This window comes from Lissotriton vulgaris, chromosome 4_1 (assembly GCF_964263255.1).
Source record: "Lissotriton vulgaris chromosome 4_1, aLisVul1.2, whole genome shotgun sequence".
In the NCBI taxonomy this organism is placed as follows: domain Eukaryota; kingdom Metazoa; phylum Chordata; class Amphibia; order Caudata; family Salamandridae; genus Lissotriton; species Lissotriton vulgaris.
The window spans coordinates 1,390,703,653-1,390,775,741 of NC_141691.1; positions in this window are offsets into that span (position 1 = coordinate 1,390,703,653).

Here is a 72,089-nt window from a genome sequence, read left to right on the forward strand (position 1 = left end):
GAAATTTACTAATGAAGATGAGTAGAAACAAGAGCTCACCAGTCAGTTTCCTGCCCATGCCTGTACAAATCCACATCTCCAACTGACACAAATTGGAAATCTAGAATGAGATTGTGGAATCTGACCAGAAAAATGTATGAGGTTAGTATACAACAATACATTTAAAAGAAGATAAGATAAGTAGAACCCCGAACAAGCAGTGCATTTAAGAATACAACATCTCCCTTCCTTCAATAAATAAACAAAAATAGAATATAAACTTAATACTGCACAGTAAGGTTTTAAATTCATGCAAGTACGCAGGTTTCTTGGACACAAGACCACACCTGCTTGTGATGTAATTCTCACTAGCCCTACTCTCTGAACTGCTCCGAACCTGTACATTCAATTTGAGGCAACAAGCTGTGTAATGGTTTGGAGGAACTTTGTGATAGTGAAAAATTCAGGCAGTCGTTACCATGCCGCAGTGAAAAATTAGGCGGTCATTACGATGCCGGTCAGACTGGTATCCGGGGTACTTTTGGAGGTGGTTGGACTGCCGCGGTCTCGTCGGAATCGGTCAGTCCAACCTCCAGATTACGATGCATGCATCGTGTACTCCGACTGACCCTTGACAGACCACTGACTCTTAAAGTCTTTCTCCAAACACCGGGATGGCGGTCGGAGAAAAAACAGCAGCTATAGGGCAGTGCAAGGATCTACGACCACCGTCCGGATTACGATGTGAGTTTCTGATGACCCAACCGTGGCGGTCTGACCGACTGCCTTGAGTCGTTGGAAACAAAAGTTTTGGGGTGTATACTCACCCAATTCCATTTCTTCCAAGCAGTCTCCACTATGGATCCCATTCTCCAGGTCCCCCCTACACCTCAGCAGCTGCACCTCGATGTCTGCAACCCTGTGGAGCATGAATCCTTGTAAGTCCTTCTGTGGTATGAATCCCCAATGACTGGACTGTGAACATTCTGTCACTGTTCGGCAAAGGGGTACATGCAGCACAAGGTATTTCCCCACATATGTCATGTATACGTGTACAATTCCCGTTTTCTGTGATTTTGTATGTCTTTACAGCGACATATTCAGGGATATGTGCACCTCCGTATAGGAGACCACCATGGTAGCAGTAGTTGCGTCGTAATACAGCAGGGGGAACTTTACCGCCCTCTGTGGTTGGAATCAGATTGCAGCCACGGTGATGCGGCGAGTGCAAGGTAAGTGATTTTATTTCTTTTTGATTTCATTTTACCTATCCCGTCATCTGTCGACTCCCCCCCACCCCAAGCCTCCCCATCCCAAACCACCGCCCACCACTCTTACCTGTGCTGACCGCCACTGCCACCAGATATTAACTGAACACCATTATCCATAATAAGTTCCACTTCTTACCTTCCAGTTCAAATGTAGTTGATAAAAAATCTAAAGTTATTTGAGTGCTCATTTCCCGGACAAAGTAATAAAATACCCACTTTGAAAAATAGGCAGTAAGAACTATTCAGGTAGGTCAGGTTGGAGATTTATGCACACAAAAGGTAGGAGAAACTGAGGCTTACACCTCTGCACAAAGGTATGTGAATCTCATTTTGTAGTACTACTGTAGTTCTACTAAACATCCTACAAAATGTAGTTTGTGAATAGACCCTACAGTGTAAAATGTGGTTGTTATCAAACTTTTAAGACAAAGCACACATTATGTGCACTCCCTGTCTCCCCTTAAAGGAGAACTACTATAGTGTAATTTTAAGCATTTGTGGCAGAGAACTACACCGCACTGAAAACTTTGTAGACACTTTTTTAACATGAAGTACAATTTATTTTGAATTAATTTAAATAATTTAATTTATTCCAGTGTTACTTCCTATGGCGCCTTGCTTTAAGTCCCTGCATCAATTAATTTTGATAGGAGAGTGTTGCAGTACCTTTGGTGGGCCATGTGTGATGTCAGATTTACAGCAGCTCTGAACTTGAGTACATATATGCCTGCTTAGGGTCCTTTTCAGCTGCAGTAACTATAGAATTGTGTTATGTGTATAGCACTGGGATTACTTTTTTGTGGGTGCATGTGCTTTTCTAAATCTCTTCCTAACCTTTCCTTAATCCATCTTTACTCCTCCCTTAACTTCGCCCCTTTGGTGGCAATTATTCCCCGTTTTCCAGTGCCACCCTCTGTCCCTCCGACTAAAATGTATACTTAAGTGTACGGAACTCTCTGAAGTCAGGTCAGAGAGCTCCACACATTAAAGATAGGAGAAATTGAGGCACACATCACCATCGTAGTATGTGAATAGCATTTATTGCCAGTACTACAGTAGTACTATTAAATATACTACAAAGTGCAGTTCGCGAATAGGCCTCATGGGTATGTGAGGGGAGTATAAACAAAAAAGAGGGAGAAGGAGGTTAAACCAGACCAGGTCGGCCTCCAGTCAGTATATGCAATACAGGAACCCTATGTGAAGGGTCCAGAGACCTGGTAGGTGTTTTGTGGTTACTGCTTACTAAGTCAGTGTGTACCAAATTATGTAAGAAAGAAAAATTTCTTTCTAGAGTCCCCTCACTCACCGGGGTTGCCCCACGGTGACATGCTTCATCATTGGGGCCATCCCAGTTCTCTACGAAAAGGGGCGTGCTGCGACAAGGCGACTACGCTGGAGCACTGGTTTTGTGAGATGACTATGTGTGGTGCAAGTGTGGTGATGGTGGAGTGGGTGTGGAATTAAAAATACCGTGCTAGTGGGCCTCAACAATTTATTTTGCTCCTAGTGTGGTATAAAAATTAAAAAGGGGTAACACTGTATTCTAGCTTTTACTGAGCTAGGTCAGTGTTGTGGTCAACATGTTTCAAGCTCCCCCAAGCTTTTCTTCAGGACCATACAGGGTCCAGCCCTGTATTGCCACTCCTGTATTCAAATGAAAAGGTGTTTATAAAAAATAAATACTAATTATTTATACTCAACGCTGGGGTGTAATCAAACACTCTTTTATAATTCCAAGTAGAATACAAAACGTATGTACAACAACACACATGTTTTATTAACAACAGCGTTTAATATAAATAAGTAGTTTTTAGCAACACTTTTTTCATTTGAAAACAGGAGTGGCAATACAGGGATGGACCCTGTATGGTCCTGAAGAAAAGCTTGGGGGAGCTTGAAACATGTTGACCATAACACTGATCTAGCTCAGTAAAAGTTAGAATACAGTGTTACCCCTTTTATACCACACTAGGAGCAAAATAAATTGTTGAGGCCCACTAGCACAGTATTTTTAATTCCACACCCACTCCACCATCACCACACTTGCACCACACATAGTCATCTCACAAAACCAGTGCTCCAGCGTAGTCGCCTTGTCGCAGCACGCCCCTTTTCGTAGAGAACTGGGATGGCCCCAATGATGAAGCATGTCACCGTGGGGCAACCCCGGTGAGTGAGGGGACTCTAGAAAGAAATTTTTCTATCTTACATAATTTGGTACACACTGACTTAGTAAGCAGTAACCACAAAACACCTACCAGGTCTCTGGACCCTTCACATAGGGTTCCTGTATTGCATATGTGAGAGGAGTGACACTTTCACTTTAATGTACTTTTTTGGCATTCACAGGAAAGCTGTGCAGGACTGGTCGCAGCGGGCACTGGGCGTTTCCCCGGTGGGCTACCAGGGGTTTTGGGCCCCTGGGGGGCAGTTTTTGGTTGTCATCGGAGGCCGGTACTGCAGCATAGCTGCAATATCGAACCCCTGTAACAAAATCGGCCGAAACCGGCACTGCCAAACAGCTAGGCACCCGGCCGTGCACTTTGCCAGGGCCGGTTTTGGTTCCTAGTCCGGCCCTGAAGCTGCACCATCCACCGGTTTCAACACCTAATACTGGGGATGTCTTGCAACATATTCCTCAGACTTCCATTTACCAAATGAGTAATTGTATTTAGCATACAAATATGCCCTGGGGAAATGCAGCCTGATGTGTAAATGCATTTTTTTCATTTCTTTTTCTCTTATGGGAAAACATTTGTTCTGTGAAGAATCCTCTACACCCACACCCCTCAAGTTTGAGGGTGATTCATTTCTCTTCCCACCCTAAGAGTTAACCAAGCCGTGGGCTGGAGGAAAGCGTCAGTCAACTTCAGAGTGAGTGCTGACAGCCTCGCATTTTTGTGGGCGTTCTCAGAATTTCAAGGCAAAACACACCTTGATCCGCACACTCCCCATCCCCCTTTGCATGGCATTTACTATTGCTTAATTCTAAGCATTTGTGACAGGGAGTTATAGAGCAGTAAAATCTTTTATAGCTGCCAGGAATCCTTGCTTGAATTCCTAAAAGGTGGAAATTATATTTCCGGTCACAAATCTATATTTATGGCCCAAACGTTCTTCATGAATCAGATCTAAGTTATGAATAGTAGCAGCCCTACAGCAAGAGGCCTGGTTGTGTAGCACCAGATTAATAAATAAAGTTGTACACCTGCACCCACCAGTTTGCTAACTTACATAGGTTCAGATTTATGACTTTCTGATCATCACAAAACACTTCAGCGCTACACCTGGAAGGCAGCCTGATGCAGCTTTCCAAGTTTAGTGCTGGAAACGTTTTGTAAATTCCCAGATAGCCTTTGTGTTGAAATTATTTCCGCGTTGGTGTACAAGGCGTACACTTATGCTTACTGAAGAGTCAGCACCGTTGTTATGCAATGCCAATTTGTTTTCCCCTATTCCCCACCATGGGATTTTCCCTAGTGTAGATATCCCTTCCTTAACATGAACACGAAGTTTGGGAGTGTTTTGTTCCCGTTCTCACCCTAGAAAGTTATATGCTCTTATCCTTGGCAGGAGTAAATTTCAAACCATTCGAGGCAAAGGGACATAAAGGAATTTGAGAATACTCACAAACTCACATGCATGTGAGTGTTCTCAAACTTCAAATTTAACCACACCTCGGAATGTGACGTTGCTACCACTTGTGTGGCATTGACTTCTGTGCAATGTTATGTGCTTGTGGGATAATATTAAGCAAGTGTAAAAGAATTAATGACTGCAAGGCCCACCTTTTGTTCATTCTTTCCGATCATAATTCTAACCCTTAACACTCATAAGTCAGATTTACAAGCCTAAGGGCCTGATTTAGAGGAGTTACTGCCACACAATGGTGATGGATATACTGTCCGCCAAAATATCAATCTCATCATATCTTATGGGATTGCTATTTCGATGGAATGTATATGACGGAGTAACCCGTCTGCCAAGATCTAAATCAGGCCCTAAGAGACTTTGTGACTCTGGGTCGATTTATATGTCGGCGGGAAGGGAACTCTACTGTGGTAGGGAAGGAGTTCCCTCCCCACTAACATAATGCTTCACCTGCCCAATTTAGTTTCGGGCAGATCATCAGTTTAGCCACTGGCTAAACAAATATTATAAAGTCCAATATCCAGCTGCACATAAGCCACATTCGACACTCATAGATACCTTCATAATCAAGTACCATTTGCTGAAGCTAAGACCAAACAATGAGAATCTTCTTTACCATCCTATTTCACACCTGGAAGCTTAAAACAATATAAAAATCTAGACATTGCTAAGCTCCTTGTCTAAATGGTTTATCAGCAAACATAAAATGTGCTACTTTGATTCTATCAAATTACAGTTTTATCCCACACTCACTGACAAATGCAGTGATTCCACTCATTGCTATATCTCAAAAGATCCTACCACAGCAGAATATTATTGACTATCTCAGTGATGCTGGGTGTCCACTTCATGCTTTCACACAGGTTGATGGCTGAAGCATCATGATTCCTCTATGTTAAAGCCTAAGCAGGTGGCCTTTTAACAGGTCAAACTCACATGTTAAACCAAACAGAAGGTTAGCCATGTGTTAGTGTCATGAATCCAGTGATCGTTTGACACTCAATTCAGAAAAAGTCTTTAAATTTTTTGGGGAACTTCTTTTCTCATCACTGGCAATTCACTTTGGTTTTAGTATAATATGTATTAATTCGTTAGAGCCTTATAATAAAAATACCAGACTGATGTATTTGTAAATAAATAATTTTCAGCTTTTTTTCTTCTAACAAGGAACCATGCAGAGTTGTTCTCATTTACCAACTTAGAAGCAATATTCTGATTTGGGGATCGGTGAAACGTTGACACTGAGATTCAGTGCAAAATCTATGATGATATCTTTCTTGTTTCTGTTAAGAACCTTATCCTTGGTTCATGTGCGATTTCGTCTATATCAATGCATAAAGCACTGGTTAGGGTTTTTGTTGAATGAGGCGGCACGTTTAACTTCCTCCCTCTTTCAATTCATCTATCCCTCAAAATTGAAACCATTAGTATTCGGGTTGTTAAGAATCTAGTGATCGCTACACAAATAAAACCTAAAAAGATTAAATATGTTCCTCATTTACGGGGGGAGGGTTACATTTCCTGGTGGGTATGGTCAAATCCAAAGGATGCCCCATTCTGTGAACATATTGCTCTCCCTTCTGCTCTTTTTCAGCTCCTTCCTGTTTATTTCGAAGTAACATGGTGCAGGAAGTCAATTTAATAAACGTTTTACTTTAGCCTAAAGCGTTTATTATTAGGCAGGGATGCACGATCCGCTACTAGTAATCGAAGGTGCACTGACGGCAAGACAAGAAATTCAATTCAATAAAATTCAGTTTAACTTAATTCAATTCAATTAAAGTTTTATTCTGTTTAGGTAATCCAAAAATACAATATTACATCACATAGCAACAATTCACTGAGAGCAATAACATTTATGGCCTTAACTTAAGGAGGTCACCATTTTGACCTTTGAAAACATAGCTGGTCTTAAGAATTTACCACAGCGCAACAAGTTGTAATAGACAACAATATTTGTTAGAATAATAAGACCGCAAAGCAGTTAGTAAGATGCTATTAATGTATGTATGGTACAAGGCATCTAAAACTAGCAGGTTTTTGTCAAAATTACAGTGCATCATTGATTGCGTGGACAAATTATCACAAGGCCCAAAACCTAAAACTTTAGCTGATACCCAACCATTAAGAGATGGATGTAAAAGGCATATGATTCCTGCTCTAGATCTTGTTAAAAGGTTATATTAATGCACAGTAGAAAGCATGTACATGTATGACTGTACTGCATTTATGTCTGCAATAGGAATGAAGACCTGACAGTAGATATAACAAGTTCAGTATTTTCTCTTGACGTGGCCCTTCTCTCAAGGAAGATTCTCTTTACCCAATTTTTTTCAGTTCTCTTAATGAGCAGAGATCTGTGAAAGAATTCAAGTGGGTAGATTTCAGATTAAGCTTTTTCAATGTATGTCAGCCAATGAATCTTCTCAACTACCTTCAATTTCATACAATCACAGATAAGCTCCAGTGTCAATCTGGCCACTTGATTGGTCCAAAGCGAACTCCACAGGAGAAGTCACTTTTACCACACTTCCAGGTGTTGAAAACCTACACTTCATGGCAGATGAAATGAGAGGTACCTTGAGGCAAACCCAGAAGTAGTCTGCAAAAAGGATTTTCTTCAATTTGTAAGGGTGTGACATTAGCAGTTCCTCAATCACCAACACTATCCAAAACAACAGAAATACATTTGCTGAAATTAATTGTTTTAATCCATTTTCAGGATCTATTCCTTCTTTTGGATCCAAAATGAAAAAATGCTCCCATGGGTTTTAGAAACTGTAACTTCCTAAAATGTAAAAAGGTCGCCCACTTATTTGTATTATCGAATCACATACTCATATAAGAGAGAATACTTTGTTCAACACCTGGCCGTTGAAGGTGAATGTTCTAGCTTTTGTGGACAACTTAGGCCCCATAGATACGAGGAAAAACTGGTTGTGAGGTCTAGATTTTACATGCAACTAACACATTTTTCAACAATTTCCAATCCTAGATATCAAGACATCATCATCAGCATACCAAAGAACTGGAATAGAGTTTTAATTTAATCTGACTTGTCCAGCATCCCTCAAACAACACTCTAATTGGTAAGTGCAAAGCATGATCAAAAGAAGGAGCATACCAACTGTGGTGTGCCTGGGATAGGGGGATAAAGCTGAGAATAAAAGACTCAATTAGCATAACTCAAATTCCATTTGGCCCAAATAATACAATGTGCTCACAGTCTAAATTGGACAGCAACAAGCAAACCTGGTTTTCAATAGATTAACTATCTACCAACTTCAGAGAAGCTTGTATCAGGTCTTCTGATTTAATGTTAAAATCCCCAGCAAGTATTATAAAACGACTGTTTGGTGAGAGTCCTCAATGCTGCAGTTGGATCAGGTAGGCCCCCATCATGGTCCACGGCAACTATTGTCTTGATTTTTAAAAAAGGGGACAGGGATAGCCCGCTTTGCTACCGCCCAATATCCGTGACAGTCAAGGTACTGGGCCGTGTGGTTTTGAATAGACTGGCGGATTGGGCAGAGACTCACAGTATAATAACGGATGTCCAATATGGGTTTCGGGCGGGGAAATCAACGACGGATCAATATCTAAACCTTTATCTTGTTACTTCAAAGTACACGACAGCTAAATCGGGGCACTCTACCTAGCCTTTATGCATCTTACTGCAGCATTCGACCTAGTGAATCATTGCAAACTCTGGAATCTAATGAGAAAGATGGGGGTGGATCCGGGCTTGATTAATATCCTAATGGCACTACATTCAAACACAACTGTTGTGGTAAGGTACACGTAAGAGGGGAATATCACAGACCATTTTAAGTGTACGAGCGAGGTGAGACAGGGCTGTATTTTAGCACCCTTTTTATTTACACTATATATTAAAGGCCTGGATCGAGCACTAACCACATTAGAAACAGACACCCAGAAAGTTGGCTCAAGACAAGTTCCCGTCCTTCTCTATGCAGACAATGCGGTTATTTTGGCCCGCACGCTAGGGCTTGCAGCTTTTGCTTGACAGATTTGTAGGGTTCATGAAAGACATGGACGTGTCCCCTAATCTCTTGAAATCCTACATAATGAAGAGCGGAAAGATGAGCAGGAAGACAAGTACCTATACAGTAGGCCCCCACATCCTTGGGAAAGTAACCGCATTCTCATATCTGGGCATCCTGTTTGACCAGAAATTGGGTTTTAAGCAGTTACTAGAGGCAAAATGCCTTGAGCTGACAAGGTCAACTGGAGCGATTAATAGCTTTGCTCACAGATTAGGCAAATGGTCACCTGGTAAAATAATGAAACTTTGTAATTCTTTTTGTTGATCCAAAGTAGTATATGGAAGTGAGGCCCTGGGATTTATGAAAACAAACAAATTACAACCTGCTGAAAATCTTTATCTTAGGCGATTGCTGAAAGTTACCCGGAGTACCCCCGCTTTTATTGTTCACGAGGAGTTGGGCTCAAAATGTATTGCCAATATGGTGACCATGAAACCCCTCCTGTGCTGTATTTGGTCCAATGTAGAGACAGGTTTCAAAAGACAAGTTGTACAGTATTGTCTCTCGTTGGACCATGCACTGAAAATTCCTTGGCTGAAATACATAAAAGATGCCTTCACTATGTTAGGTAGATCAGACCTGTTCTTTCTCCCACATAAGGCATGCTCACAGGATAAAGCGTCCATTTAGGCCCTGTTTTTTAAATATGTTTTGGCACATAGGGAGGAAAAGGAATTGATGAAACCCTCGATTAGAGACTATGGGCATCATTAGGATGGTGGGCAGACTTTGTCCGCCCGCCATCCTCACGGTAAAAGGGACCGCCCGCCATATGTGCAGGGATCCTGTGTGTGACATTAGGATGCGCCCGCCACACTTGCAAGCACAACCTGCATTTTTAACATTGCGGGCAGAAGCCAGGGCAGAAGTGATAAAGTTGGCGGATGAGAACATTTTTATGTTTTTGAAACCAAGCAAGTTGGAAAAAGAAATAGAAATGGTGGAACAAAGGCTGTCCCTCGACCTAGTCACCGGAAAGCGCTCCTCAATGGGTGCTTTAGCTTTAGCCAAAAGCCCTGTCTCTCATGCAGCTTTTAACTGCATTTCTACCATTGAGACAGAGGCAATAGTTCACGTGGATGGAGATGGGGTTACCTTACCCACTTCCCTAGACAACAGGGCCCAGAAATCCAACGTTAATCAGACAAGGGATGGGGACGAAAGCCTGAATACCGGGGATGACGAATACAGTTTGGTCAATTCACCCCAATCTATTGATTCTACCCCACCTAATTTGATTGAGTTGACTCAAATGAGTCCAAAACCGATATCCCGGAAGAGAAAATATGTTTCGAGCCCACAGGGGGAAAAAGATCAAAAACAGCCTAAATTGAATGACACCTGCAGTGTGAGTATACCACCCCCACAACCCCCCCCATGGTTTCCCAATTGTGTATTGTCCATCATTAGCTCCCCTGGGGTCATCTAATCCTTGTCCAACATGCCTCAATAGTGACGACACCTTGTTGGTCAAAATTGAGGCTATGCTAAAAACCATTCTGCTCCCGGTTTTGGAGAGAACAAGGCTGATGACCGCTAAAATTGACGCACTGGAAACAGTAGTAAACACCAATTTGGGTCTACTGCAAAAATTATCAATGTCTAGTCCCGGGGTGGGGGTTCGTAATTCGACTCAGGGTAAAAAACAAACAGCATGTAATCCCTCAGTGACCCAGGTAGCCAAGCCCGCACCGCCAGGGGCAACCACTAATATTAATAAACCCATAGTAGGGGTAAAGTCCGCTGTTACAACAACCACCGCTAGTAGAGGTCCCCCAAAGAACTTACCAAGGGAAAAACACCCACCCACATCTAACTCAGCTATAGCGAATCAGTCTATGTCAAAAGGTTTGGTAAAACCATCTAATAGTACCCCAGCCCAATCATTTAGTAGGGGTAAAACTAACCCTCAATCTTCTAGGACTCAGCTGGTGGGTAAACAAAAGATGCGCCCCTCACCCCGAGTCAACCTACCCCCAGAAGCGTCCCAATATACCATAGTTTTAACTGGTGTAGCTCCCCTAAGGGACGGTATCAAGGAGACCCAAGGGGAATTGCGGAATAAAGTAATCTACTGGTTAAATAAAAATCGCCCACTTCCACCATCATCCCCTACAGAAATCCTTTATGTAAGGAGAGTAGACTGGGTGGGTAAGGGCACCAAAGATTTGGAAGGGGACTGTATCTTGATATCATTCAAAGACCCCTGGGTGGTCGACCTAATACGACGGAATGCTAGATTTGCCCGTCAGGGCGACGTCCAAACACTGGACCTTGCCTACTTTTAACCTCATACACATACCAACTATCCCATAGGCCCAAACCAGTGGAGAGTGAGAGATGGGAGGTTTCAAGGGCCTAGAACACCCCACCCACAACAGTACCCCTTACTTTTCAATCATTTTGGAGCGCTGTCTGACTTGGAATTGGTAGATTGACTGTGTTTACCCAGTACGATGAATAATTCTACCGATGATAGCGGGGAAGAAGTACAAACTCCACTTAAACCCCCTATGACACTTACACTGGGTAATCAGTTTATGCCATATAAAAAGGCAAAAATGATGGTCCCGGCACAGGGGGAAAGTGTGCAAAAAATCAACACTGAAGAAAAAGGGGTCATAAATATGCCCATAAGCACCACCCTAACTAATTCCCCACCCCCTCCCCATCTAGGTAATAACCTTGCAGAAACCACTACAGCGACATTTAATATTGTGTTGCTGGAGCGAAGGCTCGTATGGACTCTGAGGATTGGCTGGAGTTTATTGACAAATTTGACGTACTGTTACTACAAGAAACTTGGGCAACTGCACCTATACACAAAGCTGGCTTCATAAACTTTTTCAAACCTGCAACAAAGAGCAATAAAGGGCGCGCTTCGGGGGGTTTGACAACGTGGGTCAAACAGGCTTGGGGATATACAACCACAGAGCTTTATGAGGACAATCCCGATATCTTGGCTATTAGGTTGAGTAAGGAAGGTGGTCAAGACATGCTTATTATTAACATCTACTCTTGTGGTCTCCCTGGTGGTCGATGTCCCTTGATGGTGGGTGCCTTGGACAATCTTTTGGCAGGGTGGAACAAAGGAACATTGATCCTGTTAGCTGGCGACTTAAATTGCACCATTGAGCCGCTTTACTTAGCAGGGGATAGCTGGGGGTCCGCAGAGGATGCAACTTGGAATATACCTGATCTACTGACCAGCAAACCTGTTAAAGCAACGGAGGCTGCCCTGAACTGGACTGCTTTTTGTCTCACCTGGGGGTTAAGGGCTGCAAACGGACGCACTCCATCTGACCTTGGCACCAATTTTACTTTTGACAATGGCCTGAGAAAAAGCCGTATAGGCTATATCTTCTTAAAAATGGAATTCTGGAGTCTGATGGTCGATATGGAAATTGTCCCTCGCCCAGAAAGTGATCATAACCCTCTGTCTCTGAAACTAAAGTTGCACGGTGTGGTAAGATTGGAAGATCCAGTTCCTAAGGGGCAAGGGGTTGTAATCTTATCAAACGATCGGAGGAGATTGAAATGATCTAACATATCAGGAGATGAAACTATACAGACTAACATAGAGAATGTGGTGAAGCTCGCATCAAACAAAATGATGTCAGAGGACATCGGGAGGGGTACCATTGAACCAAACAAAATTATGGACTTGCATGAACAATGTTTTGCTGAGCTTAAGCTACTTCTCTCTAAACCATGTAAGAAGGGTGTTGGGCGACCGCTTGCCATTCGGTCAAAATGGTATAACAAAGATTGTAGGGAGGCTCACAGTAATCAGTTGACAAAGTTAAATCTAGAAATATGTGTGCTGTAAAGGAGGCTAGGAAACGGTACAAAAGAGTACAGTGGGAAGCAAAGAGGGTGTGGGAGGATGATTATTGGGCCGACCTCTTGGATGCCGCCAAGTCAAACAACCAGACTAAATTTTGGGACATAGTAAAATGGGGGAAGGATGGTGGCTCCCGTATTCCAACCAATCATGTGTCCCCAGAAGCCTGGATAACCCATTATTCATCCCAAATTAGCTCAGAAGGCATTGACCCTTCCCCTATTTTGAATCAGTTGCATGTAAAGCCCACTTGTGAAACGACCCTGACCTTCACTAATATCGAGACAGAGTTAGCCCTTGGTTTGACTCAGCGGGGGAAAGCTCCTGGGTTGGACCAAATACCAGCCGATTTGTTTAAAACAAATACTGCTCTCTGGGTGCCATATCTAACAAATATAGCTAATGCTATAGCAAAGGGTGCTCGCATCCCCAAAACATGAAAGGGGGCTGAGATTCTTCCTATATATAAAAAAGGAGACAGGTCTAATTCGGGCAATTATCGCCCGATTAGTTTAATCGATTGCCTCCAAAAGGTCATTGCCCGTATGATCTTGGCCAGAGTGCAAGGGTGGATGGACTCTGAAAACATACTGTCTCCCATGCAGGCGGGCTTTAGATCTGGCACGAGTACCATTGATCAGGTGCTCCGATTTTGTATGATCTTCTGGAAGGTTGTTACGCTAGGCGGTGGTACCATCTTTGCCGCATTTATAGACCTGAAGTCAGCCTTCGATCTGGTACCTAGGGGTAAATTGTGGCAGGTATTGAGGGACCTGGGTATGCCTGGAGAATTACTAGAGATGATCATTAGATTACACGAAGAGAACTATGATTCCTTCCCTGTAACCCGAGGAGTCCGACAGGGGTGCGTTCTCGCGCCCACTCTCTTCCTACTCTTTATAGACCAAGTAGCAAAATTCTTCTCGGCCACCCATACTGATGACCCATCCTTGGCATGGACTAAATTCCCCATGCTTATCTTCGCGGACGACACCTTACTCCTATCCAAGACCCGTGCAGGCCTACAGCGGGCCTTGAACCATTTTGAGGAGTTTTGTGTGAAAAATGATCTCCAGGTAAATGTGGGCAAAACTAAGTTCATGGTTTTAACCAGGAATAACATCGTACGCAGTAACGTTCAAATGAGCGGGGTCAACTTGGAACAAGTTGAAACCATGACTTATATGGGGGTCGTTTCGTTTCGTTTTTCGTTTCAAAAACTTTATTCGATACATAAAATGAATCATAAAAGTATTGAACATACAATTCATCATGCCTCATAGGATTAAAAGGTTCTGATTTAAAAAGCACGATTTTTCCAAAATTTAAAAAAAAAAGACATTAGAAAGACATAATAATAACCATAAAAGAATATACAAAACATGAATTTCAACAGAAAAAATTCTATACATGTAATACTACCCATAAGTCTTCCTAATCTTTAGTGAAATTCTGATAAAATTTAACATGGAACAGCAGATTTCTATGGAGGATAATGATGACAGATATTCGTACCCTTCCTCATAAGTGCAAGGTTGCCTCCCCTTCAGGATTGGTTTGATAAACCGGAGTCTTGGCTCCTTATATAGGGAGCAAAAAAGAACCAGATGTAAAGTGCTTTGTCTATCCCTATTATTACAAGGGCAAGGGGGCAGCCTCTCACACCAACCCCCTTGTTTCGGGAATGCAAGCAAAAAGTGCAGAATCTCCAGCCTAAACCTTGTTAGAAGGAATCGCCATTGCACATTAACAGTAAAAGTTAAATAAAACTGAGGTTGGGATTTACAGGCATAGGCAATAGCATTGTCAGTAACATTGACTATGGGCGGTGGGTTCAGTGTTTTCCAATACCTTGCTTTTATCTCCGCCTTATAGTTTCCCTCAATTCTTTCCGGATTGTCATAATATGACCCCAGTCCAATCTTTTTCAACATATTATAGACATAAGACAACCAGGGAATCTGTTTTGAGTTTTCTAAAGCCATGCAATCGGTAATAATGTCTTTGGTAAGTTGCAGGTCTTCAGATTTCCAAATTTTACCCCATAACAGTAGAGGGGACAAGCGAATTATATCAGAAACACAGGCCATACCGATTTCTTTGTGGCAGAAAATATTTGAGGAACCTTTAGGAATTGATAGGACCCTTTTTATAAAGTTATTTTCCACCACCTGGATTACGGATGGTATTTCGGTCCCCCAAACCCCTGCCCCATAAGTGGCCACTGATAAACATTTTGAGGTGTAAAGGGTTCTGAGGTGCATAATATGTTTTTGCCCTAGTTTACTACAGAAACGAAAAATACCCTCTATCGCCCTTGTCATGTTCTGGGCTCGAACCTTCATAACCGGTGTCCAACTTAGTTTGCTGTCAAACAGATTACCAAGGTAGTTAAAGTTTCCCACTTTTCCAATTATGCGATTGTTGACCACAAATTTCCTAATATTTGACCCTTTAGGGCCACAAGACAGCACAAAGGATTTCTCAAAATTCACCTTTAGGTCAAGATCAAGCATGAATGTATTGAAAGCATCTAGACACACTTGCATGCTATTTCCTGTCAATGTCATGAGGACAGTATCATTTGCATAAGAAAGCATGGGAATACTTTTACCATTGATTTTTGGGAAGTCACAACCCTGGTTTAATAGGTACTGTTCAAATCCATTTGTGTAAACCAGAAAAAGAAAAGGCGCCAGGATGCACCCTTGACGCACACCTTCGGTTGAAGGTATTGGTTTTGTTATTTCCCCTCCAGAACCAAATCTAATAGATACAGTTGTTACTTCATGTAACCTGCGAAGCAATGTGACTAAAGGTTCCTCAAAGCCCATATCATCCATCATCCCTCACAACTTATGTCTGCAAACAGTGTCAAAAGCACTCGTCAAGTCCATGAAGGCAAGATGGACAGATGATTTTTTTGCCTTCATGTACTTGCCTAAAATTAGTGCCAAATTAAGGCACTGCTCGTTTGTCCCCTTTCCACGTCTAAAACCATACTGAGAGCTAACTATGAAACCTGTGGAATCTGCCCAACTTTCTAATCTCGCCAGGATTACCCTACCCAGAATCTTACATGAGGCATCTATTAAGGAAATCGGGCGGTAGCAGCGTGGGTCAGACCTACTGCCCTTCTTAAAAATCGGCACTGCAGTTGCCTCCTTCCATGTACCAGGAATGCGCCCAACCACAACAGCCTTGAACACATTCAGTAAGATGGGTGCCCACAGACTGACATTGAACTTAAAAAGGTCCAGGGGGACAGCATCTGGGCCTGGGGCTTTTAGTGATGCTCCTTTCCCTAAGGCTTCCTCAATCTCAATCAGTGTAAGTGAAGAGCTGAGGGTCAAAGCCGAGGGAGGTGCCACCCGATCCCCTGTCCCTTCGGTGCTTGCCATTATTGAGATAGAATTGGGTTTAAAAATCTTAGTAAAATGTTGAACCCATTGATCAGCGGTAACCTGCACAACTATAGATTCTTTATTGTCGCTCTTGAAGAGAGGACGATTTATGACCTCCCAAAAGAGCCTACTATCTTTTAGTTCAGCAGCCTTTTCGAGATCATCCCAAGCACTGACTTTTAAGACTTGCTTTCTTTTTGCAATAGCATCCCTGTAAGCCTTTCTGCTAGTCCTTACAAGCTCTTTGTTTCTTGGCTTTTGGCTCAGGGCTAGTTTTAACGATCGGTGTGTAGCAGAACACACAGAGTCAAACCATCTAAAGGCCTTTTGGCCTCCCTTCCCCTTGGGTTTTCTAAGGGGCTTTGCTGCATGACCACACAACTTCTCGAAGCTTTCAATAACCTGATGTGGGTCAGATCCTGGGGCTAGACATAATTCTATTTCCGTTTCACAATTAACAACAATGTCTTCCTCCAGTTTTGTCACATTTACCTTCCCCCATTTCAATGTGACACCCTGATTCTTATTATACTTAATTGGCTGTTCCCAAATCCTTGGTGATTCTTTTGTTGGCACACACAATGACAGCATTAAGGGGTTATGATCACTTGCAGGATTTGCCACCACCTCCAACTTATCAACATACTTGAAAAAGGTACTAGATACCAAAACAAAATCAATTGTGCTCATCTCCCCCCTCGTACCCTGAAAGGTTGGTATATGCTGGGTATCTGGGGCAGACCAGGGGTCTACTACAAGCAAATCATTTGTGATAATAATATTATTCAAAGCATCCCCCTGAGGTGTATGTCTAAAGTGGGTCAGAGGCTGGGCATTCAAGTCCTCTAGTCCACACACATTTGAGCCTCCAAAATTGCACAAAGTACAGTTGAAGTCACCGACCCAGATGAGAGACGATGTAGGGTGCCTGTTGTGTGCTTTACCCAATGCATCCTCCAAACTTTGGATTATTGTGATGTCATGGTCGTTGAAACTGTTATAATACCAATTAATTAATAGAACGGGATCTGGGTAGAGATGTTCTAATAACAGCACTTGGTACCAGTTTGTCTCCACCAATTTCGAGGTTTTCAATTCCTGTAGTTTTGTAGACAATGCTGTCATTATTCCACCTTTTGCCCTCCCCGATGTGGATGGAACAGCCGGAACAGTAAAAGACTGAAAACCCTCGATGTCACAAGTGGTCCTAGACCACGTCTCCTGTAAACACAGGATTCCATGAGCTTCCACAAAGACCAGCCATGCCTCATCTTCCAGTCTACTCGCTAATCCGGAAATGTTCCAGGATAGTAAGGATAATAATAATGATGGTGATGATGGCCCTTGTATTCCATGGATGCTTCCCAAAGCATCTCTTGTGACGGAGGTGCTTTGTTCAAGCAATAATGACCTATTCCTCTCATAGCCCATGGAGATGGAGATGTTTCCCACAGGCGTGACAGGAGTCCCTGGCTGAGGAGGTCCAGTATTCGCATTGTCACATTCAAGAGTCACCAACACTGAATCATCATTGATGCGTGTCCCTAAGTCTTCATTCTTTCCCCCATTCAAGATACTTGGTGCAATGCCTTCAGCCCCGGATGGTAGTCAATCTACCCCATCCATACCCATTAAAGGGTCAAAGCGATTCCTCAGTGGGATATTATTGTTATTATTTGGGAACCAACCAGGATAATCAGCGCCCTGAAACCTTGGTCTTCGTGGGTTATAAGGGACTTGTGTGAAGGGGCCCATACTTGGTGGCCCCATAAAGCGAGCTGTCTCATGCCAAGGGGTATAATAATTTTACGGGCCTTGATTCATATTCATGTTGTGTGCCCAGCCCATGTGCTGTTTGCCATTTGTACTATAACCACCATGATTTCGGTTTGGGGTAGTCTGGTAGAGGTTGGGATAAAAATATTCAAGACCCACACACTGAATATCCCCCACCCTACCAAACCTCGCCTTACTGCAAATGATATCCTTAACCCAGTTGTCTCTGAAATTAATCAGGATGCAATCACCCTCCAGGTCTTTTTTACTTGGCCCAACCCAGGGAACCCTCCGTACACTTAAGATTTTCGTAGCAGTGTCCTCGGTTAAAGGCCTATTGGTATTTAGCCAGAATTTTGTTTTGTTTAAGAGGTCCTCGCTTTTCTCATATTTATTCTCTGGGATTAATGGAACACCTGTCAGGATTGCCATATATGGGGCAGACTCCGGGGGTATGTTTACATAAATCTGTTTACCTTGTAAGGGGGTTTTACTAGGGACCAGAGGTTTACTAGCTGGGGTTTCTTTCCCTTCAGTGTTAGGCAAGGTCGGGGCAGCTGTGTTAACCGGTGTAGTCACCGCCAAAGAGTTGCTAGACTTAGGGCCTGCTGTAGTTACCTGCTTAATTTTAATTAAAGGAGCTGGTCCTATACAAGGGGTGATACCGTTAGGATCTGTAGATTTTGCCGGTTTAGGTTGCTGTGAATGTATCTGGTTGTTTTGGGGGCCCTTTTTCCCTAAACTGCTGTTATTACTATTAGTATTAGTGTGACCACCAGTAATAACGGATTGTTTGTTATTACCTACCAGACTCTCCAGTAAGGCAGTGTTCTTGGGTGTTAAAAACTCCAATTGATCTAATTTTAGATTTATGATTTGGGTTTTTTCCATCAGGGGGTTCAGCAGACTTTTTGTAAGCTTCTCAAGACTGGCCATGAGATCCTTATCTTCCTTATGGGATGGTTTTTTCCCCAAATTTGAGAAGCTTTTTTCCATGTTCGAAAGCTGGGATCCTATCTGAGATAATCTATCTTCAAAGGGATTTAAAAGTTTTTTAAGTGTTTCCCATACCACGTCAGAAATTCAACATCTTTCCCATTTATAACGCAGAGTGGTACCCCACTAGTTTCATTCTCTATGACGAGGTTATTATTATCGTGAGTTATCGTCAGCGAGTCTACATCAACTTCTGGTGGTAAATCAGAAGGCTGCGTATTAATCATTGGGGGCGGAGATGGTGGCTTAGTAGATAACTGAGCCTTCGCAATCTTGGCTTTTTTCCTAGCGTATGCTGTTTGGTTATTACGCTTCCTTTTCGTATGTGGCCCTTGCTGTTTAATGTCAGAGATTCCTCCAATCTGCTCTATAGATGTTGATTTTAGCGCCATTTCCGGGGAGCCTCCGTTACACTCCTTCATTTCCCCTATTGACCCAACCATAGTCGTTTTTAAAAAGTTAGAGGATACTGATGGTGAATCCTCCTTCGGTATGGATATAGTGGGTGCTGATGGCTGGTGAATATCTGCCATTGTTTCAATCAGGGTAAGTGGTGGGCCAATTAAACGGTCAGGGGTTTTAGCAAGAGCTATGGACCCTAGTGAGGATTTTTTAGCCGCTGCTAACTCCTGTGAGAGTCTCCTTGCAGCATCCAGTTCAATGGAAACGCGACGTTGCATTTTAGCAATCTCTGTATCTATGGCTGAGTGAGTCCTGGTAATAAAATCATCTAAGGTGCCATTTTTCAGTTTGGATTTAGCAGCCCTTTCTTTGTACTCACGTGATGACATCGTGAATAGTCACGAGAGAGTCCGAGGGTTAGGATCAAGAGGGATGGCCCAGTCCAGTCCTCTCAGTCCTCGAACGGCCTCAAACGGCCCGCTCTTTGCCCGGTCTTCGCCCCGGTCGCTCCCGCTCGCTACCGCGCAGCGGTAACTCCTACCTGTGATATACAGCTAGGGAAGGGCAGTGGGCGTGGCCGGCAGGGAGAGCGCCACAGGTGTGACACGCAGGGACTCCTGAGCAATGGAGTCCCTGCTAGGCTGCTCGCAGCCCTGCCGGGGTGCAGATGGTCCAGGAAGTTACCAGCTCCCCACACGAGCCTCTCGGTAGCTGGAGGCGCAGCGGGACCCGCGCAGCGGGTCCTGCAAGGTGTAGAATTTTCCGCGATGAAATCCAGCGACGAAGTCCAGAAGGGTAGAGCCTCCACACGGTGCTCTGGTCGTTCAAAAAGGCAAGGTTTCCCACAGGCAAATGGGACTTGTGCTCTTTTATTCAGCCAGGGGGCGTGGCCGGCAGGGAGAGCGGCCACAGGTGTGACACGCAGGGACTCCTGGGCAATGGAGTCCCTGCTAGGCTGCTCGCAGCCCTGCCGGGGTGCAGATGGTCCAGGAAGTTACCAGCTCCCCACACGAGTCTCTCGGTAGCTGGAGGCGCAGCGGGACCCGCGCAACGGGTCCTGCAAGGTGTAGAATTTTCCGCGATGAAATCCAGCGACGAAGTCCAGAAGGGTAGAGCCTCCACACGGTGCTCTGGTCATTCAAAAAGGCAAGGTTTCCCACAGGCAAATGGGACTTGTGCTCTTTTATTCAGCCAGGGGGCGTGGCCGGCAGGGAGAGCGGCCACAGGTGTGACACGCAGGGACTCCTGGGCAATGGAGTCCCTGCTAGGCTGCTCGCAGCCCTGCCGGGGTGCAGATGGTCCAGGAAGTTACCAGCTCCCCACACGAGCCTCTCGGTAGCTGGAGGCGCAGCGGGACCCGCGCAGCGGGTCCTGCAAGGTGTAGAATTTTCTGCGATGAAATCCAGCGACGAAGTCCAGAAGGGTAGAGCCTCCACACGGTGCTCTGGTCGTTCAAAAAGGCAAGGTTTCCCACAGGCAAATGGGACTTGTGCTATTTTATTCAGCCAGGGGGCGTGGCCGGCAGGGAGAGCGGCCACAGGTGTGACACGCAGGGACTCCTGGGCAATGGAGTCCCTGCTAGGCTGCTCGCAGCCCTGTCGGGGTGCAGATGGTCCAGGAAGTTACCAGCTCCCCACATGAGCCTCTCGGTAGCTGGAGGCGCAGCGGGACCCGCGCAGCGGGTCCTGCAAGGTGTAGAATTTTCCGCGGTGAAATCCAGCTATGAAGTCCAGAAGGGTAGAGCCTCCACACGGTGCTCTGGTCGTTCAAAAAGGCAAGGTTTCCTTGGACCGCCGTCTGTCGTGGAAAGATCAAATAGCGACCCAGCAGTTAAAATTCGCCCAATTGACTGGATGTCTTTTGCGTGAGCAGAAGAGATCTATTACAAAACGGGTCATCCCTGCCTTGAGAATTTATGACACTAAAATAAACGCCGCCATACTTTATGGGGCTGAGTTATGGGGATTTATGGACCTCTCTAGTCTTTATAGAATCCAGTGCAAATTCCTTCGGAACCTGGTAGGGTTGCCACAATCCTCTCCATCGACACCCCTCTGTCATGATATGGGTTGCCCACCAATTACGGACATGGCTAGATTTAGAGTAGTGGCTACTTGGAGGCGCTTGTGGACCTCCCTGGATCTCACACTCTTTGCTAAGGAGTTATTTTATTTTTTTATTTTTATGTTCTTGTAAAGCGCCTGAATAGACCCCCGAAGGGGTATCTCCGCGCTATAGCTGCAAAGGGGAGTGTTCTAGATAGGTATGTTGCGATGGTGGAATGCAAGCAAGAGAGGCATTAATTACTGGGATACAGGTATGTTTTTAAGGTATTCCGAAAAGTCAGGTGACTGGTAAGTGATCTTAGTTCTGGGGGCAAAGAATTCCAGAGTACTGGTCCAGCATGGGCCAGCGCACGACCACCTTGTCTGGTCTTCTTTACTCTAGGCATCTGCAGTAACTGCTGGTTACTGGAGCGTAAAGAACGCCCGGGGATATAGGGCTGAAACTTTCAGTCAGATATTTAGGACCTTCCCCTATCATACTCTTGTGGATGGTGCATAGGGTTTTAAACTGCACTCGCTTCCTCACTGGAAGCCAGTGGAGTCTAGTCAGCAGGGGACTGGAGGGAGTCCTCGGTGGAGCGTTCAGGACAATCCTTGCTGCTGTGTTTTGGATTACCTGTAGTTTGTTAAGTTGTTCCTCGTTAGCTCGAAGGAGCAAACCGTTGCAGTAATCCACCCTGCTGATGACAAGAGCCTGCACAAGCGTTTTCCTATGATGGTCCGGTAAGTAGGGGAAGACTCGTCTTAACATCCCGATAGCCCGAAAGCAGGTACCGGCAACTTGATTTACATGATCTTTAAATGTGAGTTGCTGATCAAGTAGCACTCCCAAGTTCCTAACCGTACTCTTGGGGTGGGGACGGGGCCTAACTCTAAGGGCCACCAGTCAGATGACCAGTGTGTTGCCGCTTGCCCAAACAGCATGACCTCAGTTTTCCCTACGTTACACTGCAGACAATTTGATGACATCCATTCTGCAATGGCTCTCATGCCATCTGCAAAAGATCTTTGTATTGCAGGTGTGAGGTTTTTGAAGGGAAAAAGGAGTTGGGTGTCGTCAGCGTACGACACCGGGGTGAACCCGAAAGATCTTGCTAGGTTGGCTAGGGGGGCCACATACACGTTGAAAAGTGTGGGGCTTAAACAAGAGCCTTGTGGCACTCCCTTGTTGAGCTCTCTGTGGATGGATTTATGGGAGCCCAGCCTAACTTCTTGGGATCGGCCAGATAAAAAGCTCTCCATCCACGCCAGAGCCCCTCCCTCCACGCCTACCTCCCTCAGGCGGTTGAGAAGCACCGTGTGAGACACCGTATCAAAAGCAGCGGAAAGATCCAGCAGCACCAGAATCATAGAGCTGCCATCATCCAGTGCCATTTTGATATTATTGGTCACTGTTTGAAGGGCTGATTCTGTGCTGTGGTTTGGCCTGAACCCAGATTGTGAATAGTCCAGGCCTTCCGTCGCTTCAAGATGCTGGGAAAGATAGGTGTTCACGTGCCTCTCCGTAACTTTGCCTAAGTAAGGTAGGAGAGAGATAGGTCGTAAGTTAGAGAGGTCTGTCCATGGAGATGCAGCTTTCTTCCTTATCGGGTTCACCACTGCCTTTTTCCAGTCTGCTGGGACCTGACCTTTCATAAGGGAGGTGTTAATCACTTCCAGTATAGGGGGTCCCAGGAGAGAAATCAGGGGGCCAACCATTTTGGCAGGAATGAGGTCATTGGGGGACCCTGATTTAATGTGACTGCAGAGGGAGAGGAGCTCTGTATTGTCAATCGGAGGGAAGGATATCAGAGGAGGTTTATTATATATTGGCGGGGTCTGAGAAGGGCATTTGTTGGTCTTATTTGTGATGTTATTAGCTGCTACTATTCTTTCGTAGATAGTATTTATTTTGTCCTCAAAGAATAGTGAGACTTCATCGCATAGGGCCTGCGAGAAATCGTCAGAGCTCTCACATGCAGTTGGTTTTATAAAATTCTGCAGAATTTTGAAGAGCTCCTTAGAGCAATTGCCCGCTTCTGCTATCTGTTGCGTTAGGTGTTGTTTCCTAGCTAGTTTTATATTTTTGTAGTACTCTGATTGAGCATCTAGGAAAGCTACACGGCTATCCTCGGTTTTCCTTTTCCTCCATGCCTTCTCAGCTCGTCTACATTTTTGTTTCCCTGCTCTTAATTCATGGGTATACCAACTTTCTTGTTTAGACGCAGAGTACTGCTTATGTCGCTTTAAAGGAGCTAAGATGTCAATGGCTTGCTTAATGGAGACATTGAGCTTCGCTAAGGCCATATCTGCTGTGTCTGTTGCCAGAATATCAGGACTTGTCCAGACTTCCTGTACTTTATTGGCAGTTACTTTGTGCCATTGTCGTCGCCAGATAGGGGGGAGAGAAGCCCTTTTAACAGGTCTTGTTGGAGTCAATAGTGAAAATTCTAACATAGAGTGAGCTGTCCATGATATCTCTGTTGTCATGGGACAGATTACTTTGGCGCAGTTGCAGAAAAGTAGATCAAGCATATGTCCTCCTTTATTGGTAGATCCATGGTTTTGTAGTTCTAGACCTAGGTTAGAGAGGTCCGTGATCAAAGCAGTTGATTCAGACAGTGTTGGCAGATCTACATGTGTGTTAAAATCTCCTAGGAGAATAAAATCTTCTTTGGATTTGAAATTGGGGTGCTAAGATTTCCTGGAGGGTAAGCGCAAAATTAGGGTTTGGTCCCGGGGGCCAGTAAACCAAAGCACCTTTCCAGGTAATGTGGCTAGTTAAAATGATTTTAAAAATCATAATTTCTAACTGTGAGTGTAGATGTTGTTCTATTATCGTAATTTTTATGAAGTCCTTATGTATAATTGCCAGGCCACCTCCTGTTTTAATTTCTCTATCTAAATGTTTGATCTTATATCCGGATGGGATCCCCATTGCTATGGCTGTAATAGTATGGGGTTTCAGTTAGCAGAAGTGAGGTCCATGGGGGGCTCTGAACGAATCCCATGGCTTCGTTCAGTGAAAAAGAGCCTGCATGATATGGGTTTAAAACATCTGTGGGTCTCACCAGGCACAAACACTTTCTCATCTAAAAAATAATTTAAAGAACTATTTTGGGCCTCAACCCGCCACTCCTTGGTAACCGCCTCCAGTTCTGGCAGCCTCACGGGAAGATTTTTAAGCTTTAAGCTAGATCCCTCCCGTGAGATTTACTGGGACACCATCACCAGACCACTGGATAAGAAACTTTATCATCAGTTTCGAGTGGGTGCCTTACCTTTGAATTCATTTACTTCATCCTGGGGTAAAACTTCCTCTAGTTCCTGTAGCTGGTGCCCAGATCATAAAGAAACAGAAGGTCATCTATTGTTTGCTTGTCCGCAGTATTCAGAACCTCGTTCCACATGACTAAAACCCCTGTTCAAACGCCTTTCTTGTAGAAGGTCTTCCGAGGCGATCTGGGTGTTGAAAACTAATACCTCGGAAACTTTTATGACATGCTTTGCCAAATTTTTAGGCTGGGCATGGGCAATTAGGGCCAGAAGGAACTTATCTTTATCTTAATTGTATCATGTAAGATCTCACTTATAAAATGTGCTAATTCTGCTCTTTTTAGCCCCAGGTTTATGTATGTCTTGTAAAACTAACAAAGTTTAATAATTAGTTTTAACTGTGATTTCAGTGCAAAGTTAATAATATGTTCATTGGTTTTCTATATAACTTAATGTATAGTGGTTGTTTTGGTTTGTAATGTTTTTAACTTGTCTTTTATGATTTTATTATCGAAATAAAGACATTAAAACCTGAACCTGATAAAGTTGGCGGATGAGAACATTTTTATGTTTTTGAAACCAAGCAAGTTCTAGAAGGGTGCTTGGTGTTAATATTATATGAAAAATATCATGTGACGGAAATATTGTCAAAAAATGTTGTGGGCCAATAATATATTGATATCATGGTTCAGAAGATTACAGGTAAGAATATCAAATTTTTAAAGTGTTTAATATCTTTTTAGATATAGGTCTACATAATATTGATTTTGTCTTTTGTAATGTTTTATGATTTTGTGTGCTTTTAATTATTACTGAGGGACTAATTACGATGCACTTGCGTCCGCCCGACACGGTAGCGGTCCGGAACCACCGGACTATAGGTTAGTTGTTCCGACCTCAAAATTTGAAACATACATTTTGCTATGGCAGCTGTTTCAACAGGCGCAAAAGGCATGTAGCACAAGCTGCCATAGCAAAATGGATGTTTGGAAACATCCCTGCAGGGTGCAGGGATGATTCCATAGGTGCCCCCCAGGCTCCATAGTTGAGGGCCAGGGGGCCCTGCTATGGGCCCCGAAAGTCACTTTCCAACTGCATTTTCATGGCAGGTGGACCCCCATGAAAAGGCAGGCAGAAAGTGGCATCATAATCCCGACAGCGGAGTCGAGCCTGGTTCCGCCATCATTAGGGGATTATAGTGCCTTCTGATGCACCAACGGGCTCCTTAAGCCAGTCGGAGGTGCATTGGAAGTCCCCCACAGTTTTCACTCTGATCTCCGTCATCCTAATACAGTGGTTAGACTGAAACCTAAGATGTCGGGCGGAAGTCCTCCAACAGCTTTTCAGAGGCTTTCCTCCAGACAACATAATAGGCCCTATGCTATTATTAGTTGTATGTCATTTTTTTGTAGTTTTAGTAATTTATTTTTGAGCTTATTTAGAATGGCGTTAATTATTGGCATGTTGTTGGTTGTGTAGCGGAGTAGAGTATGACGTTATTTTACTGTTATGTTATGAGTATTTGTAATCACAATGTCACCTGCAAGGGTATACTGCCACTGAGCGGGTTTGTGTGCCTAGCCCTACCTATGGTAGGTTGTTTGTTTGAAAATCCATATCTTCAGCTACTTGCAGAATTCAAGAGAGGAGGAGGCTCTGATGTGGAGAGGGAGGCCGCTCCACGCTTTAGGAGTGGTGTGAGAGTACGCTTGCTATCCTGATCTGGTTCTGTGTACCCGTGGGATTTTGGCGAGTAGGAGTCCTGCAGAGCAGAGGTGTCTGATTGTTGGTGAAAAGAGATATGACTATTCAGCTAAGTGGTCAACACAAAACTAGAGGAGTGTTCCTACAGTGGCCGTATAATTCAATAACGTGTATACATCTCTAAGTAATCATATGAGGCAGTGACAGAGGTTAGAGTGCAAACAAAGTTCATTTAGAAAAATATTTATTTATTCTTTTTTTCAAAAAGTTTTTTTCTTTAGGTATAAATTCATATAAATATTATTATTCAACAAAAGAAACCTTTTTTAAATTAATAGGTAATACATAGATTAATTGAGAGATTTCATAAAGAGCACAAGACATTCATAAAAACAACAACAAAATAACAGGTCCCCTGAAAAGCAATCATGCACCACACCTCACTCACGTGCTAACAATCATTCTACATTCATACCACATACAAGAATGGAGAAGGAACTGGATTCCAAATAGCAAGATGACTGTGCTACTGTGGTCCAAGGGCACCAAGGTGTAATTGTTGGCCCTTGTAGCGGGTCTACGCGCGTTTCGGTGGGCAAGCCACCTTCATCAGGACCTTCTTGACCAAAAGGTGAAAATATCAGGGGATCAAACAAGAGGGGTTTTAGCCTAAAAAAGAAGAAATAAATACACATATATAAATCTCTGTCACTAGCACATACACCAAAAAAACTATGTACAAAAGGACATTAATGCATTCACTGTTGGGTTATAACCCAGGGCTCATCACTGTGGTTAGAGAATACATCTACGATATGGAACAGCAAGCAAAGGAGCCAAGTCATACATGCGCAAGAAATGCTGACACTGGATAACTAATAAATACGGGAAATATGGAAGGTTCCCATATTGTATAAGTTGTTATTACATTTAAAGGAATGTCCAGTCAGATAACAGTACTTACGAGTGAAAGGGATCAGCTATCACAAGATCGAGTTTTCTTTTAAAAGTTAGAGGCTAAGGTCACATAAGTTGCATCATTTCTGTGGGGGAGTCAAGGTAGGAAGTTAGGGTAGATGATAGTAGAAAAGAGAGACTGGTTTGCATGTGCATGAGAGCGTAGCCATGTTTCATAGGCTTACCCATAATGTCAGGTCCGACGTGTTAGGTGACCCTCAAAACTTCATCTTAATGTTTTGGAAACCAATTACTGGTTTGAAGGCTACAAGAGAAATATGCAATAGCCCATGTCATAGTCATTCTAGACGAGGTAAACCTTAATAATGTGGGACGGCTAGGTCCCTGATAAAAATTGTTTAGTAGAACATACCGAAATGGACAAGATGTTGACGTATCGGTGGGGATTCTAGGAGGATACTCTTATCTCATAAAAACAAGGAGAGGGTTCCAGTCCACGCAGAGGGTAAACTTTTGCGTAGATTCAAACTCTGATAACAAGAAAAGAGATACCAGTACAGCTGTAAAAGGGGGTCCTCAACATTGTCGATATATTAGAGAAGTGGAAGGACCAGAAGGGTTACATGGCAACTTACTTTTTAGTAAAGGTGGGTTATAACAAATGTATAGTTAATCCAGGAAAGGATTTGAAGTTGATTAGCCACCTCCGCCCTGCAAAACAAAAGTAGAGTGCATATAATAGAGTACTCGGGCATACGTGTGAGTGTATCGGAAATGGGGAACAGGTTACACATGCGCCCAAAAACTATGGCAAACTACTTATAGAGGCTGATCCATATACGAAGTCTCCATTCCACAGGTGACCAAGTGTAGATACAGCAAGAGGAAAACCTCGCTGTAAAAGTCGGCGATATGTTGCCGTAAACAAGATTACATTTAAAGGTCTACGGGGGAGACTGCTATATATTCTTAAATGATGAAAAAATTGCACATACGCTGAAAAAATAAGCGGCGAACTACATGTGGTGACCAATCAATAGAGGCGTTCCACATTACAAGGGTAGCCAAGTATAGATATAGAGAAGGTGAGGCCTGCTGTAAAAATCGGCGATATAGCGCCGTGAAGGAAACTACATCTAAGGGTCTACGGGGGAAACTGCTCTATACTCCTCTGAGTAAGACAGCTTTCTATCGAATTTACCTTAGTGTCCGGTTGGTAGCATCCAAGCCTCTCCGCGTATCCGGGACCCTCCGTGGAGTGGTGTTGGCGTCTGCCTGCTCTTATACTCTCCCTAATTGAACACAATTAGCGCGGAAGCGGCGAAGAAAGACGCGAGAGCATGGCGTCATAGTAATAGACGACGGACTACATTGCGGCGGCCATATTGTGAGTGTCAATTGACAACGGAAAAGTAAATACACATAATAGGTTAGTGATGGGAAGTTCCCAAGATGCATTAAAGACGGGAGTCATGTCCAAGCGATCATGTGTGAAGTCGGAATGCCTTGACAAGTTGTGTCATAGATTGCTGACTCAGAGATCTAATCAGAATCAAGTTGAATGGGTTAATGTTGACTACACAATGTGAAATAATATCACAGTCTGAGGAAAGGGGCCATATGTGAGTGGTCGTAAAGAGACTGTGAGTACTCATATGCACTGGATCGCAGGAAAATAGCCCGGAACCGATCGTATAATGGCATAGATTCAGATGGGCGACGGGAGGGGGGGGGGGGGGGGGGGGAGGGGGGAAAAGGGTTGAGAAGGAGAAGGAGAGGGTAGGAAGGGGCAAAAGATACAGATTCTTTATTTAGTGACATACCAGGAAAGTTCTTCGTTTAGTCCCCGCTTGACGCTGTCAAGAAGAAAAATCCAGAAAGTTTCACGTTTTTTACGCGTGATTTCCATGGACTGGCCCATTTTGGGAGTAATCTTTTCCAGGATGGACCAACTGATCTCATCCTCCTTATGCGACTTCTCAATGCAATGTTCTACTAGTGGGGCTGAGAGTTTCTTAGTCCTAATAGCGGACTTATGTTCGCTGAAACGGACGCGAAACTCATGTCCTGTTTCGCCAACATAGGCTAAGCCACAATCACAGAATAAAATATATACAATATTGCTACTACGGCAGTTGGTAAGATAGCGTAGTTTAATCGTTTTTGCATTGTAGGTGACCGTGTCAGAAATAAGGGCTGAGTCGCAGGCGTGGCAGCCGCCACACCTGTGGTTACCTACAACCGCTGGAAGTCCAGTGATGGAGAGCTGGTTATTGAAGTAAGCATTTCTGGTTTGGGGTCTCGCATGGACAAGCATGTCCCTTAGGTTTTTATTTCTTCTATAGGCCAACATAGGTAGAGGAAGTGGAGAGCTGCTTTCATCTACATTCAAGATTTTCCAATTTTTATTTATGATGTTCCTCAGTTTGTGATTCGGGGTAGAGTGATTAATCACGCAAGTGATCCGGTCGTGTTTGTTCTGGGGTTTGCCCTGTAGGAGTGCGGATCTATTGAAATATTTGGCCCTCTTATAGGCTTGTCGTACTAGACGATGTGGGTAGCCTCTTTTAAGAAGCCGTTCTTTGAGAGCATCTCCGTGTCGGTGGAATGAACTGATATCTGTACAGTTACGGCGAATCCGCAAAAATTCGCCGAAAGGTATGGATTCCCTTTGGCAATTGGGGTGGAAGCTTCCAAATTCCAGAATAGTATTTTTGGCAGTGCTTTTCCTGAAGAGGCTGACAGATAGCTGACCGTTAGTGCCTGAGATACTGATGTCTAAAAAGTCTACCTTCTGAGTGCTCAGATTTATCGTGAACTTCAGATTAGTGTCACTGGCATTGAGCCAGAGGTAGAAGATCTGCAATTCCTCTTCCGACCCTTTCCAAATAAAAAAGATATCGTCAATAAAGCGCTTCCAAACAAAAATATTCTCAAAAAAGGGCGCCAGTTCATTGAAGATATTTTTCAGTTCCCACTCCCCCATGAAGGTATTAGCTACGCTGGGGGCACAAGAGGCCCCCATAGAAGTCCCCTTGATCTGTTTATAGATTTTCCCATTGTATTCAAAGTAGTTATTCATGAGAACAATTTCCAGGCACTGGAGAATGAAGGCATCAGGGCGGTTAGATGGATATCTACTGAGGAGGGTGGACACCGCCTGTAACGCTCGACACTGAGGGATGTTAGTGTAAAGCGCCTCAATGTCGAGCGTCACCAAGATGTCTGTATTGGGGTTGAATGGTAGGCCTTCTATTTTGTTGATAATATCCCCGGTGTCGCGGATGTACGAGGCATATTTGTGGGTTAAAGGACACAAGAATCTATCCACATATTTGGACAGTGGCTCAGTACATGAGCCAATGGTCGAAATAATGGGACGCATGGGTGGATCATTTTCTGATTTGTGTGTCTTCGGGAGACCATACAAGACAGAAGTGGTGGGAGTGGTTTTATTAAGAAAGACAAACTCATCTTCACAAATGTAACCATCTGTGAATGCCACTTGAGTAGTTTCTTGAATGTATTTATTCAAGCGATCTAGTTCTTTGCGTTGGGCGGGTCTGTAGTGTTCGGTCACAGCTAGCATTTCCAACATTTTGTCATCATACTTGGATCTATCAAATACCGTGATACCTCCACCTTTATCACAAGGTTTGATGATGATGGAGGAATTGGTTTTAAGATCATTCAAGGAGTTTCTTTCAGAATGAGAAAGATTCGATGGAGGGGAATATGTGTTTTTGATGACTTTTGCAACATCTTGGAGGACGCTCTGTTCAAAGATGCGTACCTCTGCACCTACCATATCCAGGGTTGGTGTGAATGTTGATGCTGGTTTACAGCCCGATAGATTGTCTGCTTCCTCACAAGGTGGTCGGTCATGGAAGAATTTATTCAGCCTAATTTTGCGAAAAAAGGCAAAAAGATCTTCATGTAGTTTAAATTTGTTGACATAACTACTGGGGACAAATGAGAGTCCTCTACTAAGGACCTTTATGTCTTCTGATTGGAGATTGGTAGAGGACAGATTGTAGACAGGTAAGTCATTTGTAGTTTTGGGTTCATTTTCTGACTCTACCACCAATACTGTTGGTTGCGAGTCCTCACGTATTGCTGAGGAGGTTGAGGGTTCATTTGGGCATGGCTCGCTTGGTCTTGCCAGCGCACATTCCTCCCTCTGTGTTGGCCCCGATGTAAAAAAACCCTCCCATTAAATGGGCGTTGATTCTGTCTGCCCCTAAAGGATCCTGAATTTAGTTGGCCGAAATTCATATCCTGGTAGTTATCTCCATCAGAGCCAGAAGACCCTGTATCGGAGAAGTTGGTATATTGTCTCCTACGATATCCGTTGTAATTAGGATTATAGTTGCCTTGTGGTGTCTCTTGGTAGAAATTGGGATTGAGGTAAGGATAGATTTTCTCTTTGGTGAACCACCTCACATCTTTTTTAAGTTTATCCATTTTTTTATTGGTGAGGTAGGTTTCAAAGTCCTTCATCTCTGATTTAATTTTTTCCAAGCAGGTCTTGGCATCTTCCACAGCAGTGGATGTATTGAGTTTCTCCTCAAGGTCATTTATTTCCCGCAGGAGGGTAGATGCTACATCTTTCGCAGTTTCAATAATGAGCATCATCCAGTCCCTGGAGCAGCGGTTGGAGATGAGTGACCACCGCTCCAGGAACTTTTTGATGTCAATGAAGAGAGCTGGGGCGTTACGAACTCTCAAGCCTGTGGGAATCACGCCTGCTTTTAAGTATTCAAACATATAGAATGCGTGTGATTCAATTCTTTTTAATCTCTTACGCATGTTAAGGAGATTCTGCCATTCACTATTCCCTAGTTGTTGGGGAGGGGTGGGAATATTATCGCCTGCTAATTTCCCCATCAAGGTGTTGAAATCATCATCTGTAAAACCAAACGTCTGGAAAGAATCCATAATGGAGGAGGAGACAAAAGTAACGAAAAAGAAGGAAGACGCGAAGACAAAACAGAAAGGCAATGTCTTTAAAGCGACTCAACACAGGGGGAGGGAGCCAAAGTAGATTTTCTAACAAGTGAGACCCAGCCAGGAGTAACCACAACAGTGAAAATAATTCGAAACTAAAATAATGAGAGTAATTCACAAAATAAGAGATGCAAATCCCACGGTTGAAAAACCGCGAATATGTAAAACATGTGCAATGGGACCCCCTCAAGGAAGTAATTTATGGCCCTGGAACCGAGGGGAGCAAGAAAACACAAAACTAGAGGAGTGTTCCTACAGTGGCCGTATAATTCAATAACGTGTATACATCTCTAAGTAATCATATGAGGCAGTGACTGAGGTTAGAGTGCAAACAAAGTTCATTTAGAAAAATATTTATTTATTCTTTTTTTCAAAAAGTTTTTTTCTTTAGGTATAAATTCATATAAATATTATTATTCAACAAAAGAAACCTTTTTTAAATTAATAGGTAATACATAGATTAATTGAGAGATTTCATAAAGAGCACAAGACATTCATAAAAACAACAACAAAATAACAGGTCCCCTGAAAAGCAATCATGCACCACACCTCACTCACGTGCTAACAATCATTCTACATTCATACCACATACAAGAATGGAGAAGGAACTGGATTCCAAATAGCAAGATGACTGTGCTACTGTGGTCCACGGGCACCAAGGTGTAATTGTTGGCCCTTGTAGCGGGTCTACGCGCGTTTCGGTGGGCAAGCCACCTTCATCAGGACCTTCTTGACCAAAAGGTGAAAATATCAGGGGATCAAACAAGAGGGGTTTTAGCCTAAAAAAGAAGAAATAAATACACATATATAAATCTCTGTCACTAGCACATACACCAAAAAAACTATGTACAAAAGGACATTAATGCATTCACTGTTGGGTTATAACCCAGGGCTCATCACTGTGGTTAGAGAATACATCTACGATATGGAACAGCAAGCAAAGGAGCCAAGTCATACATGCGCAAGAAATGCTGACACTGGATAACTAATAAATACGGGAAATATGGAAGGTTCCCATATTGTATAAGTTGTTATTACATTTAAAGGAATGTCCAGTCAGATAACAGTACTTACGAGTGAAAGGGATCAGCTATCACAAGATCGAGTTTTCTTTTAAAAGTTAGAGGCTAAGGTCACATAAGTTGCATCATTTCTGTGGGGGAGTCAAGGTAGGAAGTTAGGGTAGATGATAGTAGAAAAGAGAGACTGGTTTGCATGTGCATGAGAGCGTAGCCATGTTTCATAGGCTTACCCATAATGTCAGGTCCGACGTGTTAGGTGACCCTCAAAACTTCATCTTAATGTTTTGGAAACCAATTACTGGTTTGAAGGCTACAAGAGAAATATGCAATAGCCCATGTCATAGTCATTCTAGACGAGGTAAACCTTAATAATGTGGGACGGCTAGGTCCCTGATAAAAATTGTTTAGTAGAACATACCTGTGAGAAGTTGGCCTGATATGTAGTGTTTCCAATTCTGGAACCACTGGGTATCAGTCCAAACAAACCCCAAAGGTGTCAGGTTGTAAGTCAACCTTGTAGACAAGCTATCCTAATGGTAGCATGGACTAAGCAGCCTTAAAGGCTTAACTTAAGAGGTCGTGTTAAGCGAGCTTGTTTTACCACATACAATCCTGTAATCAAATGAAAGGACACCACACAAGTATATATTGTAAAAATATATGTATTTATTTCTAAATTACTCCCCAGTACTCTTTATGAGGAAAGGGGCACAAGCGTTAAATCAAAAGCACTGTTAAACATATAAAGTTGGCACAATTATGGCTGAGGGCGGGGGGCCACTCAGACCATATACTAAAAAAATGGTATAAGTAACACTTATCGAACAATGGTTAGGCCTAGGGCCTAGAGATTCGCTGGGAGCAGTCAGGACAAGCAATGAAGAAGTCGGGAGTAGCCCACAGGATACGGGTGCAGCACGGAAAGTGCGGCGCGCACCAATGTAAAGTCAATGGTGCGTAAAAGTTAGTTAAAGTGAATTAAATGATACTTCCGCTGAACCTAGGAACACAAAACTTCAGTCACAGACCCTAGAGGTGTGTGCCAGTGTAAGGACACCGGCGTTGCAAAGTTACCTCACCCACAGGCCAGTGGGTGCACAGGGTCGAAGTGGCGTCGGGTTCTGTCACGCAGGTTCTTGGTGCTTGGAGCTGTTGCAGCTGCAGGCGCTGTGAAGCAGAAGTGTCCGGTGCGATCCAAGGGTGGATCGAAGTAGAAAAGTACCTGAAAGCAGAGGGGACAGAGTCTGGGTCACTCAGCAGTGACCAGGGTGGAACCAGGACGGAACCAGGCAATGTCGGGCGCAATCAGGCGGTTGTCGATAGGCTTCTCTCCGCTGTCACGTGGGCTCTGGGGCATCTGCGACGTCCAGGAGCAGGTCACGATCTGTCCCACGTAGGCTCTCGCCGTCAGCACCGTCGGCTTGAAGATTGTAGCAAACAGCACTTGGCAAAAGCAATCCACGCGGAACCGGGAGATTGCTTATCACTCGAACCGAGAGGGTCAGAGTGGGTGCTCCTTTTCACAGGAGCTGGTGCAGATCTGGAGCAACCAGAAAAGCAAGTCGGATTTCAAGTTTCGTCGGCACAGGGGCCACAAGCCAGCTGGCAAGTGACCGGGCCAACGCGTCGAGCACACACAGGCAGAAGGGCCCCACGCAGCACTCGTCGAGTGTGGAGGGGTGAGCTTTGGTGCAAGTGGAGCTCGGGGCTGGGGCTTCTCAAACCCCGGTGCACAGCTTCGAGGGTCACTCGTGGGCTGCACGGTCAGCGTCTCGTGGCCTTTTCAAGATGGCGTGCCCCACGCTTCCGGTCGCCTCCACGGGTCTCAGCTCTGCAGGGACTGTGGATCGGGCAGGTAGAAGGCAGGCAAGCTTGATCTCGTCGATCTCTGTCGCTCGAGTTCCGGCGGGAACTGCAACAAAGCAAGGGTCGAGGGCTGGATGGTGCCTGTTTGCACAGGGTGGTCACTCCTTGACCACAAGGGAGATTCTTCAGTCTTCTCACGTCGTGTAGAAAGTCGAAGGGTCCAGATTTCGTTTCTTATGTTTCTTCAGGATGATCTGAAGTCCGTTGGGACTGCTCCCCCTCTTATTCGAATCTAGGGGGTTGGACATCCTGCTAGGTCCCCTCCTATGGGTGGGACCCAGGAAGGGGGTGGTTACACCCCTCTCCTTTGATCCTGGCCGCGCTGGGACAGGGGCTGGGAGGCCCCAGAACCGGTTTGGCCGGATCCTGCAAGGGGCAGCCTTGTGCTCCCCAGGCAGTGTCTGGTTTCTTCGAAACCTCCCTACTCCAATCCACTATCTCCTGTCTGGGGTGGTTTGACACCGCCCTGTGACAGGAAACTCTTTGTCCAGGCCTCCTCTGCCGGGTTTCGGTCAGCAGCAGGAGGCCAGACCCGTGTCTGTGGCAGGGGCATCCATTTTGTGGATCTGAGGCTCATTTTAAATCAACCGCGTTTCAGTAAAGTAACATGTCTTCTCCCTCTAGAAGGGTGGAATGCTACCCCCGTCGCCAGAACTGGCGAGGGGGTAGTATTCCAATTCGTATGACACCTTACACGACATGTTTTGATAAAGCCAAACCAAAGTTGCTATATAACCGCGAGGATTATAAGGCGCTTAAGAGTATATGGTATGGCATTATCCCGGATCAGCTTAGGGAGTTGTTCCCGACAGCTGCAGACAGGCTCAGCTCATGCCAGAGCTCCATCTCACATAAAACCACGCACTCTGCCTCCAGGATTGATGAGGCCTTCCATAGGAGTGGCTCACAGGTTATATATGTGTCCAGATATAGGTTTAGATATAGGTATACTATATCTAAGCAAGGGGTGATTACACCCACTTGCCCCAGCTGAGTGATCAGCCAGTTGTGTCAATTTAGATAGCCAGCCAGGGGTGGCAAAAGATATGCTGCAGCCCCTGGTAGGCCTTGGATGCACCTATGCCCTGGGCACCTATAGTGCTCTGTACAGGGGCTGATAAGGTGACCCAAGCCAATCTAGTTATGCACCTAGGGTACATGGAATCCATTTTACAGAGAGAGCAGATAGCCTGGGGCCCTGATTAGCAGGGAACCAGGCCAACTAAGTCGAAAACCAGCTAAACACAGGGCAAAAAATCTGGGGTAACCATAGTCAGGTAGCCACCTTCCTACATAACCCCCCCCCAAACGAAAGGAGATAAGGCTATCCTTGGCCAGGTAAGCCTTTATTGCCTGAGTGGCCATATAAGGAAGTACCTGCACTAGCATGGGTACCCCCTGTCTCATGGTCCACTAAGCAGTCCCTCACCCTAGGGGTATTAGAGGGTCTCCACCATAGGGAATCACTACCTTGGGTGTGTTTATGCAAAGTTAAAGGCTGGTTTGGATATGGAGTATTGAAGTGAGGCTCCACTATTTTTGGGCTCAACTTCCTCCAATTATCTTCCACCATATGTGCCTTTCTTTCTTCAACTGAGTTGCACTGAGCTCTCAGGGTCAACCTCTGGCTACCTAAAGCTGGAGGCTGGGTCCCTCTGTTTGGCTTGCTGGAGGGACAGTTCAGGTTTGGGCCCTTAGGGTCCCAGGTTTGGCTGTGCCCAACAGAATCCATCTGTGGGAGGTCCCTAACTATTTTTAAGGGGGCTCCCTCAGGAGTTTTTAAAGTTTTCACCTTACTAGGCCTACTAGTTTTGGTGCCCCTAATCTGTTGATGGGGGTGCTTTATTTGACAGGGGGCCCTCTGGGTCTCACTGTCCTTCTTGTCCTCTGCAGCCCTGGGCTGACTAAGGCAAGGTAGAGAGGGGCAGGTTACCTGCTCCAGACTGGATCCCACCTGAGAAGGGTCCACTGCCATCAGAGGCTCTGTCAGGCCAGGCCTAACAACCTCTGGGGCAGTTCCTTCATCAGGGGTAAGATCAGTTCCCTGAGGAGGCTGATCCTGTCCTACTGTCTGGTGAGGGGGAGATTTCTCTTCCTCCTCCATGCTCTCAGTTTGGGTGGAGTGATCCATCATTTCAGGCTTCACAACACACATATCTGTTTGAGTTTGGGCTGTGGCCATCACAGCCCCACCAACCTTTTCAGGTGGAGACTCAGTTTGGGTTTCTGCTGTTATCATAACAGCTTTGCTATTCTGTCTTGGAAGAGCTTCTGGTAAAGATGGGGCAGAGAGTTGCTCAGCCCTACCAACCTTTTCAGGAAGGACATCTTGAATTGGGGCTATAGCCAGTACAGCCCCACTAACCTTTCCATTGGAATTTACCATTCTAGAATGGATTTCCTGTTCAACCTCAGCCCAGGCTGAGATTTCCAAATCATTACCCAGTAGACAGTCTACAGGCAAGTTTGGTGACACTGCCACTCTCTTTGGCCCAGTGACACCTCCCCAGCTGAGACTTACTACTGCCATGGGATGATTTGTTTGGATGCCATCAATGTTTGTTACCTGGTATGTGGCACCTGGTAAAAGTTGTTTAGAGGGGACTATACAGTCAGCCACCATGGTGATGCTAGCCCCTGTGTCTCTAAAAGCTTCAACTTTCAAACCATTGATGATGGGTTCTTGTCTATATTTGCTCAAGGTATTTGGGCAAACAGAGAAGTTGGCAAACCCCATGCCAGTCTCATGAACAAGATTATTTGGGGATGGGGACCTGGATAGGCCAGGGTCCCCTTGGGCTCCAAAAGTAAACCCACCCAGATTCCTGGGTGTGCTCCCACTTCCTGGGGGATTACTGCTGACAGTAACAGGAGGTGTTGGAGCTGGCTTTGGAGGTATGTTTTCCTTATTGCCATTCTTGGGACAACAGCTGTCTGTTTTGTAATGCCCAACCTGTTTACAGGCATGGCAATAAGGCTTTTTCTCTGTTGAAGAAGTGTCTTGGGACCCACCCCCCTTCTTGGAGTTTTGGGGCCCTAGGGAAGTGTTTTCTTTACCTTTATCCCCACCCTTATCTTGAGGCTTGGTAGACTCCTTCTTCTGGTTATTGTCCTGATTCTTAGGCCTAATCCTGGTTCTGACCCACTTATCTGCCCTCTTTCCCAATTCTTGGGGAGAGGTCAAATCTGAGTCCACCAGGTGCTGGTGTAAGAGCTGGTTCTGACAATTACTAAGGATCTGCTCCCTCATAATCAAATTATACAATCCTGTGAAGTCGTGTACTTTGCTGCCATTCAGCCAACCCTCCAGAGCCTTAGTTGCACAATCAACAAAATCAGTCCAGTCCTGAGTCTGTGTCTTCTGGGTATCTCTGAACTTTAACCTGTACTGTTCAGTGGTTAAGCCAAACCCATCTATTAGAACACTCTTCAGGACTTTGTAATTGCTGGCATCCTCATGTCTGACAGTGAGGAGCCTATCCCTCCCTTTCTCTGAAAAGGAGTACCATAAGATTGCTGCCCACTGTTCCTCAGGAACCTGCTGTACCATGCAGGCTCTCTCCAGAGCAGTCATCCATTTGTGGATGTCATCCCCTTCCTGATAGGGGGGCACAATCTTTGTCAGGTTTCTACTATCATAGGACCTGGGTTTCTCTTTAGGAACTTTGCTGCCACCAGTGGCATCTAAGCCACACAATTTTCTTTCTCTTGCTAAAGCAAGTTTAGCTTGAGCCAAGGCTACCTCTTCCCTTTCTATTTGGAGTTGGACAGCCCTCATCCTGGCCCTATGCTCTTTTCTCTGGGAGGGAGTCATCCCTCTTTGAGATTCTCTTGAGGCACTAGAAAGATGAGAGTCCCTTGATTGAGATCTCACCCTCCTGTTACCTGGGAGAATTTGGTTATGAGATCTGGAGTGGTGCTGGCCCTCTCCATTCTCATGTAGGTCCAGGTTGGCCTGGTTAAGCCTGGCAACCTGTACCTGGTTTCCCCTCTGATCCTGATCTTCAGGCTCTTCTAAATCAGAGCCTTCCTCTTCCTCTTCCTCCTCCTCTTCTTCTTCTGGAAGATTCTCATTCTCAGGGGAGTGTATCCCTTCACCTGAATCTAAGGGAGCCTGACTCACCTTATCTAAGTCATCCTTTTCTAGGATAGCTATTAGGGAAGGAATGGTAGGGCCTTTGCCCCTTTTTAGCCCCCTGGCTGTGCACAAGGCACTCAGGTCTTTGTGGCTAAGGTTGTCATATCTGGATGTTGTCCCTATAGGATCAACTATTACAGGAGCAGAGCCTGAGGCTCTACCTGTATCAGACATGACTGCTAGTGAGGTGTAAGTGATGCACTTACCTACACTAAGTGGTTTCCTACTGTACCTTGCTAGTGAGTTGTAGTCAGGGTGTGCTAATCCATTTAATCTACAACTACTAAGTTCAGTAGAACTTAATATGCTAAGCTTTTGATTTATATGTACCTAAGGTACTTGATGTGATCTTTCAATTTGATGTAAAGATTGCAATGGTAAAACAAACAGCAAGCTCAAATCCGCACCGCTGCACACCAATGTGAGAAGTTGGCCTGATATGTAGTGTTTCCAATTCTGGAACCACTGGGTATCAGTCCAAACAAACCCCAAAGGTGTCAGGTTGTAAGTCAACCTTGTAGACAAGCTATCCTAATGGTAGCATGGACTAAGCAGCCTTAAAGGCTTAACTTAAGAGGTCGTGTTAAGCGAGCTTGTTTTACCACATACAATCCTGTAATCAAATGAAAGGACACCACACAAGTATATATTGTAAAAATATATGTATTTATTTCTAAATTACTCCCCAGTACTCTTTATGAGGAAAGGGGCACAAGCGTTAAATCAAAAGCACTGTTAAACATATAAAGTTGGCACAATTATGGCTGAGGGCGGGGGGCCACTCAGACCATATACTAAAAAAATGGTATAAGTAACACTTATCGAACAATGGTTAGGCCTAGGGCCTAGAGATTCGCTGGGAGCAGTCAGGACAAGCAATGAAGAAGTCGGGAGTAGCCCACAGGATACGGGTGCAGCACGGAAAGTGCGGCGCGCACCAATGTAAAGTCAATGGTGCGTAAAAGTTAGTTAAAGTGAATTAAATGATACTTCCGCTGAACCTAGGAACACAAAACTTCAGTCACAGACCCTAGAGGTGTGTGCCAGTGTAAGGACACCGGCGTTGCAAAGTTACCTCACCCACAGGCCGTGGGTGCACAGGGTCGAAGTGGCGTCGGGTTCTGTCACGCAGGTTCTTGGTGCTTGGAGCTGTTGCAGCTGCAGGCGCTGTGAAGCAGAAGTGTCCGGTGCGATCCAAGGGTGGATCGAAGTAGAAAAGTACCTGAAAGCAGAGGGGACAGAGTCTGGGTCACTCAGCAGTGACCAGGGTGGAACCAGGACGGAACCAGGCAATGTCGGGCGCAATCAGGCGGTTGTCGATAGGCTTCTCTCCGCTGTCACGTGGGCTCTGGGGCATCTGCGATGTCCAGGAGCAGGTCACGATCTGTCCCACGTAGGCTCTCGCCGTCAGCACCGTCGGCTTGAAGATTGTAGCAAACAGCACTTGGCAAAAGCAATCCACGCGGAACCGGGAGATTGCTTATCACTCGAACCAAGAGGGTCAGAGTGGGTGCTCCTTTTCACAGGAGCTGGTGCAGATCTGGAGCAACCAGAAAAGCAAGTCGGATTTCAAGTTTCGTCGGCACAGGGGCCACAAGCCAGCTGGCAAGTGACCGGGCCAACGCGTCGAGCACACACAGGCAGAAGGGCCCCACGCAGCACTCGTCGAGTGTGGAGGGGTGAGCTTTGGTGCAAGTGGAGCTCGGGGCTGGGGCTTCTCAAACCCCGGTGCACAGCTTCGAGGGTCACTCGTGGGCTGCACGGTCAGCGTCTCGTGGCCTTTTCAAGATGGCGTGCCCCACGCTTCCGGTCGCCTCCACGGGTCTCAGCTCTGCAGGGACTGTGGATCGGGCAGGTAGAAGGCAGGCAAGCTTGATCTCGTCGATCTCTGTCGCTCGAGTTCCGGCGGGAACTGCAACAAAGCAAGGGTCGAGGGCTGGATGGTGCCTGTTTGCACAGGGTGGTCACTCCTTGACCACAAGGGAGATTCTTCAGTCTTCTCACGTCGTGTAGAAAGTCGAAGGGTCCAGATTTCGTTTCTTATGTTTCTTCAGGATGATCTGAAGTCCGTTGGGACTGCTCCCCCTCTTATTCGAATCTAGGGGGTTGGACATCCTGCTAGGTCCCCTCCTATGGGTGGGACCCAGGAAGGGGGTGGTTACACCCCTCTCCTTTGATCCTGGCCGCGCTGGGACAGGGGCTGGGAGGCCCCAGAACCGGTTTGGCCGGATCCTGCAAGGGGCAGCCTTGTGCTCCCCAGGCAGTGTCTGGTTTCTTCGAAACCTCCCTACTCCAATCCACTATCTCCTGTCTGGGGTGGTTTGACACCGCCCTGTGACAGGAAACTCTTTGTCCAGGCCTCCTCTGCCGGGTTTCGGTCAGCAGCAGGAGGCCAGACCCGTGTCTGTGGCAGGGGCATCCATTTTGTGGATCTGAGGCTCATTTTAAATCAACCGCGTTTCAGTAAAGTAACATGTCTTCTCCCTCTAGAAGGGTGGAATGCTACCCCCGTCGCCAGAACTGGCGAGGGGGTAGTATTCCAATTCGTATGACACCTTACACGACATGTTTTGATAAAGCCAAACCAAAGTTGCTATATAACCGCGAGGATTATAAGGCGCTTAAGAGTATATGGTATGGCATTATCCCGGATCAGCTTAGGGAGTTGTTCCCGACAGCTGCAGACAGGCTCAGCTCATGCCAGAGCTCCATCTCACATAAAACCACGCACTCTGCCTCCAGGATTGATGAGGCCTTCCATAGGAGTGGCTCACAGGTTATATATGTGTCCAGATATAGGTTTAGATATAGGTATACTATATCTAAGCAAGGGGTGATTACACCCACTTGCCCCAGCTGAGTGATCAGCCAGTTGTGTCAATTTAGATAGCCAGCCAGGGGTGGCAAAAGATATGCTGCAGCCCCTGGTAGGCCTTGGATGCACCTATGCCCTGGGCACCTATAGTGCTCTGTACAGGGGCTGATAAGGTGACCCAAGCCAATCTAGTTATGCACCTAGGGTACATGGAATCCATTTTACAGAGAGAGCAGATAGCCTGGGGCCCTGATTAGCAGGGAACCAGGCCAACTAAGTCGAAAACCAGCTAAACACAGGGCAAAAAATCTGGGGTAACCATAGTCAGGTAGCCACCTTCCTACAATACCGAAATGGACAAGATGTTGACGTATCGGTGGGGATTCTAGGAGGATACTCTTATCTCATAAAAACAAGGAGAGGGTTCCAGTCCACGCAGAGGGTAAACTTTTGCGTAGATTCAAACTCTGATAACAAGAAAAGAGATACCAGTACAGCTGTAAAAGGGGGTCCTCAACATTGTCGATATATTAGAGAAGTGGAAGGACCAGAAGGGTTACATGGCAACTTACTTTTTAGTAAAGGTGGGTTATAACAAATGTATAGTTAATCCAGGAAAGGATTTGAAGTTGATTAGCCACCTCCGCCCTGCAAAACAAAAGTAGAGTGCATATAATAGAGTACTCGGGCATACGTGTGAGTGTATCGGAAATGGGGAACAGGTTACACATGCGCTGAAAAACTATGGCAAACTACTTATAGAGGCTGATCCATATACGAAGTCTCCATTCCACAGGTGACCAAGTGTAGATACAGCAAGAGGAAAACCTCGCTGTAAAAGTCGGCGATATGTTGCCGTAAACAAGATTACATTTAAAGGTCTACGGGGGAGACTGCTATATATTCTTAAATGATGAAAAAATTGCACATACGCTGAAAAAATAAGCGGCGAACTACATGTGGTGACCAATCAATAGAGGCGTTCCACATTACAAGGGTAGCCAAGTATAGATATAGAGAAGGTGAGGCCTGCTGTAAAAATCGGCGATATAGCGCCGTGAAGGAAACTACATCTAAGGGTCTACGGGGGAAACTGCTCTATACTCCTCTGAGTAAGACAGCTTTCTATCGAATTTACCTTAGTGTCCGGTTGGTAGCATCCAAGCCTCTCCGCGTATCCGGGACCCTCCGTGGAGTGGTGTTGGCGTCTGCCTGCTCTTATACTCTCCCTAATTGAACACAATTAGCGCGGAAGCGGCGAAGAAAGACGCGAGAGCATGGCGTCATAGTAATAGACGACGGACTACATTGCGGCGGCCATATTGTGAGTGTCAATTGACAACGGAAAAGTAAATACACATAATAGGTTAGTGATGGGAAGTTCCCAAGATGCATTAAAGACGGGAGTCATGTCCAAGCGATCATGTGTGAAGTCGGAATGCCTTGACAAGTTGTGTCATAGATTGCTGACTCAGAGATCTAATCAGAATCAAGTTGAATGGGTTAATGTTGACTACACAATGTGAAATAATATCACAGTCTGAGGAAAGGGGCCATATGTGAGTGGTCGTAAAGAGACTGTGAGTACTCATATGCACTGGATCGCGGGAAAATAGCCCGGAACCGATCGTATAATGGCATAGATTCAGATGGGCGACGGGAGGGGGGGGGGGGGGGGGGGGAAAGGGTTGAGAAGAAGAAGGAGAGGGTAGGAAGGGGCAAAAGATACAGATTCTTTATTTAGTGACATACCAGGAAAGTTCTTCGTTTAGTCCCCGCTTGACGCTGTCAAGAAGAAAAATCCAGAAAGTTTCACGTTTTTTACGCGTGATTTCCATGGACTGGCCCATTTTGGGAGTAATCTTTTCCAGGATGGACCAACTGATCTCATCCTCCTTATGCGACTTCTCAATGCAATGTTCTACTAGTGGGGCTGAGAGTTTCTTAGTCCTAATAGCGGACTTATGTTCGCTGAAACGGACGCGAAACTCACGTCCTGTTTCGCCAACATAGGCTAAGCCACAATCACAGAATAAAATATATACAATATTGCTACTACGGCAGTTGGTAAGATAGCGTAGTTTAATCGTTTTTGCATTGTAGGTGACTGTGTCAGAAATAAGGGCTGAGTCGCAGGCGTGGCAGCCGCCACACCTGTGGTTACCTACAACCGCTGGAAGTCCAGTGATGGAGAGCTGGTTATTGAAGTAAGCATTTCTGGTTTGGGGTCTCGCATGGACAAGCATGTCCCTTAGGTTTTTATTTCTTCTATAGGCCAACATAGGTAGAGGAAGTGGAGAGCTGCTTTCATCTACGTTCAAGATTTTCCAATTTTTATTTATGATGTTCCTCAGTTTGTGATTCAGGGTAGAGTGATTAATCACGCAAGTGATCCGGTCGTGTTTGTTCTGGGGTTTGCCCTGTAGGAGTGCGGATCTATTGAAATATTTGGCCCTCTTATAGGCTTGTCGTACTAGACGATGTGGGTAGCCTCTTTTAAGAAGCCGTTCTTTGAGAGCATCTCCGTGTCGGTGGAATGAACTGATATCTGTACAGTTACGGCGAATCCGCAAAAATTCGCCGAAAGGTATGGATTCCCTTTGGCAATTGGGGTGGAAGCTTCCAAATTCCAGAATAGTATTTTTGGCAGTGCTTTTCCTGAAGAGGCTGACAGATAGCTGACCGTTAGTGCCTGAGATACTGATGTCTAAAAAGTCTACCTTCTGAGTGCTCAGATTTATCGTGAACTTCAGATTAGTGTCACTGGCATTGAGCCAGAGGTAGAAGATCTGCAATTCCTCTTCCGACCCTTTCCAAATAAAAAAGATATCGTCAATAAAGCGCTTCCAAACAAAAATATTCTCAAAAAAGGGCGCCAGTTCATTGAAGATATTTTTCAGTTCCCACTCCCCCATGAAGGTATTAGCTACGCTGGGGGCACAAGAGGCCCCCATAGAAGTCCCCTTGATCTGTTTATAGATTTTCCCATTGTATTCAAAGTAGTTATTCATGAGAACAATTTCCAGGCACTGGAGAATGAAGGCATCAGGGCGGTTAGATGGATATCTACTGAGGAGGGTGGACACCGCCTGTAACGCTCGACACTGAGGGATGTTAGTGTAAAGCGCCTCAATGTCGAGCGTCACCAAGATGTCTGTATTGGGGTTGAATGGTAGGCCTTCTATTTTGTTGATAATATCCCCGGTGTCGCGGATGTACGAGGCATATTTGTGGGTTAAAGGACACAAGAATCTATCCACATATTTGGACAGTGGCTCAGTACATGAGCCAATGGTCGAAATAATGGGACGCATGGGTGGATCATTTTCTGATTTGTGTGTCTTCGGGAGACCATACAAGACAGAAGTGGTGGGAGTGGTTTTATTAAGAAAGACAAACTCATCTTCACAAATGTAACCATCTGTGAATGCCACTTGAGTAGTTTCTTGAATGTATTTATTCAAGCGATCTAGTTCTTTGCGTTGGGCGGGTCTGTAGTGTTCGGTCACAGCTAGCATTTCCAACATTTTGTCATCATACTTGGATCTATCAAATACCGTGATACCTCCACCTTTATCACAAGGTTTGATGATGATGGAGGAATTGGTTTTAAGATCATTCAAGGAGTTTCTTTCAGAATGAGAAAGATTCGATGGAGGGGAATATGTGTTTTTGATGACTTTTGCAACATCTTGGAGGACGCTCTGTTCAAAGATGCGTACCTCTGCACCTACCATATCCAGGGTTGGTGTGAATGTTGATGCTGGTTTACAGCCCGATAGATTGTCTGCTTCCTCACAAGGTGGTCGGTCATGGAAGAATTTATTCAGCCTAATTTTGCGAAAAAAGGCAAAAAGATCTTCATGTAGTTTAAATTTGTTGACATAACTACTGGGGACAAATGAGAGTCCTCTACTAAGGACCTTTATGTCTTCTGATTGGAGATTGGTAGAGGACAGATTGTAGACAGGTAAGTCATTTGTAGTTTTGGGTTCATTTTCTGACTCTACCACCAATACTGTTGGTTGCGAGTCCTCACGTATTGCTGAGGAGGTTGAGGGTTCATTTGGGCATGGCTCGCTTGGTCTTGCCAGCGCACATTCCTCCCTCTGTGTTGGCCCCGATGTAAAAAACCCCTCCCATTAAATGGGCGTTGATTCTGTCTGCCCCTAAAGGATCCTGAATTTAGTTGGCCGAAATTCATATCCTGGTAGTTATCTCCATCAGAGCCAGAAGACCCTGTATCGGAGAAGTTGGTATATTGTCTCCTACGATATCCGTTGTAATTAGGATTATAGTTGCCTTGTGGTGTCTCTTGGTAGAAATTGGGATTGAGGTAAGGATAGATTTTCTCTTTGGTGAACCACCTCACATCTTTTTTAAGTTTATCCATTTTTTTATTGGTGAGGTAGGTTTCAAAGTCCTTCATCTCTGATTTAATTTTTTCCAAGCAGGTCTTGGCATCTTCCACAGCAGTGGATGTATTGAGTTTCTCCTCAAGGTCATTTATTTCCCGCAGGAGGGTAGATGCTACATCTTTCGCAGTTTCAATAATGAGCATCATCCAGTCCCTGGAGCAGCGGTTGGAGATGAGTGACCACCGCTCCAGGAACTTTTTGATGTCAATGAAGAGAGCTGGGGCGTTACGAACTCTCAAGCCTGTGGGAATCACGCCTGCTTTTAAGTATTCAAACATATAGAATGCGTGTGATTCAATTCTTTTTAATCTCTTACGCATGTTAAGGAGATTCTGCCATTCACTATTCCCTAGTTGTTGGGGAGGGGTGGGAATATTATCGCCTGCTAATTTCCCCATCAAGGTGTTGAAATCATCATCTGTAAAACCAAACGTCTGGAAAGAATCCATAATGGAGGAGGAGACAAAAGTAACGAAAAAGAAGGAAGACGCGAAGACAAAACAGAAAGGCAATGTCTTTAAAGCGACTCAACACAGGGGGAGGGAGCCAAAGTAGATTTTCTAACAAGTGAGACCCAGCCAGGAGTAACCACAACAGTGAAAATAATTCGAAACTAAAATAATGAGAGTAATTCACAAAATAAGAGATGCAAATCCCACGGTTGAAAAACCGCGAATATGTAAAACATGTGCAATGGGACCCCCTCAAGGAAGTAATTTATGGCCTTGGAACCGAGGGGAGCAAGAAAACACAAAACTAGAGGAGTGTTCCTACAGTGGCCGTATAATTCAATAACGTGTATACATCTCTAAGTAATCATATGAGGCAGTGACAGAGGTTAGAGTGCAAACAAAGTTCATTTAGAAAAATATTTATTTATTCTTTTTTTCAAAAAGTTTTTTTCTTTAGGTATAAATTCATATAAATATTATTATTCAACAAAAGAAACCTTTTTTAAATTAATAGGTAATACATAGATTAATTGAGAGATTTCATAAAGAGCACAAGACATTCAGCTAAGTGGTGCCTGACTTGTGGAGTGCTTTGAATGCGTGTGTGGTGAGTCTGAATTGAGCGTGTTTCTGTTTTGGAAGCCAGTGTAGTTCCCGAGGTGTGGTGTATTGTGAGCTCTGTGTCGGAGGTTGAGTATGAGTCTGGCTGCAGAGTTCTGGAAGGTCTGTAGTCTTCTAGTGAGTTGCTTGGTGATCCCGGCATAGAGGGCGCTCCCAAAATGAAACTTGCTGGTGACTAGGGCATGAGTGACAGTTGTTCTTGTGTTGCTTGGGAGCCATTTGAAGATATTTATCTGTGTCTTCTGGCTTTTGAAGCAGGTCTCAGTGACAGCATTGACTTGTGCAGTCATGTCTAGTTTGCTGTAGATGATTTTAGTATATGTTTTAATTTTTTATAGTATTCTTTTTACAATATGTAAAATATGAGTAGTTAATTAGATGTTTAATTATCCAAATTATGTAATTATTACATTATATATGAATATTTTTAATGGATAATTATTGTTTCTTTTTTACATAGATTATTGGTTATGTAAAATATTTAAGTGAATAATTATTTAATGATTTTTGAGAAATTACATTTTTTATGCTAATTGGATAATTATGTATTAATTATTTCATTTAATAAAATATCATTTCATTTATTTGAAGTGGTATGTTTTTATTTTTGTAAAGATTTACTATTTTGTTGTTGGGATTTACTTTTTTTCTACCATTCATATTGTTTGTGGGTTGCTAGTCCAAAGGTGCCTCTACGATGCCTCTTTGCACCTCTAGCACCATTAGCTACACTTCTGCAGGAGTATAACACTTACTTTTTCAAACACGTATTTCGTACTGTAATTAAAATTATTTCTGTTCATTTTTCTTTATTTCCTTAATATTTTGTTAGTAATATGTAATGGAACAGGCTAATTCAGTTACTGTCGCTGCCTGAATAACACATTTATGCCGTGGTAGTACGTTTTTTATGTTTATGTCTAAAGTTTGTATAAGTTCTCATGGGTTGATGAGGCTCATCACTTGACAAGGGCTCTTTGAGCCAAAACACATCATCCTTGCACTGTAAAAGAAACTGATTGCACAGCATTGGAGTGCTGTTTTGTTGTTCTAAACTAGACAAAAATAGAATATCCTATACGACTCCAGTAATATAGGGAATCCTTCCAAAACCTGAAAAACTAGGGGACAAAAACACTACAGGAAAACAAAACATCAAGGAAAAGTAAAACTAATTTAGGATTCAAAAGAACTAATTCATTTTTCTTGAATAAAGAAATATATATATATCAAGTTAAAATAAACCCCGACACCCAAAAAACTCTACACTCACCCAAAAAACAAAAATAACACTTTTATAAAATAATCCACAATGAAGAAAGCATTCATTCAATGTTATACAAAGAAAATACACAAACTACAAATAAGCATTACAATGTGGCCTTCCGCAGTTGAGTAAACTAACTGACACATTTTACACTAAAAAGAATGCACTAAAACAATGTCCAATAACATCTTCCAGCCATGAAACCATTAAAACATTAGTTTAAAATAGCCTTACCTGAACTGCAGAACAGCAACCTGTAACCACAATTGCATACTCCGTGAGCAGACTAAAATCACAAAGAAAAACTAGAAAATCAATCAACCTATAAAAATGGTAGTAAAATGAAAATGCAAATAAAATGTTGATCTAATATAAATCAATGTAAAAAACCTACTTTACTTAGTAATGTTTATATAATAGTAAACAATGTGTTAGGATGTTATAAAGGTCTGTGATAACAAAAATTACAAAAATAATTAATGTATAAATATACATTAAACAATATGTGATAGAAATATGACACTGATTTTTCAGTACCTTTTAAATTATTATGTTAAAAAAATATAAGGAATGTAAAAAATAATCTTATTCAAAATTACTGTGGGTTTTGAAAACAAGTGTAAAATACAAATAAAAATGTATGCATACTACAACTATAGAAAATGTGTAATGGTAAATGGGCAAACTGCGTAAAGGAGATAAAACGAGGCAGGAATGATTTTGTGCGCACACAAGCTAAATAGAAACGTATATGGGAGCATATGATCATTAACTGCTTAAAAAAAGAATTGCAATTAGGAAACAAATCTATATAAAGATTTGTAAATGTAAAACAAAAACTCACAGTAATGTGTACCATGATATTTTGCTTTACTATCCAAACAAGGGCTTGTTTTTCAAAACTATTGAAGCCTAAAATGTGGCCAACATATTGACCTGCTCTCATGAGAAAAAATTATGATTCATTTATAAAGATTACAGTAGCCCAGCTTCCTATCGAGCAGGCTTAACACCCTTTAGCAATATGTGGCCTAGGCAGTGTAATATTGCTTTAAAGTTCATTGGTGAGTGAGTGGAATGGACTCTAGAGAGGAATGGCCATGCCCACCAAGAAGTGTCAATAAATTCAGCACTGCAAAGTAACTGTAAGATTACATGCAGTAGTTTACAAAACTTTCAATTTGCAAATGGTATCTTACTCTTGGCACAGATGCATGTTTTTCATATTGATCTAGCAGTTACTTTTTCTGTCTATTTGTCCTCAGTTAATCTCTGAATTCACTTGAATAGCCCTTTCCTCTTTACCCCTGCCTGTTTCTGTTTCTCATTCATTCTCACCTCCTACTCTCCTGACCTTCGTTTATGCACGATGTATGTCTCGTGATTCTATATTTTGCTGTTTGTTATTCGTCCTCTTGCCTATTGTTGCATTCCCCATCCACCACTTAATTTTAGTTCCTGCTTCTCTATGACCCCTCACTCCCTCCTTTTGTCTCTAGTCCTAAATATCATCCATGGTCTTGTTTTCTTTCTTGTTATTGTCTCTTTCTAATTTCCTTCATACTCTCACTCTGCTCCTCACTCTTTGTGGAGACACTCTACTGCTATTTCCTCTTTCTACAGCATTATCCGCATTCCCTTTTTCTCCTCATTACTTTACTCTTATATTTGATTTTTAGGTCTGATTTAACAGCGCAGCTGTAGCCATACTTTAAAAGAGCTTTATGAACTACTATTGAGAGAAAGGCTTTGGGTCCACCTAAATATTGATTACCTAGAGTACATATTTTGATTGGGCTGAAGTTATGTGCTTCTGCTGCAAAAGATTACGTGTATTGAACTTTTTATTGCATAAAAAAGATTATACTGACACAGCAGAGCTGGGTTTATGGTGATAAACCACTGGTCAAGGCTATAGGTCTTACCTGTTTAGTATGAAATGTTTTAACAAAACATAATAGGCTGGGTTAGTTATTGTGACAAGCATATGTCAAAGTCAAAGTCAAAGTCAAAATAACCTTTATTCGGATATTACATTATCCATAAAAGTGTGCACATAAATACATGCATGGTCAAATGCAAAGATCGCCGTTGAACCAGCAACAATATATACATAGGACATATATCTAGAACATATGTCGAACACGTATTTTCTAAAAGACATAGAGCGTATATCCTAGTTATTAAGTATATCTGAGTAAAGAGCACAATGTAATAGCTGCCAAGGATCAGAGGGTGAATTAATATCTATGTCTCCATATTTTACTACAATACTGACACGAGAAGAGTAGTTCACATATTTACAAGAAACAGCATAGATTTTAGAGTGCCGATGTGCAAAAAAAGCAAAAAATCTTAAAGTGCCGATGTGCAAAGATACAAAGAAACATCCTTCCAATCTTATTAAAATGACATGGCGATGTGTACATAAAACATATCTAGCAGCATTATATTGAACACCAATTTTCTAAAGTGCATAGTGCATACATGCTAGTTATTGGACTATCTTAATAAGGTGCATCGTGTAATAGCAGCCAGAGATCAAAAAATGAGTTGTTATCTATATCTCCGTATTACAACAGTACTGACAAGAAAAAAAAGGGGGTTCATATATTTACAGATAGCAGCATCGATTATAATGTGCAAATGTACAAATGTGCAAAGAAGCGTCCTCCCAGTCTGTTAGAATGACATAGTTCATGTAAAAGTTAATTCATAGAAGTGCCGATCGTACGGACATTTTTAAAAAGGTACACACACAAAATATTAGTCCATCATCTTTGAGCTGTGAAACAGATTTAAATGCCACTTTAAAATCGTTTATACCTTTGGCTCTAAAAAATTGTATCAGAATAATAAAATTGTATCAGATGTATATATATGTATATATATATGTATATATATGTATAAATGATAAAATTGTATCAGATAATAGGAATAGAAGAACAAAAAATGTATTAGTGTTTGCTTTCCAGCGTTCTGACATGGGCAGACCAGATTGTCAATATTACAATGGTAGCCTAAGGGGAAACACAATAGGTACATTATAGATCCTGCTCTTAGGCGAAACAAAAGGCTGCACTCCCAGCATGTAATTTCTTTGAAGAGGTAGCCAGCTGGTGTAGGTGAAGTAGATACAATATCACCTTCTATTTGGATATAGCGCTTTACGGAGGATTTAATTGATTCTACGTTGTATCTAGTCTCCCCATAGTGCCTGTAGAGGGTATTCCTTATTATCTTCGCGTTGGTCCCCTCTAGCCCATCTGGATTGTTAAATATGTGCCCATGGTTGACTGCTACCAGGCTTGCCTGAACTTGGGCAAGCCATGGGATTTTAATACCCTGATCACATTTTAGGCAGTCTGCCAGAATTTCTCTTGTCAGTGAGGCTTCGGGGTTTTTCCAAACCTTAATCCAGAACAGCGCAGGACGTGCCTTAATGTAGTCCTCCAAATAGGACAATTTTAGTTGATTGTGGCTTATTAAGGTGGAAGATGAAATTGGTAACCCCAAAAGACTCCTGCAAAATCTATTCTCCTCTGCCTGGATGTTTTTTAGGTTTGAGTATCCCCAGATTTCGGCCCCATATGTCATAACGGGGACGCATTGTGTCTTATAAATCTTTAACAGGGGCTGAACCACCTCAAATCTCTTAGGCTTGGGGAGAGAAAGTACAGAATGTATGGCCTTGATGAATTTAGCCCGACCGTATGCCAGATGGGGGGTCCATGAGCCGTTATCAGAAAATTGTAAACCCAGATAGGGAAAAGTGCGAGTGCATAACAGTGAACCCTTATCTAAGACAATCCTATTAATCTGCCGTTTTTTGGGGCCACAACTCATTACAAACGATTTTTTTAAATTAGTATTAAGATCAAGATTATACATAAAATCCACAAATCCCCTCACTAAAATCCTCAGGGCATTCGGTGTACGGCCCATTAAAACTGCATCATCTGCATAGAGTAGGGAAGGGAGTTTGGTGCCATTTATTATAGGGACATCAGAAGTTAAAATAGACAAGGCGTTATGAAGTTCATTTATATATAAAATGAATAAAAGAGGGGCAAGAACGCACCCTTGTCTGACGCCTCTGCCAACCCTTATATTCCCAGACACTGCTCCATCCATACTTATTCTTACTCTGGCTTTTAGGTCTCTATGCAGGTATGCCAGAAAATATACCAGATTATTATCCAGGCCGTAATCTAATAGGCGTTGCCAGAGTTTCGACCTGTTGACAAAGTCGAAAGAGGACGAAAGGTCCATAAAAGCCAGGTACAGTGGACTGTGTCTGGCGATGGTATATTTTCCTACAATTAGGTTCAAATTCAAGCACTGTTCCACTGTGCCCAGATGGCTCCGGAAACCTAACTGCCATTTGTTTAAAATATTTTCATCTTCTGCCCATGCCCTGATTTTATTAAATAAAACTCTTCCCAGTATTTTGAGGGTGTTGTCAATTAAAGAGATCGGCCTATAACAGCTAGGATCCGATCTTGATCCTTTTTTAAAAATTGGTACAATTACAGAAGTTGACCATGTCTTAGGAATATCAGTTGTGGTTAAGCTATTAAAAACATTTAATAATAGGGGGGCCCAGAATTCCTGTTCTGCTTTTATGAGGTCTATCAGTAGGCCATCCGGGCCTGGGGCTTTATTACCCATACTCTGGAATATTGCCTCCTCGACCTTGCCTATAGTTATAAAACTTTTAGTGGGACACATAACAGACAAGGAGTTATCACAATATAATGGGGGAGCGTATATTTTGGAGAAGTGGTTAACCCATGCTTCATTAGAGATGTTACAGTCTAGGGGTGGGGAGGGATTCCCAAAAGTTCTTAGGGATTTGGTAGCAGACCAAAAGGTAGTTGTACTTTTGGTATTGGCGGCGCAGGCAAGCTTATCCCACTGTTCTTTTAAGACAGTATCGCGCCTGGTTCTTAAGGCCCTCTTATGATTTGTCCTTAGGATGCGAATAAGCATCGGATCTCTGGTATCTGCTGACAGAGCCACTCTCAACTCCCTATTGGCTCTGGAGCAGATGTTATCGAACCATTTTGGGTCGGGGTTACGGGTGCCCACTGGTCTGGAGATCAGATTTTTTATGCCTTCGCATAGTTCTGTAAATGCAATAACTACTGAGGGATTGGGGTCTGATAAGACCAGGCACGTTTTACATAGAGTGGGATATGTTTTTATCATCTTAACAAAAAGTTCTTTATAATCTAAACCTCTCCATTTGACTCTCAATGTGTCAGTGGAGAGGACCAAATCACTCGCTCCAGGTTCTCTCCTAAAATTTTCACCACGTGCTACCTTTAGTAGAACAATTATGGGGTTATGGTCTCCATAGGAGGACCGCTTTACCTCAGCATATGTCAAATCCATAGGGCCGTACAGGGTGGATTGCCATTACAATGTCAAAGCATACATACAGGTTTTGTTTCCTGTAGGTGGCAAGGATTCTGTTGCTGGTTACCCTCGTGACAAACAGTCGAGCAGAAGATTTGCACTTTGAGAATTCAAGTTAGTTGTTTTAGAATGGGTTGTATATAGTTTTGCCAACTGTAATTTTCTGCGTTTGTAATTTTATGATCATTGAGAGAGCAGCTGTAGCGCCACATAAATGTTGATTTCCTTGAGGACAGATTTTAATTAGGTAGACGTGGTCTTTCACTGCAAAAGAGTGCTTGTTTGCCAACAAAGGCAGTATACCTTGCCTATTTATTATGAAACACATATGTTACAGCCAATAAACCTTTATGCATGACTTGTTGTTACATTGTGTTAAAGCTTGTAGACAGGTATTCACGTACATTGATTATCACAGATTACTGTAGTAGGGATTTGGCTGTGTATGTTTGACGCCTGCCTTGTTTAAAATCTTATATAGAATTCAATAGGCCTTAGTTGGTTATGACGACAAGTCAATGATAAATGCTATAGACCTGACTGGCTCTTTGGGAAAATTATGGCAGGTGCCATAGATCTGATATATCTATTGTGAAAAGTTACAACAAAGGTAGTAGGCCTGACTATTTTATTATGGAATCCATTCAATAAAACCAGTATGCATTTAAAAATGGATTATTATTACTACACTGTATTAAAGGCTGTACACTCAGATTTTGTTATGTTGGTTACCCCTTTTAAAAACTCTTGGATTTTCAGATTTTAGGTGTTATAATCCTGGTTGTATATTGCTTTGCCAATTGTAATTTTATAAATATGTGTAATACAAATTTTGTAAATATTTTTTTAGATTTGACTAGTTATAAATGGCTGAGTGCCTAATGGTTATTCGTTTATGTACACCGAAAGCCTCAGTTGATTATGATGAGAGGTCAATGATAAACTCAATAGGCTTATTCCTTCATTGAAAATGTTTTGCTAGATGCCATAGGTGCGAACTGCTTATTATGAAAAGTTATGACAGATGCACTAGACCAGGCGTATTCATTGTAAAAATTATGTGTTAAAAGCAATAGACCTATAAAGGTTTTTTACACTGTGTAAAAGCCTGTAGGCAGGTATTGGGTTTCATGGATTCTAATAGATCATTATATTAGACAAGAGCTTCTGGTATTGGTTATCTCTCTGACAAAAACCGGGGTTGAAGATTTGCACTGGGAAATTCCTAGGAGGGGATGTATATTGTTTTCCGAACTCTCATTTTGCACATATTTTTAATTCTATGACTGTACTGTGTAAGAAAATGAATGCTCAATGGTATAGGGGGAATTGGTTATGGTGATGAATCAATGATAAAAATGATTGGCCTGAATGGTACATTAGGAAAAGTTATGTCAAATGCCGAAGGTCCGCTTTTTATTATGAAACATTACAGCAAAGGCAAGGGGCCTGACTTATTGTGAAAATCATATGTTACTGCCAATAGGCATTAAACCTTGACTTGACATTACACTATGTTACACTGTGTTAATGCATTTTGGGAATTTTGTTTCATGGACTCTCACAGATTACTGTATAGCGTTAGTTACTTCCTTTGAAACATCCTCCATTTAAACGAATGTAACTCTGATAGCTGTTGCTAGACCTTTTTCAGAGGCTCTGGCATGCGTAGTCTAAAAGAACAATGTAATTAGAAAAATTAAACTTCTACATGCATATACATATATAGATGGTCTTTTGGCAGGCCGTATTTTGTCTGTTCAATTGTCATTCACATTCTCCATGGGGCAATGGGTTTGCCCATTTCTGCCGTTGGCTCTGTTGCCCTGCGAGTAATAGCATTTTTACCTGATAACATGTACACATCTGCCTAAAAAAGGAGTGTGATTTAGGGCCCGATGTAGGTAGACAAATACCGGTCGGTAACGGCCGAAAATCGGTAATTTCGGCCTTTACCGACTGGTATAAGAGTATTGAGATGTATGTGTTGAAAAATATACCGAATCAGTAAAAACCAGTCGGTAAAATACCGAATTGGTATATCTCGAATCGGAATATACCGAATTCTTTTTTACCTAATCGGTAAATAAGAAATGGTAAAAATGCCATACTGAGATGTAGGAAACTCCACAAATACCGAATTCTATCAAATTCGGTATTTAAGAGTCAGTATTTACCATGGATTGAAAGCAGGTGGTAACCAGGAGCAGGATATAAAAGAAGGCCCCAAAATGCAACAGTGCAACCACAATGGCGGCTTTCTATGTAATAACAAGGCGGCTACGGATACAGGCAGCAGGAGAGAGGGTCTGGCTAAGGGAGGAGCAGGTGTATAGGCAGAGGATCACCCTCTTCCAACTGACTGAAGCTGAGATCCTGCAAAGGTACAGACTCCACCCCAGAACCATCCTGGACTTGATCAGGGACCAATATCTGGAACACCCAATCCCAAGAGCACACGCCATCCCACCCCACGTGCAGGTGTTGTGCTGCCTACACCTTCTTGCCTCTGGTAGCTACCAGCATGTGATTGCTGCGGTAGGTGGGGTGTCCCAGAGCTGCCTGTCACGTTTTTTCAGAAAATTCCTTGACGCCATGAAGCAGAGGATGGAACACTACAATGAGTTCCCTGACACGCCTGCTGAACTAGCAAAGACAAAAAACGATTTCTACCAACTTGCACAGTTCCCGCACATCATAGGCTGTATCGATGGAACGCACATCCCACTATGCCCACCTGCAGCAACAGAACACATATATAGAAACCGGAAATCTACTCATTCAATCAATGTGCAGGCGATCTGCAACGCTGCCAACATAATTACGGACATTGTAGCAAAATTTCCTGGGAGTACACACGACTCCTACATCTTCCAGAATAGTGGGATATACAGACGCCTCGTGGCTGGTGATTTTGGGGATGGATACCTGCTCGGTAAGTAATTGTGAGATACCCTGATAGTCAATGCAGAAGGATCAATCATGAGTATGTGACTAATCAAAATTTCATTTTCTACCCAGGTGACAGTGCATATGCCCTACGTTCATTTGTACTCACCCCCTACCTGAATCCATCCACCAGGAGCGAAAGGCTTTACAACGTGGCACACAGAACAACACGTTGCGTGGTGGAACGCACTTTTGGACTGTTTAAAAGCAGATTTAGGTGCCTCTATAACAGTGGAGGTGCACGGCAGTACATGCCAATTATCTGTTGCAAAATTATTGCGACCTGCGCCATGCTGCACAATCTTGCCACCAAGGAGGGCACAGATGTAGAACTCACATATCATGAGGACATAGATGATGGGACAGAACAAGCCGATCACAATGCAGCAGGAGCAGCGCCAGCAACAGATGGTAGACTGAGACGCGCAGAAATCACAAACAGATATTTCTAATAGAGTGATGAAACACAGGCATGTTTAGTTTTTGAAGCACGCAGTTTAATATGCACTACTGCACTTCACATATTCAAGACCACATTAATCAAATAAAATCCACTTTTCACACTGGGTGGCCAAAGTTCACTTCACTGTGACCTGTCCTGTGTTCTGGATGCTATGTTAATGTTTGCGCTTACGCATGATGTTGTGAGAGCCACGAGCCAGGGGGTCAACTTGCGCAGTGGTGCCAGGGTCATCTGCATGGAGCCTGCTGCTCCGACGAACGTCCTGTACAGGCATGCTGGATCCACTCCTGCTTGTGGACTCCTCTGTGTCCCCGACACACGTGTTACCAGCAGTGGCTGTCTGCTGTGTCAGCAGTACCTCCATAGCAGAGGTCACCCTCCCCATCCCCCTGGACAAGTCACTGCAGCAGTGCACAATGTCAGTCTGCATGTTCACTGACCGGCGGCATAGCAATGTGGTTGCAGTTGCCAGACGGTTGATGGACTTATTCAGCTGCTTCAGTTCGTGCCTGTTCCTGCGCCTTTCTGTGTGGTCACTCTCCAGCCTGTCACAGAGGGAACCAATGCGCACACCCATGTCCCTCACCCCCTCTGCCATGGACTCCATTCCTTTGGTCATGGACTACATTCCTAGGGCCATGGAGCATATCCCCGATCAATGTTTGACATCCTGCTGTTCAGGATGCGCACCTGTTTGTGCACTGCCATGATCCCTTTGGCCTGCATACGCTGGATCCTCACCATAGTGCTTTCCAAACCAGCAAATACCCCCTGCACATCATGCCCCTCGTCACACTCACGTGCCCTACGACCACGGGCACTTGCACGCCCAGAGCCTAATGACCCCTTTTGCTCCGCGTTGCCAGCCAGTGCTGGAGTGTTAGGTGTGTGACCCTCCACCTCTTCCTCATCAGAGCTTTCCATGATCCTGAGTGGTGGAACGTCCTGCCTCCTTGACCTCAATTGCACAGAGGACCCTGAGCTTGGTGTCGTGGCACCTGCAGGTGATGCCGGAGTCTGTGCCTCAAACAGCAGGGGTGACAGTGGATGTGCTGTGGTGTCTTCCTCAATTGCTGTGGGTGCCTGCGTTGTGGGAGTGTCCTCGGGGACAGTGCTGGGTCCTGCTGTGTCTGTGGGCTTCTCCTTCGCTGCCGTTCCTTGTGCACTTGACTCCCCTCCCTGCGCTGCACTGTGCGATGACTCTCCTGTGGGCAGACATGGACAATGATCACCTGTGTGTTTACATTAGACACATTCCTATCACACAATTTCCTAAGCCTCAACTGCTTGTGTATGGGGAGTGCGGCATGTCATGCTGTATTCTGTGTTGGCTGCTTTGCTGATTGTTCCTATGACTACGACTACCATGATGCATTGCTTGTGAGTACTGACATGTGTTCTGGATTGTGATTGAGTCACCCACATTGCGGAAGGGGCCAGGGAATGGGTGGGGATTCATGTCCATGCATCTTACCTTTCTTTCTTGCAGCTCTGGCTGAGCTGTCAGCCTCCCCAATCCTGTGTATGCTTTCAGCCTCCATAGTGGATTCAACAAGCTGCTCCGGTTCATTGAGGCTTGGTGCACGGCTCTTCCCTCCACCTGTGGCTGAGGATTCTTTCCTCTGGGTTGCTATCTTCTTTTTGGTGGTGATCCTCAGATCATACCACCTTTTCTTATTGTCTTCTATTTCACGATGTGTGATCCCTAGGGCATTTAATTTGCTCTGGATCGCCAGCCAGGTGTTCCTTTTGACACTCTGCTACTTGCAGGGACTGTCTCCCAAAAAGCTGGCTGTAATGCTGCACTTCCTCCTCCACCAGCACCTGGAGCTCAGTGGTGCTGAATTTAAGCTTCCTTTTTCTGTCAACACCATCCTTCTGGCCTTCCTGGGACTCCATGGTGATGCTCTGCTGGGCTCAGTGCAGCCTGCTCCTCCGTCTCCCCTCCAGCTCTCCAAACAGTTCTGTGGCTCTGCACCTGCATGGGTGTGGCCAACTCCAGGTACTGGGTGTGGTACTTGCATCTGATTGGTTGATTTCACAGTTGCTTTGTTGTGGGGTGTGGTGGATGTCCCTGATTTGTTGACTGGCTCACATGTCTTCCATTCGAATTTTCGAGATCGGATTTTACCGATTCGGTAAATACCGATTGGGTAATTTCCGATTAGGTAACCTCCGAAACGGTATCTCCCATTCATTCCTATGGGCCTGGAGCCCCATAGTGTTGCATGGGTGATACCGAATCGGTGATTACCGATTTACCGAATCGGTATTTACCGAGTCAGGATTCCGACTGCTACCGATTCGGTATTGATTACCGATTTTTTACCTACATACAGTTTTCCGATTCATAAATACCGATTCGGTATGATTCAGTATTTATGAACCGGTAAAATGACATTACCTACATCGGGCCCTTAGTATCTGAGCCAGTGGCCGGACCTTTACTTTTCCCTTTGTTTTACTTTCATAAATTCCCTATCATTTCTTTTGTTCGTCTTCTCACTTGCTTCTTATTTCATTATCAGTATCATGCATCCTATGCAGCCACTATGTCTAAGTAGGTAGTCATTCTATAATAGTATGACCACAGTGTATCACTGTTTTACCATTCCATGATGTCTACCATATTTAGAAGCATTATGATGGCCACAGTGGAACACTATAACAGGAATATACTATAAACTTTCGCATGCTAAGATGGACTCCCAGTGCAATGTTTAATGAGCAGCAAACTTGTAATGGTTTTGTGGCTTTATTGTTCCAAAATGGACAACACATTGCCTATAAAATGTGAGTTACGTTGGAACTTGAAAGTAATAATATGCTGTGCACAATCCATTGCAAAATGGCCACCCATTGCTAGGTTTAATCTTGTATTGCAAGCCTAAACCCGCCAATTTAAGGTGGCAGCGTATTTTCTTTTTTCCACTTTTCTTTTTTTAGTTATGTTCCATATGCTTGTTGAGTTTCTGTGTCTGTTTTATTGTGGATGTGTAAGTAGGTGAACACAAGAATGAGTCAATAAGAGGATGAATGGATGTATGAGCGCAAGGACGAGTAACACAGTGCATGTATGACTTCTTATTAAGTGCCTGAATTCATCAGTTACTCACAAGGCACTTTCATTTAGAAATGAGTCCCAATGGCATCGCCAGAACTTGTTTCTCTTTCCTCTATGCCACACTATCTTTTGTGTCCTTTTTGCCATCATTCTCACTCACTTTTTCTCTTTCCTTATTTTCCTAATATTACCTCTGTTTAATTAATCTCTGCTGCCTTTTCACCACCTTTAGCTCAATACTCTCTCGGCAGTACCTCTTCACCCTGAGCAATATCCTGTCGACTGGCCCCCTCCTGCTGTCCGAATGCAAGCCCAGTTCAACACTATAAACATTGTATTCAAAACTAGTCTTTGGCAGTGATTTTTTCTGGATTTTTTTCACTTTCCTTTTTTCGCAGCTTATTGTGAGGCTGCTGTTTTGAGAAGCGCCAACATCTCCTGCTTTCCGACTGTCTGGGTAAAGGTGGGCTGCCACTGCAGTGTCAGTGTGGGCAGCGTCGGGGGAGCGTTTCCATGACTTCACGTCCGTCATTCTTCACAAGTGTCTGAGTGACATTACACAACACCCCTTCCAGAACGGCAACATGGGCCTTTCTCACTTCTGGACAAGCGCTCTCATGGTAGCAGTGTTTGGTTTTTAACCGCGCTCTCAAGCATATTAGCCCATGTAATTTGACTTATCAGACATTAGCCTCGAGGCCGGCTAAACCAACACAAGCAAGGGGGGGAAAGGATTACATATGGGAATTTCGTTTTATCTCCAACACAGATAAAACATTTGTGAAGGAGACAGATTACTGCGACAGTATACGCTTGAAACTGTGCAGCGCTCTCTTTCGGTGACACACATAAACATGCTTCAAATGCATCCAAAATGCCAAAACTCTGTCAGATTTCCCCCCCACCCCTCCCCACACCAACTCAGAGAGACGTGTACAAAGCAGTTCAATGCACTGGAGAACGTTATCCGGATATTAATGAGCCTGGAAGCGCAGAGACGTAAATGTAGGAGTTTAAATTCCAGTCATGCTAACGGGGTTTGCAGCCCGGGCCTGCCCCGGGCGTCCCAGACATCCAGTGCGTCTGACTAATCCCTGGGGTTGCAACATATGCATGCAACGGGGGTTCACGCAAGGCAATCAAGCCTCAGACGTTCACCCACGACGACAGGTAAATGATATAGCTCGGGATTGTAATTGACTAATTGAAAACTGTCTGTACTTCCGTTCAGGCGTTTCGATGGAGGCGCATGCAATGTTACTTTAGGCTTATCAAAAGCCAGGATCGCTGACATAGAGGGAGTCGGCTGGCACACTGCCCATGTTCACCTGTCATAAACTCGCTCGTTGTGTTACTTGGTGACCTCCGCTTCCTCCTGCGCGACCTCGTTTAAACTGTGCGTGGCATGAGGTTGTATGCCCAGTGTTGTGCTGTTTACATGTGAACTTCAGGGACATCTAAAGAACTTTGGGGGCCCGGGGCCATACTAAACCAGGGGGCCTCTGTCCAAAATAACTTTGCAGTTATCACCCATTCTCAACCCACTCATGCCCTCTTAGGATTGTTCATAGACATTGGCATCTTAAGAATTATTGGGTCCCTATGCAAAAACATATCAGAACAATTTACATTTAATAAGACTAATAAATTGCAGATTTCTAAGGTGCGGTTACTCCTACATATTCGTGGTTAAGCAAGAAGGACTACAATTTGCAAATGTCTTTAAAATAGTGCAATTATAGTTAATCAAATATTGGGGAGAGACTTAAAAATCAGTAAACTTAAAACAAAGAAAGGCGTTAAGGATTTAAAAAAAAATGTCATTTATCTAAAATGATGTGGTGTCTATAGGGATAATTTCCGTGACAATTAAGCTAACCGTGCGTGTTTCTTAAACTTCCAAATATTCTACACCTTTTTTGAGACATTGCTAGTTGGCATCGGCACAAATGTCATGGATTCCAAATGTAGGAAATAGAGCTTTGCTTATATAACACAGATCCTACACCTTCTAGCTTTCATCAGAAAAACAATTCTACAGTTACCAAGATATTAATTCAGATGCAGGCCTCACACAAGAATGTATATGCAAGATTACACATGCTTTATAGGCCTTCGAAGCAGCTACTCAGGTTTCAAGGATATTCTAAATCAAACCTCTAGTCTAAACCATCCCTCTGGTAACAACAAATGTGCAAAATCAGATCTAAAAAGAGCAACCTGTTGCACATGTTACACAGATCTTCCAGACTCAAGCTCGGGCATCAATTCTATCTCTTAGGCTACACCTATGTTTCAAGTTAGGTATCTGACAGCATCAGCTTTCCTCAAATTACACAGATCTTACCCAGTCAGCCCTCTAACTGCAGCTTTGTTCAAGAAGCTCTTGTGATGGAGGGTTGCATGTGTAGGAGAGTAGGGTCTACAATCCTATGATCACCCCAGATTTTTGCTTTTTGCTTCACTGGTTTACGACTTCCCTGGCTGTGGGCCTGCTAATCAGACCCACAGCCTAGCTGTTCTCTCACTAAATTGACATGTGCACCTTAGGTGCATTTACCAATTGGTACTGGGCCACCTTATCAGACCCTGTAACTCAGGGCATAGGTGTACCCAGGGCCTACCAGGGGCTGCAGCATGTATTATGCCACCCCTGGATGGCCATCTAAATCTGACACAACTGGCTGCACGACAGCTGGGGCAAGGTGGTGTAATCACCCTTTGCTGTAGATATAGTATACCTATATCTAACCCTAAAATAGACACACGTATTCCTATCAGTCACTCCTATGGCAGGCCTTAACAATCCTGAAGGCAGAGTGCTTAGAATTATGTGAGATGGTGCTCTGGCATGAGCTGAGCCCGTCTGCAGCTTGCGGAACCAAGTCATAATAGCTGTTCTATGATAACGCGTACCATATACTCTTAAGTGCATTATAATCCTTGCGGTTATTTGCTATCTTTGGTATCGCTTTATCAAAACATGTCGAGTAAGGTGTCATACGAATTGGAATACTAACCCCTCGCCAATTCTGACAACAGGGTTAGCATTCCACCCTTCTAGAGGGACACAACATGTATGTAACTGTGAACCCCGGTTAAAGTTAACTCGAGCCTCAGCATCACAAAATGGATGCTGCCACCACAGACACAAGTCTGACCTCCTGCTGCTGGGAGTCCTTCCAGCGAGGGAGGCTTGGACAAAGGGTTTCCTGTCAGGGGCGGTGCTAGCACCATCCCAGACAGGGTTTTGTGTATCCCAGGTAGGCAGGGCTTTACAGGAAGGTGACTGCAAGTGGCACCCCGGTGCTCACTGTGCATCTGCCAGTTTGAACCGGTTCCAGGGGCACACCAGCCCCTGAGCTGGGGAAAGTCCGGCATGGGAGAGGGGTGTAACCACCCCCCTTCCTGGTCCCACCCATGGGCAGGACCTAGTCGCGTACCAGCCCCTTTCTTTAGTATAAAGGTGAGAGCGGGGACCCTTCCGAATTAGATCATCTTTGAATCCTGAAACTACGTTCTACCAAAGGAACTCTCGACTTCTTCTCAAGATTTCTCCCTTGTGACTAAGGAGTAGTCACCCAGCATCTGCGGGCACCAACTAAGAACACTGCGGTTTGCTGCACGTCCTTCCTCCGGAACCAGACTGACCAGCACAACGAGACCCGGCTTCCCTGGCACCTCTGACCTCTACCTACATCATCAGCCCAGCTGAGATCCGTGGTTGTGACGAGACCTCGAGGGACTGGCCATCTTCAGAACTGCACTACGCTTATCCAGCACGACCGCCGAGGGATCCTCGAGTGAGTGCTTTGGGGTTTGAGAAGCCCTAAGCCTGAGCAGCTCCAGCACCGAAGTCCAGCCCCCCAGCATCCACGAGATCTGCGTGGGGCCTGTCATATGGTTGGACAATATATTGTGTTAAGTTAGCATGTGCTTATTAAATGTTTAAACGCCATATTTTCTTTCTGCTTCGGTTTGCACACGACACCTAATGGTTATTGTAGCTTTCAACCTAGACGAAAGATGTGCTTTATTTGAGAATAATATGTTATTGCCTTGGTATCAGTCGTGCTTGGTACACTTGGTACAACTGTCTGCACACTGAGAACTGCACACTCTAAGAATAACCTAACACAAGGTTGCTGAAGGCCTGATCCTCGCACCACGTTAGTCATAACACAAATAATGTTGCTGCCAACATTGGGCTCTACGTGGGTTTAAGATAGAGTTACAGGGAATGAAACAACACGCTTGATGCTGAGCATGCAGAGAGCTGGTAGCTGTTGATGTGATCTCCTCCTACTGAGAATTAGAGGTATGGGTCCGCCCTGCTAAGAACCCAGATGAGACCTTCTTAGATATAATATAATATGCTAATTAGGGTGCGCGAAATATAGGTGATACAGAATTCTATAGATTTTTGCATCATAACATGCTATCACCTTTTGCTTACTATGGATTAGTGACTATGCTGCTGACTCTGATTTTTATAATATGTATGTTGATATTATACAAGATACTGCGTTTGAGAATGCTGCATTGAAAAATAATCATTTCAAACTTGCACGTGTATTCTTTGCCTCCCAGTTTCGGTTTGGAATGATAATATAACGAAAGAGTGTTCATGTGTTCCACTACACCTGAGGTACTCTAAGTTCATGTTCTGGATTGTCTAAGTCATTGGTAAGTTATTACTACCGATGAGACACTGTAGCTAGCTTGGTAAGGGGATTTCTGAAACAAAGGTGAGTTGTGGGTCACCCTAACTCACCCAGGTTCTAGATCTCTGTGCACAGTTCTGTGGGAGAACGGAAACCCTGCTACATGGCGCCCATACGTTGATTGGCCTTATATCATGACACTCGAGTAGTATATCATTCAAACCTTAACGCCTTCATTCCCGTTTCCGGAAAACGGCAGTGTCGGAAAAACCTACCTATTTTTGAAATAGGTCTTTTTCAAGCTTGAATCTATCTGTAAATGGTTTCTTTGAGTTACTACCCAGTTGTGCTACAAAGTAATCTTTGTGTTTTCACTTTCCTGTGCTGACATGGCACAAGCCGTGGACATCCCGCAGCATAGTTGCATTGCGGTGCGTGACCATTTGCGGATGTATGATGTTCCTGTAGAAGGCTTGGCTGTGGTTCTGGTGGTGAGTGCGGAACATGCTTACTCGTACGAATTGTTTTATTCGTGGGTGACATTTCCGGCAGTGAACGCTAATACTGGTGTGCTCCACTCATACACTGCTTCGGATGTACCAGTTGCGTACGCTCCGTACAGAGCACTGGAGGTTCCTATTGATGCTTGGCAGCATGGAGTTTGGTTTGGTGGCGCCCTTCCGCACGCTTTAACCGCTCCGAGGTTAGGTCCTTTGTCCATTCCGGGCACACCTTGGCCCGCTTTGGCTGGATTCACTCCTCACCCTCAACGCGCCACTTGTAACGTGGCTGATCTGCGGCGGCTTCATGAAGTCGTGGTGGGAGTGATTAGAGCGCTTGTTCATTACACTGGCCGTAATGTTCAGGACGCGGCCCCTAGGGGCGCACAGCTTCGTGCAGAACATGCTGGTCTGAAAATCAATCCGGTCATGGTAAATTCCGTGATGGGTAAAAAGCCCCAGGACAAGGATGATTTTCCGTTCTGGCTTGCTGAGAAATTCGGCCAGCTGGAAGCTGTGTTTCCCAACACGAGTCCGGGTGATAAGCACCGGATTCTTACACTAAGTTTGCCGAAAGATTTGGCTCCTGAACTTGTTGATTGTGAGACCTGGGGCAAGACTTTTACAGCGGTCTATTCGAGGTGCTATGGCTCCCCGTCTATGACCAACCTAGGTGGGGTCCTTAAACGTGTTCAAGACGAACACGGACCGGAGTCGGCTGTTGAATTGGGTATGCGCCTGTGTGGCTCCTTTGATGTGGTTTGCGATCTAATCCTTGTGAATGTCAAGGGGGATGCAGTGAACTTTCAGGTTGCTAACGCATTGGCGTTGGTTCCCGAGGCCGAACGACCACGACGGTTAGCAAGGATAATTGTAGCTGCTTACAAAATGGTTGGCCACAATGCAATGGGGGTTAAAGCTTTTCCTGATAAGGAGAAGAAGCAGCCCCAGGGTCAGACATCGGAAACTAGTGGTCAACAAAAGTCCAAGAAACAAAATTGGCCTAAAAAGCAGAATCAGGGTAAGCAACAACAACAACAAACACAGGTTTCTGCTCCTGCGTCTCCGTTGCCTGCGCAGTCGGATCGAGTTTATGATTTGCGCGACCGCGCGATGATTAAATCGCCTGAGAGGTTTCAGGCTTCTGACCAACGCTCTCCTCGTTCCTTTCAGGACTCATCGGCGCCGTCAACCGGTGGTGGAGGGGGCGGCAGGGGCCGGGGTGGCCAGCAAGGACGTGGTCAGCCCCGCCCGCGAAACAGTGGAGAGCAGCAGGAGGGCTCTACGCCCAAGAGACCACAGTTTGCCACGAAGAAAGTCGCCGCCCTGACCGCGCATCGTTATGCCCCAGATAGTGAGAATGCGGCTTCGGAATCTGACGTGGGCTCTGACCTTGCTGGACAGCGCAGCAGAGATTACCATAGTGAGAGAGGCCCTCCGTCCACTGTTGAAGGTGACAGCGACTGATTCTTATATTGAGATTGAAACTGCTGATACGCATGTTGCTCCCCCTGAACGTCTTTTTGAAATTGTCCTGTTAATTGAAGGTGACATGCAGCGAACTGTAAAAGGGGTATTTTGGGAAAATCTCTCGTCTACGTATGACATTTTGCTTTCGGAGGCTGACTGGCCCCCACCTTTTGTTCTCGCAGCTCCGCGAGGGGAGGAGGTAATCCTACCCAGCTTCTGTGCCGAGAGTGGAAGCGCTGCATTTTGCAGAAGAGTGGGCTCTGGCGCTTGCGCCGGCTGTGTACCGCAATCAGTGTGGCTGGGATAAATTGTCACCAAGCCACGAGATTCCTTTACGGTCTCAGCCACAGCCTCAACCTCAATATCCCATACGGCGTGAAGCCAAAGCTTCAGTCGCGGCTATCCTTGAACAATTGGAATATCAAGGTGTAATTGAAACGTGTGTGTCACCGATGAATAATCCCCTTTTTACTGTAAACAAGCCAGACGGCTCATATCGTTTGGTTTTGGATTATAGGCATTTGAACTCGCATTGCCGTAACTGCGCAGTACAGAATACTCATGGCTCTGCGTTAGTGAATAGTCTTGAGCGTAAACGATTCAAAACCACGCTTGACATTTCCAATGGTTTTTATGCCCATAGATTAGACGGTCTAAGTTCCCAATGGACCAGTTTTACATGCGGCGGTGTGCAAAAAATGTTTGGGCGACTCCCAATGGGCTACAAGAACAGTCCTGGAGTATTCTCCGCCCGCATTGTCTCTCTTCTGGAGAGCTTCGACCCAGTTGCTTGTTCGTATGTGGATGACATTTATCTCACAGACGACGATCTTTGGGAGCATCTGTGTCAGGTAAATAGCATAATTTGTAACTTTGCTGACATAGGTTACAAGTTTAACTTTGCAAAGTCGCACATTGCAGAGTACACAGTGTTGTTTCTAGGTTACGAGCTTAACAACGAAGGGAAGGGTTTAGCACCCCACTTCCTGGAGAAATGCGCACAATTGCGCTCTCCGACAACACTGAAAAAATTACAATCTCTACTGGGCTTTCTGAATTTCGGAAGGACATACATTCCGGAATAAGCCCAGCGTATCAAGCCTTTGTATGCTTTGATACAACCATCTTTTTCCAAATCATGCTGGCTGCCTGAGCATTCAGCCATTCTGCAGTTTTTTTTTGCAGGCTGATTTGCTCGCTTCTGAATACTTACAGACTCGTGATAACCAGACCAACCTGGTGATAAGGTTTATCCCTGGGGCGGTGGGTTTCACGTACCTGACTTTTAATGAAGGAGATACAGTACCTATTGCTTACAAGTCACACTTGTACACTTCGGCTGAACTGCGATTTTCCACTGTAGAAAAAGTTTTAACCGCTGTGCAGATGGCGATTCTTAAGGAACGTGCCCTGTCACAAAGAAAACGCATGTTGGTTGTTACCCCGTGTCCTGCATTAGAGGCGGTTACGAAAGCCAGTGTACCTAATTCCGAAGCTTTGCACCCTCGGTGGATTCAATGGGCTGCATCCTTGACGTCCCAGGATGTCACGTTTATTTTTGACGCCACTTTACGGTCGCAGGAGTATTTACAGTATGAATTTGTTCATCCTGCTCCATTAGCAATGCGGCCGTTGGAGGATTTCCATTGCATCATTTACACTGATGGTTCGGCGCAGGTTGCGCATGGCTCTAAACATGCCTACGTTTCCGCTTGCGCCATTGTGGTCGGTGCCATGGTGAACGATGAGTTCAAGTCCAGTGTCGTGCACACGCAGACGCTTGGGGACTGCACCGCACAATTAGCAGAGCTTCGTGCTCTGATGCTTGCATTGGAGTACGCAGATCCTAGTGTGACGACTTTGATCGTAAGTGACTCTTACTACTGTGTCCAGTCTTACAATGAAAACTTGTTCTTTTGGATTCAGAATGAATTTCGTGATTCCAAAGGTAGCACAATAAAACATAAAATGATCTGGGTCCGAGTGGCGGAACTTAAAGAGAAGTTGCCGCTCGTGTTTGTGATTCATACTCTCGGTCATCAGCGCGTGGGGGTCCACGCTGTTGGCAATTCGCTTGCTGATGAAGCAGCGAGGTCAGCAGTATCGAAATACTTAGTTGCAGCAGTCACAAGGTCCAAAAGCAAAATAGATGATGACATCTTGGCAGCAGTTGCTGCAACGGAGAAGGGAAGTAAATATCCTGCGGCGTTCCCTTCTAAATACACATACCACTTAAGTCCCGATAAGGTTCCTTATGTGAAAATCCCTGATGTTGGCGAACGTCTAGTTCCCAACTCGGATCGCAGGGCTGCTTTGATTGCAGCGGCTCATGAAGGTGTGGCGTCTGCGCATGCGGGCGTCTCAGCCACTGTAATTCAGCTACAACAAAGATTCTGGTGGCGGGGACTGTACAAACAGACGCGCAATTATGTTCTTCAATGTGACATTTGCCAGCAGATTAAGCCTTCAACTGCTGCGCGTCCGCCTCAGACACAGTTGTACATCTCGAATAAACCACTTGGATGCGTTTATTTGGATCACTGCGGTCCATTTTCTTCTGATACTGCGTATAAGTACATCTTAGTAGCAGTTGATTCATGCACACGCTTTGTGTGGGTATGGCCACATCGGAGCGCTGATTCACGTACTGTCATTAAGGATTTGCGAGTCTTTGTGGGAATTTTTGCCTGTGGTACTTTCCATTCGGATCAGGGTCCGGCTTTCGCCTCTAAGGCGTATAAGGATGCTATGGTTTCGATGGGGGTCCAAGTCAAGTTTTCGAGCCCCTACAGACCTGAGGGTAATAGTGTAGTTGAACGAATGAACCGCGACTTAAAGCAATCTTTGACAGCTCGAGTTATAGGCACTGGCAGAAACTGGTTAGCCCACCTCATGGGCGTGCAGCGTGCGCTTAATAATCTCCCTAGAAGGTCTCTGGGTGGGCGGACCCCATACGAAATGCTCTTTGGTATCAAGATGTATGTACCTGACCTCGATGGGCTAGACAGCAAGGCCCAGGCCACGGCCTTTGACGTAGATGAACATTGCAATGTTTTACAGAATCTACAAAAGACCAGAGACAGTCTTGCAAAGGAACATTTGCCCTCCACATCGGATGATGCACTGCAGATCCCGGTAGTTGGCTGGCTACCCCAAGTTGGAGAACTTGTTCGAGAGAAGATCGATAACAAGAAAGAGTTTGGTCCCTCATATCGAGCACCGGTTCGAGTTCTTGGAGTGAAGGGCACAAGAACAGTCATTTTACCACCACTTCCAGGTCGTAAGGAAAACAGATTTATTTCTATTGACAATGTCAAGACACACAGGGTGGCCGATTCTTCATAGCATGACACCGGCTGTATCCTGTCCTTCCATGGTGAGGCACTCTGTACTAGCAATAACATCTGGCGCAGAACAGGAGGTGTCCCTCGAGATGCCTGCCATATCCAGTCCTTTATTAAATACTATTCCTGTTACTGACATTGATGAGTTGAACTACACTTATCCTGCTGATTTATCGATGCCTGATTTGCAGACCCGTTTGGCAAACCAGTCCAGATTCTCTTTTGACTCTGTTTCGGAACCTTCAAAGAAACCCTCAAACATTGCAAGATATGCCACGTTGTTTAAAAAACATTTTTAATTCCCCCTTGGACATACATTTGGTTGATCCTATTTTCATTTTATCTTTTTATGTCAATTGGTTTTGTGTTTTATTTTTTCCGCCTGATTGATGGTCACTACGTTAAAGAAAGAACAGGAATTCGGTACCTTAATGGAACATTGGCCCCTCTTTCCTCTTCACATTCTGCGCACAGACTGAAACGAAACTTAAATACAGTTAACATTACTGCTTGGCCTGTCCTTGATGGGATTGTGTGGGACGCGGTTAGGTTTCAGATACATGGGCCCACTGAAGTGATTAATGTTCCAAATGTGCTTAGAGTAAACATGGGAGATGTAATTAAACAGAATATACGTTCTGATGATTGGGATATTCAGGCCGTAGAAGCATTATTCTCTGATTTGAAGTATTATGCTGCCTTCGATGCTGAGGATCTGTACACAGATTCTATTAATTATGGTGATTTGTTTTGTTTTCAACACTATGGTAATCATTTTTTACATAAGACAAATTCCAGGAGGGTTGCTGTAAATTATACACAATGGGAACATTGCCCTGCTCCATTCGGTGGCAGTTCCAATACGTTTCTGAAAAAATACACCTATTTTACAGAATTTAATCAATCTAATCCCGAGTCATTTTATTTTAAAATGACACAAAAGTCCATGTCCAAAGTTAGACTTACCGATACAAAATTGCTGTACTCGAAGTCCTTTCTAGACAGGTTGGCTGTGGATGGCTACGAGTTTTGGAAAGGAACAATTGACCTTAAATCGGTTTGGGGTACCAAAGATTGGCAGGTACAAGGCACTGAGGCTTTGCACCGTGCATGTCTCGTCCCGAATCACATGTTGTTTTTAAATTCATCCATTTTCCAACCAACATGCTTTGGATTGGCTACTTCTAAACCATCCCAGATTTAGAGGAATATACAGGTTGGGGTAATTTTACTGATTTGTCCATTCATGAGTTGCAAACTCTTTTACACAAT